The sequence below is a fragment of the Diadema setosum genome, chromosome 5, assembly GCF_964275005.1.
Source record: "Diadema setosum chromosome 5, eeDiaSeto1, whole genome shotgun sequence".
Classification (NCBI taxonomy): Eukaryota; Metazoa; Echinodermata; class Echinoidea; order Diadematoida; family Diadematidae; genus Diadema; species Diadema setosum.
In genome coordinates, this window is record NC_092689.1 from 22,459,364 (window position 1) to 22,531,452 (window position 72,089).

The 72,089-nt window shown below is 38.2% G+C and overlaps 1 protein-coding gene and 1 pseudogene across 1 annotated transcript; one reads left to right on the forward strand and one right to left on the reverse strand.

Moving 5' to 3' along the window:
- Positions 1-19,521: 19,521 nt before the first annotated feature.
- On the forward strand, positions 19,522-44,201 carry LOC140228786 (cytochrome P450 2J4-like). Its single transcript, XM_072309062.1, has 4 exons — positions 19,522-19,900; positions 20,578-21,068; positions 34,155-34,617; positions 43,917-44,201. Exons 1-4 carry the CDS (start codon positions 19,522-19,524, stop codon positions 44,105-44,107), a joined length of 1,524 nt encoding a protein of 507 aa, XP_072165163.1. The 3' UTR covers positions 44,108-44,201.
- A 17,723-nt stretch (positions 44,202-61,924) lies between these two features.
- The window catches only part of LOC140228787 (uncharacterized), a 20,320-nt pseudogene continuing 10,155 nt past the window's right edge, over positions 61,925-72,089 (reverse strand).

Here is a 72,089-nt window from a genome sequence, read left to right on the forward strand (position 1 = left end):
AATAACGATGATGCATGGTCTGAAGCAGATAAACGGATGGTTCTATGATCTATCAAACCAAGTTTTGGTGATTAAAAACAAAAAGGAGGGAGCAATTGAAGAGAATCAGAAATATTATATTTTTCTCTCATAACGTGGGAAAAGAAATAGGAATGGAAAAAAAAATGCTAGGCCTTAAGACCAGCCGTGGATTCCCTCGGGTGCCTGCATGGATGCAAGAGCAGGGGGTATAATTAATATCAAAGTCATAGTGTCAATAGTATCTCCCCATTCCGACGGAAGAATCTGTGGGCAGAACTTCCGGAGAATGTCATAAGCGTTTTTGGTAACTTTTCCCTGAATGTTTGTTTTTTTTTGGTTTTGTTTTGTTTTTTGTTTGTTTGTTTGTTTGTTTGTTTTTTGTTCTGCGGGGGTGGAAATGTGTGTGTGTGTATGTGGTGGGGGGTGGTGGTCACGGGTATAGAAGAGATCGAGCACAAGTAACGAAAGAATGAAATAAATTTCTTTTTATTTCATCAATAAAAATGTGCAAAATCGTATCTATGAGAAAAAAAAAATTAAACCCCTCAGACCCGTGGATTTCCACGGGTGCTGCTAGTAATACAGGAAATACATAAGGCCGCGACAACAACAACAACTTCGCGTATTATATATATATAGACTAGCAGCACCCGTGGAAATCCACGGGTCTGAGGGGTTTTATTTTTTTTTCTCTTATATACGATTTGCACATCTTTATTGATGAAATAAAAAGAAATATTTTCTCATTTTTTCGTTACTTGTCTTCTCTTCTACCCATGACCACCCCCCGCAAACACACACAAATTACCAAAAACGCTTATGAGATTCTCCGAAAGTTCTGCCCACAGATTCTTCCAGTCTGAACGAGGAGATACTATTGACACTATGATTTTGATATTATTTATACCCCCTGCTCTTGCATCCATGCAGGCACTCGAGGGAATCCATAGCTGGTCTCAAGACCTCGCTTTTTGTTCCTTCCTATTTCTTTTCCCACGTTATGAGAGAAAAATATAATATTTTTGCCTTCAATTGCTCCCTTTTCGTTTTTAATCACCAAAACTTGGTTTGATATCATAGAACCATCAGTTTATCTGCTTTAGACTATAGGCCTACATCATCATTATTATTATCATATTATTGTTCTTATTAGGCCCCTATTGTTATATTGTTATTATGATTATTATTGTTATTTGGGGAGGGGGATCATAGTCATTAGGTTTTATAAGTATTAGGCACCCATGGGAATTCACGGGTCTCTGGGGTTTGTTTTTTTCTTTGATATTTCTTCAACCACGTTTTGAGAGATAAAATACACAAAGAATATTTTTGTCTTGATTTTCTCCCTCATTTCTGTTTTCATAATCAAAACTTGGTTTGATGGATCTAGAACAGCCCGTTTATCTCATTGATACTGTTAATTGTTTTTATTGTCTTTATAATTATCATTATTATTATTACATTATTATCACTATAATTGTAATTTTAATGTTGTGGGAGGGGAAATCACAGTCATTCGGTTTTATTATAATTTTATATAATTCATTGACATGGGGATGAATCAAGGGAATTACGGAAAAAAGTTTATCGGTCAAGGATAGTAAATCTTTTTTTTTTTCCGGTCATGTTAAGGTTACTCTACGACTGATAGACGTTTCAAATAGCTTCATTATCATTGATATTTCATTGTAAACATTAAAGCAAACCAGTACCTGTTTGTGTCTCTTCCGCCCATTCTTAGTTATGGATCATAGCACCCCCTCCCCATTCATTTGCATTGGCCCATTGTATTATTATCATTATTTGAGTGTATTATTGTTATTGTTATTATTGCTATTATTATTACTAACATTATTATTGTTTAGGGGAGAGGAGAGAGTAGAGTCATAATATAGGGATGATCAACCAAGGGAGGCGGAAATGTTAGTTTGTTAAGAATTGTAAAAATCTGTTTCCCCCCTTTTTCTGCTCTTGATAAAAAGCTTTTCTGAAGACAGTCCTGCGCAAGCTGTCCAAAAAACTGCTTCACTGCACTAACATACGTAATCTTGTGCTGAGCAGGACTACCCCAGTTGTGTTTTTGTTGCTATTGTGCTGAGAGAACTAAAATATTTTCGTCTTCATTTGCTCTCTTCTTTTTGTTTTTATCACCAAACCTTGGTTTGATAGATCATAGAACCAACCGTTTATCTGCTTCAGACTGTACATTATTATTATTATTATTATTATTATTATTATTATTATTATCATATTATCATTATAATAATCATCATTATTTAGGGAGGGGGAGATCATAGTCACTTGGTTTAATAAGTAGGCACCCGGGGGAATCCATGGGTCTCATGGCTTCGTATATTATCTTTAATTATTTTTCCCACGTTATGGGAGAAAGAAGAATATTTTTGTCTTCATTTGCTCTCTCTTTTTTATTTTTATCCCCAAAACTTGGTTTGATGGACAATAGAATCACCCACTTTATTTCCACTTGTAAATTAAAAAATAGGCGGTCGGCAAAGCGAGGGTTTCCTCTACGTCCGCTCATCTTATGAATATTCATGTTTACAGCAGTTTTGCAGTAAACGAATGGACAGCGGCGCGTGTAAACTGATATGGAAAGTGGATATTTAGCCGTCCTAAACAGTCAGAGTACAATGATACCCGACTTGAGAGTAAACTAAATGACGTACCTGAGCTGCATAGTATCCTGCAGTTGTGCAAAATACAATAAAATAACAGCATTCGTTGATTTTTTTTTTTCAGCAATCGCCAATGGCGAACGTCACTGACACTGTACGTGAAGTGCCCTTGTAATATGACGTCCGCGCCGCCATAATTATGAGAGTCCATATTACGCTCACGCAGATAGTGTTTCGTGTAACCATCGTCAATACATACGCAGGCGCAGGTCACACACTGGCATACCGTACCCGAGAGTATACATCACAGAACTCTACACACACTCTGTGTATAGAGTTTTGTGGATCGGAGTATATTGTGTGCATGCGTGCGTGTCCGCCGGAAGATGTCAGAGATTTCGCTGCACCCATCATCGTTAGTATCCCACTGTCTCTGCAAGCTAAAAGATGAACTATCGAGAAAGTAGGAGTGCAGCGCAGGATCGGTGAATAAAACGCTCGGCTGTTTCGTCACGCACAAAAATGCATTATTCATCTATCTAATTAATTTATCTTTTTCGTCCTCGACGTCGACACGGAGGCGGAACGGGGACGAAACCCGCGCCATTCGATGAAGGATACTCTCTCCTGCGGCCGACGGCACCGGTCGCAGCTGCCCGGAGCCGACGGCTCGGGAGGAGATAGACAATCCAGCAACGCCGGAATAAAACAGGAAATACATAAGGCCGCGACAACAACAACAACTTCGCGTATTATATATATAGATAATTTGTTTCGTGACTGCATAATCATGACAATCACGACGAGATACTCGTAGGTTTTCACAGCGTTTTATAACTGAACTCAAGCAGTTTTTAAGGGATAGACGAGTACAGTACCGTAGATAGCAAGTACGTTGTATCAGCCCAAGGCGTGAAGCACAACTAACGCGCGGCATTATTTAATGATACACGTAATAGATTGTTAAATCTATTGTTACTTTTATCGCAAATAATCAGTGTTTGTAATGATCTTCATTCATAAAACTACCAGATCACCCTTTATTGCCAATAATTTACCCCATTCGTGTATACTATCGATCGACATGAGTAATGGCCTGGCGATCTGCTTGCGCGACATGCAGTGTTCGTTGCTTTCAATAAAGTAGGCCCTATTATTATTGTATGATGTATCAGGCAAAAGAAAAAAAAATAAATCAGAGAACAAGAACAAGAATGTGTGTGTGTGTGTGTGTGTGTGTGTGCGTGCGTGTGTGTGGTTTGTTATTCAATTAATAATTTGAAGGAATATGATATGTAGGTCCTACTGGACTATGTGTAAAGCCTTGCAAAGGAGGAAATCACATTTTAATATTATGATGTTGAGAACCTATAAGATGCCAGTGAGCTACTATGTATGTTGATTGTGAGTAATGATTTAGAATTTCAGATTAAAGATTTTTAATGAATTCTGATGATGTACTACCATGTGATTTGAGTTGTTGAGGGTGTTATGTGAGAAAAAAAAATGTGAAGAGGAAGAGATGTAGGCCCTATACGTGTTGAGACACGAGATTCAGTTGAAGTAAGAGATATACATGAAGCATAGAAAAAGAAAAATGAGCGTTTCTGTTAAGGGCAGATATAATTTTCTTCTTTTTTTCATTTTCTTTCAGTTCATCGTCTTTTTTTACACTCAAATGTCCATCTCATTTTTTTTTTTCTATGCAAGTATCTTTTTGTCTAAAGTATTGGAAACCCAACGCTCAACAAGTTGTTTTTTTTAATGAAATTATGCATCTTTTTTTCGATCAATTTCCCTTTTCCTCCACTTTCCATACGTGCCTGCCCCTCAAACACCACTTGTGATTTTTTCTTCGATCTTTCTTTAGCTTTCTTACAGCGACTCAACAGAAACAGTCAGGGCAGCACATATGTTACTTTGATGAAACCTCCTGGCCAACTCACTAGTAGCCAATTTAATGATCAAGTAATCTTAAATGGGCTTACACGCAAATTCAAATTATAACGTGAATATTCATACACCGAATTATCTTGACAAAAGATGCAAATATGAGGAAACAATGACTCAAACAGAATGTTCATAGTATGTAAATGATGTCGTCGGTTGAGAATGATTAAGCTCTGATGAGTTGAGGGATAAAGGAATGGTAGGCCCTACATGTAATTACATAGAGGGGAGGATATAGGCCTACAAGTGTTGTACTACTATTTTGTGATTCAGTTGTTGGATGGAATTGAATGGAATTGAAATTGAAATAAAGGTTCAAAATAGATTCATTTTTTAATTTTTTTATTCATTTTTCCAGCTGTTTTATCTTTTGCACGTTTTTCTTTACTCTTCTTTTACATGTTCACATTTGTATTCCTTTGTGTTTATCATCTCATGATCATTCTTTTAAATTCGCAATTTGCAAGAAAGACAACCTGTATCCGTAGCCTGTATCCATATGCAAATTTTGTATCTAATATAGCTAACAAATAACTCGTTTTAGTTGAGAAGTCTGGGCGTACAGTTCTTGGGGTCGGCGCGTTTATCAAACATGAGACTTTCAAAGTGTGGTCCTTTTTTATGCATCTATGCATGGTAACAGAAAAAAAAAACTCAAGTTATTCCACCTGTATTCAAGCACATGTACATGTACATGTAATAAAAAAAAATTGTAATTTTGAACAGTTTATAAATTCTTTCTGTTGTGCCGACCTATTTTGGCCCTATATGCCATTGCAATCCAAATTTGTAACAAAAATGCCATTACAACTGATTGACAAATTGCCCTACATCGACGTAAATAAGCACTGAATTGATCAGTGTTTTAGTAGTAGCCATGATGAAAATAATGGGCGTACGTACTCGAGCAGGATTCGAACCTACGACCTCCTAATCTCCGGACAGGCGTCATCTCCACTACACCACCGAGCTTCCGCCCGACAGCAAGTGTTGGTTCTAATCCCTTATAGCATGCAGCGGGTACTGCTTAATTATTCAAATTCATGAAATTCTTCCGACGAGATGTTTTCATTGTAACTGATTGACAAATTGTCCTGTGACGCCTGTTCGGAGATCAGGAGGTCGTAGGTTCGAATCCTGCTCGAGTACATACCCCCATGATTTTTATCATTGCTACTACTAAAAGACTCATCAATTCAGTGCTTATTTACGTCAATGTAGGGAAATTTGTCAATCATTTGCAATGAAAACATCTCGACTGAAGAATTTCATGAATTTGGAAAACTGTCATTACTCTTGATATACAGTATAAACCCTCTTAAAGAAAAGAAAATAATGATAAACAAAAATAAATGAGATGTACAGTAATCAAATTCTGTTCTGATGTAATACATGTATTTGCTTTGGCAGCCTCATTCGGGATTAGTTTTCACTCGTCACACATGCACGATTGCACATTGCCGCTGCTATTTCCACGGCCATGGTACACTCCAGGGGCGGCGCAGCCGTGGGGGCCGTGGGGGCCATACAAAGGAATATATAAGGTGTCATCACTTTGGGCCCCCACACTTTTTTCAACCCGGAAGTATACGTAAGAGGCACTACAATGGGAGGGGAGAGAATGGGCTGAGGACCCTTTTTTTTTTTTTTTTTTGCTTGTTAGCTGAAGAAACCCGGAAGTGGGCCCCCACACTTTTGAAAACAGTGCGCCGGCCCTGGACTCAACAAGCTGCAAGTAGTGCGTCTCTTCGTGACAAAACTGCTTAGAAATAAAACAAAATGGTTCTTTCCTGCCAGGATATATTCGGTCATTAATGCAACCATAGATATCACGTCTAGCCCCACCATCACATTTCAGAATCAAAGTGGTCAGCGATTTCGCAAGACAAATGTGGTGAGATGTTCTACTTGAAGTAGAAAGATGAATACGATCGGTGCTTAGAAATAAAACAAAATGGTTCTTTCCTGCCAGGATATATTCGGTCATTAATGCAACCATAGATATCACGTCTAGCCCCACCATCACATTTCAGAATCAAAGTGGTCAGCGATTTCGCAAGACAAATGTGGTGAGACGTTCTAGTTGAAGTAGAAAGATGAATACGATCGGTGCGATCGTGTACATACAGTACTGTAGTAGTATACACTGTACAAAGAGGTTCTATATGTAATAGAGTAAGCGCTCACCAAAGAGGTTCTATATGTAATAGAGTAAGCGCTCACCATTCAGTGCCTACAAATGAAAACGGGGCCAATTGAACACTGGCGTGCGCGCACGAAAGAGGTCGACTACCAGAAGCCTGAGCCCGGAAGTGCCTATAGTAATACACGTAAAGTACAGCTTCGAAGATGGGGTTGGGTTGGAAAAATCATTCTAATTTTAAGGAAAATCAATATTTGTCCATATGGCTCCGGATTTTATAAGAGAGATACATTCTCAACACACACAGTATACGTGTTTTGATGAAAAAAGGACTTGCTCTAATGTGTCAAATATGTGCCTTAACATGAAGCCAATATTGCCAAACAAGCATTCATGCATTTATACTACATAATAAAAGATTGCAGAAAGGTACAGTGTATACTCTTTGGTATGGGGGTATTGATTTCACATATGTCACTTAGAAACATCAGACACACATACAACACACACTCCCACACACATACAACACACACTCCCACACACACCCACAACAAACACACACACTCACACACCCACACACATACGCACACACACGTACACACCAAATCACATTTTTTTGTTCAAATTCCAACACACACACACACACACAAACACTTTTTTGTTTTTCAATTTCAACACGCACACACACACAGACACACACACACACACAATGCATGTTTTGAGTCCAGACCATGCGCATAACTCAAGGCACATACAGCAGGAAGGACTGCAAAAAGCACTATTGGATACAGTACACTATCACCTTGGAGGCTAAGTGACATAATATTATGAGAAAATCAATACTCCCATACCAAAGAGTATACGCTGTACCTTTCTGCAATCTTTTTATGTAGTATGAATGCATGAATGCCTGTTTGGCAATTTAGGCTTCATGTTAAGGCACATATTTGACACATTAGAGCAAGTCCTTTTTTCATCAAAACACGTATACTGTGTTAAGAATGTATCTCTCTTATAAAATTCGGAGGCATATGGACAAATATTGATTTTCCTTAAAATTAGAATGATTTTTCCAACCCAACCCCATCTTCGAAGCTGTACTTTACGTGTATTACTATAGGCACTTCCAGGTTCAGGCTTCTGGAAGTCGACCTCTTTGCTAATGGCGGCGGGTCGTATCGCGCGCTCTAGAACCTCTTTGGCGCTCACAATTCAGTGGGTACAAATGAAAACGGGGCCAATTGAACAGTGGCGCGCGCGAACGAAAGAGGTCGACTACCAGAAGCCTGAACCCGGAAGTGCCTATAGTAATACACGTAACGTACAGCTTCGAAGATGGGGTTGGGTTGGAAAAATCATTCTAATTTTAAGGAAAATCCGTATTTGTCCATATGCCTCCGGATTTAAAGGTGCATGGTCCCGGTGGCGTGTCTTTTTTTAGACGGCACAGATTGGGGAAACTAAAAATCTATCGGGGACCCTATCCCTAAACCTAACCCTAATCCTAATCCTAACCCTAACCATCAAACCCTAACCCTAACCCTAACCCCAACCCCAACCCTAACCCTAACCATAACCATAACCAAAAACCCTAACCCAACGTTTTTCCCATAGGTTTAACACGCGCCATGCCCCAATCTGTGCCGTCTTAAAAAAAAAAAAACGCATCCCGGTGTTTTAGTCAAATGCGTACGCGGGCGCACGGCGCAGGTTTCCTATAGAGACCTACGCTATCGACTCCTCTTTAGCGCTTACGCTTTGGCCCACTTCCCCGAGTCCGAAGAAGTCCGATTAACTGTAGTCAGTGGTCGGATCACACAGTTCGGTTCATGATTCGGCTGAGGGGGATGACAGCTTTAGCAAACTTCTTTTGTGATGTCATAATAACAGGCTCATATGCACGCACCCTGGCATTACTAGAGACTGCGCGATGCGCAGAGAAGACAACAAAGGCAACGTTACTTAGCAACACCTACGCACTTTACTCTTAAGGACAGCTCAACTTCGGTAATCTTCGTATCAATGCTAACGGTGATGGGCAGTATCATCAACAGCGCCCTCTACAATACCGGGACTATGCCCCTTTAACAAGAGAGATACATCCTCAACACAGTACACGTGCTTTTATGAAAAAAGGATTTGCTCTAATGTGTCAAATATGTGCCTTTACATGAAGCCAAAATTGCCAAACATGCATTCATACTTCAATAAAGATTGCAGAAAGGTACAATGTATACTCTTTGCTATGGAGTACTGATTTCACATAATATACGACACTTAGAAACATCAGACAAACATACAACACACCCACACACCCACAACAAACACACACACTCACAACAAACACACACATACGCACACACACGTACACACCAAACCACATTTTTTTCAAACTCCTACACTCAAACACAAACACTTTTTTTTTTGTTTTTCAATTTCAACACGCACACCTACACACACACACACACACACAGACACAGTGCTAGTCTTGAGTCCAGACCATGCATAACTCAAGGCACAGACAGCAGGGAGGACTGCAAAAACACTATTGGGTACAGTACACTATCACCTAGGAGGCTTTAAAGTTGATTACATAGAGATTAGTGCATGGTACATATATGGACAGCTAATTATGTGTGATTCTGTCTTAAATGTTTCTCTGTAAACTGAGAATTCATGAAAGTTGTACGCCGCATTTTTCTCATGCCTCCCTTTTTGTATCTCGTCTTGTCGAGATCATTGTTCTTGAGCTTTGGTATTCCCAAGTCACCCGTGCGACGCATCATGCGACTTATCATGTACTAAGTATTCAATTGTATGCCATGTCTCCTCAGCACAAACCATATCTAGTCTTTTCCCCTTACATAGTGATTGTTGTCTTGTTAATGAAATGGATGGTGGTGGAGTTCTGTTCCTTTTCCCCCCAAATCCAATGTAGCTTTTCATCGGTCACACCAAACAAATGGTTACTATTCCTTAATCTTGTCGCCTTCGGCTTCTTTAAAAAGTCCTATGTATTCACAGCTACTGTATTCTTAAAACTGAGTTTATGTTTGTGGAAATCGAGTCGTCAGTTCAGTGATAGTTCAAAGTTGCATTTTTCTCATGCTTTCTCTTTTGGAACATGTGCATACTGTCGTGTGCATTGCCCTACGGCTCTGATGGTGCCAAGTCACCCTTGCGATACTCGTACTATGTGCGTCTTCATATGCATTTCAGATTGTAACAAATTGGTTGAGCAAACTGAGATATCTGATGTTATGGTATTCTCTTCTGAGGATGATCCCAAGCAAAGTTACACCACCTTATTACCTTACCCATGTATATCTGTTAAAAATGTTAGGTAGTGTATCCAACGATATTGATGATATCAATACTCTTAATGATGACATGCCTAATCTTGACCTCATTCATGATGACCATGACGCTTCATTCCATCCGAAACTAACAACATCTTGTTATATTCTACCGCAACACGTAGCACAGCTTAAGTCTTTCAGAGCGGAGTATACTTTCTCAGTTTTGCATTATAATATAAGGAGTTTGATTAAAAATTTTGACGAGTTACAATTATTTCTTGACACTTTGAATGTAAGACTGTCAGTTTGGGGATTATGTGAAACTTGGCTGACTGAAAATTTCACTTCCCTTGTACAATTAGATGGTTACACACTGGTAACAAATAACAGAGTTTGTAAACGAGGTGGAGGCGTGGCATTTTATGTGAAGAATAATTTGAAATTTGAAATGATAACCCAGTTAAATTATATGTCTGATTCAATTGAAAGTATTTTCATTGACATAAGTATGCCAGGTGGTAAAAAAGTATTGATAGGAGAAATTTACAAGCCCCCAAATTGTAATTATTCTGACTTCATCTCAAACGTAGAAATCATTTTAGATTCGCCCTATCTCCGCAACAAACAAGTGTACATAATGGGAGATTTTAATTTAGACTTACTTGATTATGGTAAGCCACAAACACGTGATTTTCTTGATACTATGGTATCATCCTCTTTCACTCCTTGTATCACTAAGCCTACAAGATTATTTGGAGCCTCCGCAACGCTGATTGATAACATATTTTTAAACAGCTATGATTATGATGATCAATGTATCGCTGTTACGGACATATCAGATCATTTTCCCGTTATGGTTTCTTCCATTTCTACTATACCTGAATCGCATAAACAAAAGGTGTGTAAAGATTTATCGCAATCACGAGTGTTCTCCGATCATAATATCCAGCTGTTCAAACAAAGTTTATCCGAAATTGATTGGAATGAGGTTTTAAACTCCACTGATCCGAATGATGCGTACGACAGATTTATGAATATTTTGGTACCTTTATATCACTTGCATTTCCCTTTGAGAAATCAAAGAGGAAACTACAAAACAGTTCCGCGCTCACCCTGGATAACAAAAGCTTTACTTAGATCCATAAACAGAAAAAAATACTTTATTTTACAGATATAAATCATGTAATTCAGTTTTAAATAAATCAAAGTACATTAAATATCGGAATGCTCTCACGTCCCTGTTACGTAAAGCAAAGAAAGATTACTTTTGTTCTCTGTTTGAACAGCACAAGTCAGATGCAAAATCTACCTGGCATGTAATAAATAGTGTTATTCATAAACGTGTAAATAAGGGTAGTATTGATAATATCCTTCGTGAAGGGAAGAATTTAACAGATGATGTGGAAATTGCGGAAGCATTCAACTCTTTTTTTGTTAATATTGGTCCGAATCTGGCCCGCAATATTTCATCTGTACACAGACCCTTTCATTCTTACCTTTTAAATTCCAATCCACAGTCCTTATTTTTTCTCCCAGTACTTGAAACAGAGGTCGTAGATATTGTCAATTCTTTTAGCCCCAAGAAGAGTACAGGTCTTGATGGGATTTCTAATCACCTCATGAAAAGTATTGTAAACGAAATACTATCACCCTTAGTTCACATTTTGAATTTATCTTTATTGACTGGTATTGTGCCCATTAAAATGAAAATTGCTAAAGTTATCCCAATCTATAAGAAAGGCAGAGAGGATGAGTTGGGAAATTATCGACCAATATCGCTTCTGTCATCCTTTTCTAAATTACTTGAGAAGGTGATCTATAATCGTTTAATCAAATTTGTAAACGATTGTGATATTTTAGCTGATAATCAATTCGGATTCCGGAAAAAACATGCAACCACCCATGCTATATTACTTCTGGTTGAGAAAGTTGTAAGAGCTATAGACACAAAGTCGCATACAGTCGGTCTGTTTCTGGACTACTCCAAGGCCTTTGACACAATAGATCACGAAATTCTTTTGTATAAACTAAATCATTACGGTATTCGTGGAAAGGCTTTGGAGTGGTTCAGAAGTTATCTTACCGGTCGATCTCAATTTGTTTCCGTAAATAATCATGAATCTGATACAAACTCGATTTGTTGTGGTGTTCCACAGGGCTCCCTCTTAGGTCCTCTTTTATTAATTTTATACATCAATCACTTCCGTAACTCATCCTCTCTGCTGTCTTTTCTTCTGTTCGCAGATGATACAAGTCTCTTTTATTCTCACTCAGATCCTTATGTTTTGCTCGATTCTCTGAATAATGAACTTAAGTTGGTGTTTGAGTGGATTCAGGCAAATAAATTGTCGCTTAACATAAATAAGACCAACTATATGGTTTTCAGTAACACAATAAAATCTCTTCCAGGTTTAGTTTTAATGAACGGTTTACAATTAAATCAAATAGATTCAACAAAATTTTTAGGCATTTATATTGACAGTAACCTTTCATGGAAGGTACATGTTGATTATTTATGTAAATTGTTATGCAAGAATGTTGGAATTATTCACAAGCTGAAATATCTCTTCCCAAAGCCAATATTGCATTCTCTTTATACAACTTTATTATTACCTTACTTGAATTACGGAATATTAGCCTGGGGGAATTGCTCAAAGACTAAAATTGATTCGTTATTTTTGGTTCAGAAAAAGGCCTTGCGGATTATAAATCGAGCACAATTTTTTTGATCATACTGATGAATTGTTTGTTTCAAGTAAATTGTTAAAAATTTCTGATTTGTATTTATATCATGTTGGAATTTTCATGTATAAGTTGAATACTGGTGACCTTCCTAGTATATTTTCCTCAATGTTTGTGAAAAACAGTGATATTCATTCTTACCCTACAAGACACAGTGAATCCTATCATTTTTCTCCTGTTCGTACAGTTTTAGCCCTTAAGACAATTACATCTACCGGCCCTTCTTTCTGGAATGAGTTAGATTCGGTTCGGTTGCACTCAAGTTCTTTAAGCTCCTTTAAGAAAAATCTCAAAGCCAATTTTCTAAAATCCTATGTGTAATTATTTCGCCGTAATCGCTTAATTTTTTATTTTTTTTTGCATATACTTAAATGATGCCTCGCTCGGATGACCTCACCAGTTTGATTAACTTGCTACTTTTTTAAGCATTTATACCATAAGTTAATCATAAAACATTATATACTATACTTTGTACATCCCGTAAACATTGTAATATTCTCGATATTTTGAATTTTGCATGTTACGTCACTTCTGACTTTGATACACTGTACTAAAACCCTATGTTATATTTTTGGAACCCACATCCTACAAGCTTTGCTTTTTAGTGGGTTCCTCATATTACACGTTAATTATATGTCCTTATACATTTGTGCATTATTGGTTCAAACTGACCATTGTGTGAAAAAAAAAAACTTTTCTGCTTCAAATCAAATGGAATATAAAACTTGTACGAAATGTGGAATATGGAACGTGAATAATAAAAAAAAAAAATGTTGCTGTTTGTGGCACCGGTTTATTAGGCAGTAGGCAATCATTCACTGACGGTAAGAACACATATTCAATGGTTATTCATTGAGTACCTCATCATAGTAGGCCTAATTGTGAAAAAGGCAGTATACACTCACTCATGATACTATAGTACTGGTAATGGTGGTAATGGTAATGGTTTATCTAAAATTCATTTGCAGCCATGAAGATGGCTGAATTGCAGAATTTTGTACAATATCATATTTCATTTTATAATAACATACATAATCATACAATCATTCTACGATTAAAATATAAAACTACACAATTATATATACATATATAAAAGACACCTGATGACCAAAATACAAAATCAATCAAATACACTTTATATACATACACATTAAAAGAGCTGCAAGAAAAATTAAACATAATCTTCATGTCACCATCACAATGCATACATAAACTTATACTCTAAAATATATCAAAAATACACAAATCATTGTACTTCTCCAACAACTTTCAAATTTTGTTTATACATATACTAAAAAAAAATTAGGCGGGCAGTGATAACATAAGAGATATCAAACACTTGTGTATGGAGACGGAGAGAGAGAAACACAGAAGGGGTAGGAAGGAGATAGCAAGAGAGATAGAGACAGAAGAGAATACTTGGAATGAGATGTGCAAAAAGACATAAAATAATGAATCTATTACTTTTTCATCTTGTATTTCTATTAAAATCATCATTTCAATCCATACAATCTTTTAACATTACTATCTTTTTAACAATATCATATATCATTAATGGTCAAAATTCTACAAAAACCGAAATACTTTATACATAAGGAGGGGGGGGGGGGCTACTCACGCATATGCAATCATTGCATGTCGTGCAGTAAGCATACAAACATAACAACATTCATTTATATTTCACATTTCAGTTATTCTCATAACAATTAAGATTATTTTCTAATAATGATCTGAATACATCAGCTCAATAAATATCACAAAATAATCTCAATTCAACTCATTATCATTATTATAAAAGAAAATATGTGTTATAAAAATTGCACCGTCTTAAGAAATAAATAAAGTTGTCAATATAAATCGTATGATAAATATAAAATATAAAGCTTTGCATGTATACAGACTACACTTTGGCTTGTTATATCAGTATCATTGTAATACACTTTCTGCTGTGCTCTCTTACATTCTTTTCCATTATAAGTTCACATAATATGTATAGACAATCATTGGGAATCATTGTGCAATGATATTTTGTTCCCTATGGTGTTAGAACACCCCCCCCAAAAAAAAAAAAAAACAACAACAACAAACAAACAAAGTTAATCATGTCAGCACAAGTGAGAGTGATAGGTATTACGTGTGGTACCTTCGCGAATGCTCGACTTCTCGACCTCTTTGCTAATGGCGGCGAGTCGTTCAATTGACCCCGCTTTTATATGCGAGCGCGCGCTCTATTATAGAACCTCTTTGACGCTGTATCTATTACGTACGTCGCGTCGGTTGCTAACATGTCGCATAGTCGCATTCAGACAATTTGCGGCGCTCTTGCTCCTTTTTCGCTCCCATCGTCCCTTGCGGGAAGTTATTTGCGATGGAATGTCCCAGACTCCTTCACAAATTCGTACCAAAGATACCAAAATAAATGAAGAAAAATTAATTAAAAATCAATAATGCAGTTTGGCATAAAACTGAATAGCTGCAGATACTTAATATGAATTCCTCTACAAACTGCATTTTGGTTCGAAGATTATTACAGGAGGAGGGAAATCCTGGTGGGGCAACAGCATGTCACACATTCTGACACCAAAACAAATCACCACCACTAGGAAATCAAACTTAAAGTAACGAAAACTTTATTCTTCCCTCGCCTCCTCAGACGGCATGGTCCCAGCCTCGAGCCATAAACTTTTCTCATGGAATTTGAAGGGACTGTTATTTCATTGGGTGCATGTACAGAAAAAAAAAGTTATTATTTTTTTTTGAGTGAAAAGAACTCGTTGTCTGGCTTTGCGGACCCTTAGACAGAGTTTGAGCTGAAGAATCCGCCTTGGAAATTTGATGGATGACAGGGTATAGCTCACTTATCCAGGTTAGTGGAGATGAAACACCTCATTTCTCCCAGCTATTTTATAGAATTTTTTGAATTTTGAATTTTAACACACGTCTGTATGGGAAATTATTTACCCATGTGAGCCGTATATCAGGAATCAGTCACCTGATCAGATGTAAAAATGTCTACCCGTTTTCTCTTTTCTCTCTTTCTTTCTCTCTCTTTGGTATTGAGTTAGTCATTGTACACAGCACAGCAAGCGCCATGAACCAGAGAGATCACAAGATCATTGACTGTCAAATACCCCTGAGAAATTGAATAACAGTAGCTCACAATAGCCACAGAATCTCTCCGCGAACGATCCTAAATATGCAAGATTACTTTCCTTGCATGTGATGGCTGCAGTCGTCTCTTTGGCACGGTTGTGACACTTTAGGCCGATCTTGATGTTAAAGGTGCATGGTCCCGGTGTTTTAGTCAAATGCGTACGCGGGCGCACGGCGCAAGTTTCCTACAGAAACCTACGCTATCGACTCCTCTTTAGCGCTTACTCTTTGGCCCACTTCCCCGAGTCCGAAGAAGTCCGATTCACTGTAGCCAGTGGTCCGATCACAGTTCGGCTCATGACTCGGCTGAGGGGAATGATAGCTTTAGCAAACTTCTTTTGTGATGTCATAATAACAGGCACATATGCACGCACCTTGGCATTACTAGAGACTGCGCGATGCGCAGAGAAGACAACGAAGGCAACGTTACTTAGCAACACCTACGCACTTTACTCTTGATGACAGCTCAATTTCGGTAATCTTCGTGTCAATGCTAAAGGTGATCGGCAGTATCATCAACAGCGCCCTCTACACTACCGGGACTATCTACCTTTAAAGGCGCATAGTCCCGGTAGTGTAGAGAGCGCTGTTGATGATACTGCCGATCACCGTTAGCATTGATACAAAGATTGCCGAAGTTGAGCTGTCATCAAGAGTAAAGCGCGTAGGTGTTGCTAAGTAACGTTGCCTTCGTTGTCTTCTCTGCGCATCACGCAGTCTGTAGTAATGCCAGGGTGCGTGCATATGTGCTTCTCAATAATGACATCACAAAAGAAGTTTGCTAAAGCTGTCATCCCCCTCAGCCAAATCATGAGCCGAACTGTGATCGGACCACTGGCTACAGTGGATCGGACTTCTTCGGACTCGGGGAAGTGGGCCACAACGTAAGCGCCAAAGAGGAGTCGATAGCATAGGTCTCTATAGGAAACTTGCGCCGTGCGCCCGCGTACGCATTTCACTAAAACACCGGGACCATGCACTTTTAACTCTGTGAACCATACCGATAACATCGCATTCAGACATTTCGCTGTTCGGGCTAAATTTCGAGTACTGCGCGGACAGCCGGTCCGTTCAGTGCGCGTGCGCATTGTATCTCACAATGCTTTGCGAATGATAGTTTACAGTAAGGGTGCAGTAAATTACTGTAAAATTTGTCTACGTACAGGACAGCTTTTACAATTGCAGTAAAATACCGCGAATTGAGGCAATCTTACAGTAAATTACCCTTAAATCCGTCTCACAGTATTTTACTGTTGAAAATTACAGCAATTTACTGCTGAAGTTAAACAATCTTCTACAGTTTACCCCATATTGACCAACGAATGAATACACCAAGAAATTACAAAATAGAAAATACATGACAAAGCAGAATGTAAATCATGAGAGAGTGTTTTAATAATAATAATAAACCATTTTTATAGAGCGCAAATTACATTCAAGTCTCTAAGCGCTTTGATTGAGATTTTGACGAAATTGAACATTCCAGGCTTTTTGGGACGAAATTGAAGTATTAATGAACGAAATTGGTTTTTTGAAAAAGATTGAAATTGAACTGGAAAGCCTATATCATCTTTATTTATTGTATACTACATGTATTGTAGTCAAATTTATGAATCTTTCTCTTCTCGTTACCTGGTAACAAGTTATTCCATTAATCTATTCCTGACAATAGTAATTCAATACGTAGAATCCATTTTGAATACATAGTTGTTTCTACTTCGGACAAAACTCGGACAAGATTTACGGGATGTCAGGATCAACCTTTGTTAAAATGGCATGCACTAGATATGAATGTAAGTGAAGTGGTCTATTCATTTCGTTCCACCATGATTTCACAAGCTTTTGACACCGAATTTACTTATTTTCTTTCAGCGGAGCATTATTTTGTCACCAGAGCCATTTGTCACCAGGTGGCATTTGGGAGCATTTGTCGCCGGATCGATTGTCACGACCTACAGAGCTACAGAGCAATTGTTGTTGGAGCAATAATCGCCGGAGCATGGTTCGTATATTCATATCAACTTCTGGTCTTATGGATAATTTACATGTTTACTTTTCGTCGTCCTCTATTAATGTCCTAACAGCTACCAGAGTTAGTCTTATTCAAACTGGATTATTACCAAATCCACTTTGAAGTCACTTGAAAATTAATTAGTCTATGTCTAGTTACTTGATCGTGTAAGCGATTTTGTGTTTCCAATATTTGACGTATATTAAGGTAAATTCTTCCTCTTCCTCAAAAGAGTATGATTGATTCAGTTTTACTGAAAACTGTTTCAGTTAACTTGATAGTAATTAACTCACCTGTCTACCATCAAATTGCAACTTTGTTGTATACTTTTTGTTATCATTGTAACACCTATATTTGCACCAAAGTTGCCCTTGTTAAACGAAAATGTAATCTACAGTGGGATCGACATTTGTTTAAGTATTTTCCTGCCACGAAAACAGACTGTTCTTGTGAAAAAGTATAAAAGAGGAGTAGGATGTCTTTGGTAAGCGATTCAAATTATCCTATTAATTAAACAGTGGCATGACCTTGCACCAAATCTCTCCATCGAACGCAAAACAATGACTAGCAGCCGGTACGAAGAAACAAGGACTTGATGGCAAAGTATCATTGCATGACACCTTCAACAATACAGATATAGTTCGAGAGTTTGGCTCGTTATTTATACGTTTCAAGCTTTGAAAATCACACGAGTGGCAGTATGCTAAAAAAAAAAAAATAGATTGACATGCAGCATTATGCGTAGACATTTTTTAAACCCTGCGTGTCTATTCATGACAACTTTATAGATTGACAAAAGCAATATACAGTCTAGCTCGACTGCAATCCTTGAATACTGTCGAATTGAAAGCAAATACTGATAACGCCTTTTAATCCGATCGAAATGCACAGGTTACGGAACGTGCTGGTTAAGGATAGAAATAGGCCAAGAGTTCGTATGAAACACGCACATACCGCGCGAAAGGTGTTTTCTAAAAGCAGTGTAAGAATAGACATTTTATCCAGTGAAGAGATAGCATAAGCTCAAAATAGAGTTCAAAGTAAATATTGTAGAACAGTCACTCCTTTAATAGAAACAGCTCCAAGAAGCCTTTATCAAAAAGAAAACAGGAAGAGAGCCGAAAATAGTATAATCTTCGAGGTTTTATCGAGCTAGAGACAAAAATAGACATACAGATAACATTTGTTTATGCTTACTCTGTAAATAGGATTTAATCCTTCGGGTAAGTCTTTCACTCCGAAATCATGGCTTGTATACGCCCATTATAGGTTATTTCTGTTTGGTATAATCATGAGTATCGTGTCTTTGGAATGCAAGGACTTAATAGATTCTGAAGAATGACTACACTTCATATTCTCTTATATAACGCAGAGCTCACCAACAGAGAACCTCAGAGCTCAGAATATTGACGCTTTGGTTACAGAAGGGTCCGTCGTCTTGTTAGCCTCCTTTGATTCAGAATCAGAATCAAACCTCCCACTTGATTATCAAGGGATTTACTGTCGTATGAACATCGGCATACAGGTCTACCTTTGAATAGAGCAGTCTTGGAAAGACACACAAAGATGACGACTCTTCTCGCTACGGAAGTCTCGTACAGTTCCCCTGTAACCATACTGACAACTGCCTTGACAGTCCTATTGTATGCCCTTTACCGCCTGAAACAAACCGGTTCTAAGGTGAAGCCAATTCGCCCGCCTGGTCCAAAAGGTCTACCATTGTTTGGAAATCTCTTTACGGTCGCTCTCTCTAAAATGCCCCAGCATATGTTGGTGGACAAATGGAGCAAGCAGTACGGACCTGTTTTTTGGTTTAAGATTTTCAACACCGGTGTCGTCATTATCAACGATATGGACGTTGTGCACGAGACTTTCCAGAGCCCAGACGTCAGTGACAGGATGCCGTTTGCCACATGTGACAGGGTTCTTGGAAGACAGCAGAATGGTGAGTCTCAGCTTCCAGGTTCTCAGAACCGGTAAAAATCAATTCTGTCTCAAAATGCCCAATGCAAAACTTGAATTCAAGCGATTACTTCAAACTCTGTGCCATATGAGGCTAAGTTGTATTTGTATTTATTTATATGTGTACATGTACATGTACATGTACATGAATATAGGTATGTATGTATGTATGTATGTACATGCAGATATTCCTATGTGTACGCCCATATGCCAACAAGAAGAATTTCCTAAATGGACAATAAATGAATCTGAATGTGAATCTGAATCTGAAGTTGTATCTCACCGTTGTTTATATTTCGGGAATATTATTCAAATATTGTTAGTTTTGCGTTTATGAGTAATACGGTATACCTGCACAGAATGTTCTGATAATGTTGCATGTATTACTGCCGGTTGCCAAACCTTAGCATCTCACGTCGCTGTCTAATAGACTGTAAATTGCTCTCCTAGGTCTGTATCGTATTAGGCATTAATTTCGTGCGTAGTGTTTCACCGAAGACAGTGACTACGTGTATTATAAAAATGTCATCATAATGGCTTTTCTATAGAAAAACTAAATGAATATCAAAAATTGTCCTCCTCCGAGTTCAAGATTTGACAGACATCAAGAAAATGCCACTTAGGCAAACAATTCTCTTTGCTTATCGTGTTTCTTAACAGGCATTGCCTTCTCTAATGGCACCCGATGGAAGGAGCAGCGCAAGTTCTTTGTGTCCGTTTTCCGAAAGGTCGACATTGGTGTCACGAAGCTGGAGGAAATTGTTGGCTCGCAAGTGGAGATCATGGTGTCCAAGATCAGAGGGTTTAAAGGTGGTAGGTTTGATCCGTCCATTCTGATCAACATCTCCATCGCTAACATTATCACTCGAATTATCACAGGCGTCACCTACGACCACAATAACAAAGACTTCCAGCAAATCGTGGCTTGTTCCGGGAAGCTCTTCGATATCAGCGGACCGGCAGGTCTCTTTGCTCTAAACCCAGTCTTCTCTCAGCTGCCTCTACCCGTCAATTACGAAATACAGAGATTGGTCGAAGAGATCCTTCACTTCATCCACAAGTCCATTGATGAGCACAAGAGAAATTTCGATCCAAGCAAACCAGCCAAGGATTTCATTGGGTCCTACCTTCACGAGATTTCCAATTCAAATGTAAGTGGCTTCACGTATATGCATGATAATATGTATCCATTTTTGTGCTGTGTTGACAACATCGGTTGTTAAAAACCCATTTATAATTATGCTTGCAATCACCTCGTATGTGTCTGCCATGTAAGCATGGGTACGTATTTGAGTAGGCCTCGAGGGTTAGCACGGGCCACAAAAACATTGATGTCCGGCCACCAGACTTCCAAAAAGCCATCTTTTGGTATTCCGATCGGACACTTAGAATTAAAAATCTATTATTTTTCATTTTATGTCGGACCACTTTACATTTCTTTTTTCTGCTCACCAATATTTCAGTTTCGAAGGTATTACGTTGCAAAAATTCTTGACAAATTAGTCCAAGAGCAATTCATTTCTTACTTACTCCATCAGCGCATGACGTCATAAATGATCTTTTTATTCAACATGATTGGAAAATGCATGGTTGACGTCAATAATTTATGCATGCACTCAGCGAAACCCCCACCTCAAGTAAACTTCTAAGTTTAGATCGAGGAGCAATCGACGCGCAGTTTCGCGTGGTGTGAGCGCGCTGCTATTGTCAAATGTGCGTATCACGTCATCAATAACATCGTTCCCTTCAGCTGCGTCGGTAGTTCTAGAAGGTTAATTCAGCTTTCCATTTAAAGGTACATGGTCCCGGTGGTTTAGTCAAATGCGTACGCGGGCGCACGGCGCAAGTTTCCTATAGAGACCTACGCTATCGACTCCTCTTTAGCGCTTACGCTGTGGCCCACTTCCCGAGTCCGAAGAAGTCCGACTCACTGTAGTCAGTGGTCCGATCACAGTTCGGCTCATGATTCGGCTGAGGGGGATGACAGCTTTAGCAAACTTCTTTTGTGATGTCATAATAAGAAGCACATATGCACGCACCCTGACATTACTACAGACTTGCGCGATGCGCAGAGAAGACAATGAAGGCAACGTTACTTAGCAACACCTACGCACTTTACTCTTGATGACAGCTCAACTTCGGTAATCAAAAGGCGCATAGTCCCGGTAATATAGAGGGCGCTGTTGATGATACTGCCGATCACCGTTAGCATTGATACGAAGATTGCCGAAGTTGAGTTATCATCAAAGACGCTTAAAGGTGCATGCTCCCGGTGTTTTAGTCAAATGCGTACGCGGGCGCACGGCGCAAGTTTCCTATAGAGACCTACGCTATCGACTCCTCTTTAGCCCTTACGCTTTGGCCCACTTCCCCGAGTCCGAAGAAGTCTGATCCACTGTAGCCAGTGGTCCGATCTCAGTTCGGCTCATGATTCGGTTGAGGGGGATGACAGCTTTAGCAAACTTCTTTTGTGATGTCATAATAACAAGCACATATACACGCACCCTGGCATTACTAGAGACTGCGCGATGCGCAGAGAAGACAACGAAGGCAACGTTACTTAGCAACACCTACGCACTTCACTCTTGATGACAGCTCAACTTCGGTAAACTTCGTATCAATGCTAACGGTGGTCGGCAGTATCATCAACAGCGCCCTCTACACTACCGGAACTATGCCCCTTTAACTAATAAGACAGGAAAGTGCGTGCTAATCCTGTACAAAACAAATGGACAGCGCGCGGTCCTCAAGCGTATTACGCACATCAACTGAGACGCGCTGCCTTGACGCTTTATAAACAGCAGCAGCGGCTTCAGAGACAGCGCGTCTCAGGTGATGTGTGTCTTTGCTTGAGACGCGCTGTGTTTGAAGATATTGTTGTTGTTGTTTACCAATCGTTTTGATTGTGAGATCATGTTGTTGCCACCCTTTTACCTCCACGAAATAATCCTTATTGCTCTAAAATCTTTTTCTTCAAAATAATCCCCCTAATCGAAAAAAAGCTACGACTATAATTTTTGAATCTTTTTAAGACAATAAAAATACCACTACCTTTGGAATTGAATGATGTTTCTAGGTGTACTGGGTTTGTACTTAGCTCTCTTTTGTATCGTCATGTAGGGTAGCCATTTTGTGTCCATTTTCATCGCGCGCCTTCGTATCTTGTTATCTACTATCTTTGGTTATCATCAAGAGTAAAGCGCGTATAGGTGTTGCTAAATAATGTTGCCTTCGTTGTCTTCTCTGCGCATCACGCAGTCTGTATAATGTCTGGATGCGTGCATATGTGCTTCTTATAATGACATCACAAAAGAAATTTGCTAAAGCTGTCATCCTCATCAGCCGAATCATGAGCCGAACTGTGATCGGACCACTGACTATGTGGATCGGACTTCTTTGGACTCGGGGAAATGGGTCACAGCGTATAAGCGCTAAAGAGGAGTCGATAGCGTAGGTCTCTATAGGAAACTTGCGCCGTGCGCCCGCGTACTCACTTGACTAAACCACCGGGACCACGTGCCTTTAAGGACGCGGGCGTTAATTGTGCGTGTCGTGTGCAAATTTCTGCCGTTGGCATAGTTACGAAGTTGAAATCCTGCGTCCTCTCGATTCTACTACGGCAAGTAGACCAAAGTTACGTCGTTCTAGAATCACCGACGTAGCTGAAGGGAACAATACTTAACGTCACTCTTATTTTGATATATGGATTACCATGAATGGCATGACATTTTTATACCCAGCACAACCTGTCTTCTCTGTCTTGTCGATAATTTGTATAATCCCTATATATTACATAACAACAAAAGTTACATAACAACAAAAGTTAACTTGAGTTTGTATTTTATAGACTATTTAAGAGTTAATGTTGTTGCATTGCGATAAGGTATTGTGATTGCTTTATTTGTACAATCGTGGCTTACAGGCAAGAATAAACAATGGCACGTCGCAACAACCCATGCTGTATTCACACGCGCACACAAACTAAACATGTCCTGAACACACAAACATCAGGCTCCTTGCACTCTGCATATCGCATACACTCTACCCATGTTTCTGCATCGCATATCAAGTAGGAAATAACATGGCACAGTTCTGCAATCTTCAGCTCTTTCACTTCTCACTTTTGGCCATTACAATCCTGGAATTTTGTTAAACTCGCCTAGTCACACACAACTATTTACATAATACGAATGTTCGATTATCAGCCATTGTTTTCTTATTTTCATACTACCAAAATGTTTTGTTAGGATAATCCGGTTTATGAATATATATATGTTATAATTTAACCTGCATGCAAGTCAGTGCAAAACAAACTAACCATTGAAGCGGTTGCAAGTTAGTTAGTCAGCATTGTGCTGCCTCGTGTGGTTATATGAGTGCGCTAGAGAACTGACCGAACCCGAGCCTTAGAAGTGGTGGCAGCGGTGGGATCTGAATCCACGGCAGCGAAATTGCAGGTGCCTCAATCCAGAAATGGAAATTGTTAAACTCACTGCTACACTTACAACTGTATTTCAAAAAAAAATTGTAAGTTTTATCAGCAAAATGGGAATATGAATTGAGTGAGCTAAATCTACTGGTTACTTGTGTGATGCTGTTACCATGGCCATGTTTTGGCATTGATAAAAGATGATATTTGCACATCTCCTTAGTATATATAATTCAACAGTCACATGTGCCAAATTTCACGTCAGATGCTGAAAAACTGAAGAAGTTCGCTCAATCCACAATTTTCTGTACTAAAGCCTGTGCTTTTTTTATTAAATGTGTTTGCCATGGCAACTCATCTGACAACGAGAAAAAAAAAAACTTTGCACATCTACATGCTACAGCAGTCACATGTGTATTTGATTTTCGTTAAAGAATGCTGGTACCATGGCAACATATTGTTCGAAAATAACAAGAAATGAAGTCTGCACATCTACGTTGGCCCTACTGTAGCGGTCACATGTACCAAATTTCAAGTTGAATGCTCGAAAACTGAGGGAGTTGGGTCAATCCACAAATTTCCGCGAAAATTGTCGGTATAGAAGTGAAACCTCCTCTCCTCCGACCCGAATTCCGAAGGGCGTCCATCTGCATGACAGGGGACCTGTACTTACAGTCATTTCCGTATAGTGTCTAAACCGTCTCTCTCATATGACGTCACACTGAACGTGGCGCCGCGCTGACGCGCCATGGTCCCTACATACGTACGTGCTATTGGATTCATAAACGGATCCTTGCCAAATAAGATTGGCCTGTCTCTGATTGGCTAAGTCCCTTAGTTACCAAGTGGCTTACGTCGGTGATTTTACAACGACATTATTTTGGCCTACTACCGTAGTAAGCTCGTAACTATGACAAGGGCAGAAATTTCCACACGACAAGCTCAGTTTGATACTTTGACCGCGCACGTCTGAATCTTGTCACGTGATTAGATCCATTTGCGCCAAAGAGACTTTATGATAAAGTAGTCGTCATACGCGTGCGTACAAATGAGGTGCCCAAAATTGAAGAGGAAGCGCACCCTCACATCAAGGTAGTTTGAGCATTATGACGTTTGTTTTGGGTACATACTCACTACCCACCATTCACACCATAAAATCAAACAACATCTGCAACATTATGACGCTTAAGAAGGATCATTGTGACGTAACTATAAAACGGCACAAGGTCATTGCGTCGAAGTCGAGTACATTCAAACCAGAGTGGGTTTATAGAGAGAGTTGCGACACTGGGGTACAAAGGTCACGTCAAATAGTTCCCCCTGGTCGTCGATGTCGACAAATTATTTCTACAGGGTTTTCACATAGGCGCGCAGTACCATACACGGACCCAGCGGCAGTGAGAGATACCAATTGCTTGCGACGGGAGTGTGACTTGTTGAGAAACATTGTCCTGTTTTTATGGCAATCATGTAAAATTAATGAAGTAGAGAAAGGAGTATTTGCTGTCGAAGGCAAGGAAACGGATGCAAACAACCGGTAAGGATGAAATATTTTCAAAGTGGTTTTAACGCTCCTGGATGATGTTGATTGGCGAACGTCAAAACATAAGGACGAAAATATTATGTTGTCCCACTCCTTTACATTTGGTGTTGTAATTAAAAATTCCGGGCTATCAGTCTTTATTGTTGTTATGACGACTAGGGGGAACTTTTCTGAACCCTCGCGTAGAACCCATGCGTAACTCTACTTTGCGCGAGCCACGGAGCAAAATAACAATAAGTGCGTTGTTGCGTCATTAAAGTGAAAACTAAGTTCTGGTAAGGGCTTGAGAACCCGTCTGGCACCATTTCATATTTGCTTGCAATATATCGAAAGAGTCTACAAAGAAACTTACCTGGCTGACGCGGTTTGCCGGAATGATGAGTCGTTTTGGAGTATTTTGAGAAAAATAATAAAAGTCGGTAAACCGACTTTTATTCCAGAAGGCTCCAGACTAACTCGGTCTCAGGGAAAACTCGACCCTATTTAAGACAATTTACACACAGTTCGTGATCGCCATGTTCATCAGTACTCTATAATACTACGGGCACCGGCCAAACGAGGCCTTACTGAGCAGACAGGAAAGTGCGTGCTAATCCTGTACAAAACAAATGGACAGCGCGCGGTCCTCAAGCCTACTAGCAAAGACGCTTTATAACACGCACATCACCTCAGTTGCTGAGACGCGCGGTCTTTGAAGTTTTTGTTGTTGTTTATCAATTGTCTTTGATTGTTTTTAGAGGTGCTTGAGAGGCGCACACTAATTTTGCATGCGCGCCAAAGAGGTTTTTTTGCAGGCATACCAGAACTTTGTTTGGGCTTTAATGGTGTACGTGGTTTTCTAAGGTCTTATCGACATTAGCGATCGGGGGGAACTATTTTGAGGGATTGACCAATGAGCGCGAACTTCCGGTGTCGCAACTCTCTCTTTAGGGCTCACACCTGTAAATAAAATGGAATGTTCCAGACCCCTTCACAAATTTGTACCAAAGATACCAAAATAAATGAAGAAAAAAAAATAATTAAAAATCAATGATGCAGTTTGGCAAAAAACTGCATAGCTGTAGATATTGAGTATGAATTCCTCTACAAACTGCATTTTGGTTGGAAGATGAAAGCTTTTCTGATAGAATTTGAGGGGACTATATTTCATTGGCTGCATGTACAGAAAAAAAAATGTGATTTTTTGAGTGAAAAGAACTAGTAGTCTGGCTTTGCGGACCCTTTGAGCCGAAGAACCCGCCTTGGAAATTTGATGGATGAAAGGGTATATCTCTCTTATCCAGGTTAGTGAAGATGAAACACCTTATTTCTCCCAGCTATTTTACATAATTTTTTGAATTTTGAATTTTAACACATGTCTCTATGGGGAATTAGTACAGTCAAACCTGCCTTAGCGGCCACCTCTCTATAGCGGCCACCTGTCTATAGCGGCCACTGAAAAATCCCCCCGAGAGAAAAGCAATGTTAAAGACCCTGTGTATAGCGGCCACCTGTCTAACGCGGCCAGCGGCCACAAAATTTGTTGCCCGCGGTAGATTTTAACCTGTCTATAGCGGCCAAAAACCCGATGGAGCCGTAGCCGAGCCGATAATTCAGCGTGTTTTTCTGCTTGTTAGCCGTGCCAGTCATTCCTGGGCAACGTTCAGTGATTGCCACCGTTGCATTCATCACTTATTCAGTCACAATAAGGCACTAGTGACTGCACATGCTACATCATGTACTGTGCAACAATTTCATAAACACCGGCACTGTTCTATGCATGATACACACATGTGCATACGTACACACATACATGTACATGTACATGTAAGTATATATAGATGTATACAACGATGATACATGTTACCTGTCTATAGCGGCCACCTGTCTATAACGGCCACTTTTCCCGTATCCCTTGGGTGGCCGCTATAGACAGGTTTGACTGTATTTACCCGTGTGAGCCCTATAGAGAATGCACGTAATGCACACAAGTCAATGGGAAGTATTCATCCCATACAAGTTCTGCTGGTTTAAGTTGATTTATTGTGTCAGATCCCTTCCTCCCTCCCCCTTCTCCTCCCCCACCCCCTCTACCCCCCAACTCTGCTTGACTACAATTTGTTTTCCTATTACTTATTACTTTGAATGACTTGTGGTACTAGATCTTAGTACATAGCAGTCATCAGTATCACACAACTTTGAATGACTGTGGTATTTTAATGTATTTCTTTGTTTTGGCTACCACAGAAACAGCTCAAAATACATAGAATAAATCTGTTTGACACAACAATGTCTTTTAAAGTACTTTGTAGGCAATAAGGTGATGAAGACACCCCCTTAATCAAGGATAAGTGCCTGCATCTATGTATTCATCTTATGAAGAACTGATCAACACTGCAAGATTTATTTTTGAAAAAAAAAACCCAAAGGGCATCATTTTCAAAAGTATCCCTTTGAGAAGCTTCACAACCCTTCCAATGTGCAATTTCTCATATGATGTAAGGGCAAATATCATTAAAAACACATGTATGATGTTAAAAAGTCATAAGAAATATGACCTCTACTATAAACCCTCTCTTATTCAAACAGAGTACTACCATCTACTGTTCAATAATGTACAGGATCCGCGCAATTGCAGGTCCCACAACCCAAAATGGCAATTCTCTTGCGCGGCCGCCTCCGCCAGTGCCATATAAAGAGAGTCTGGCCAAATCTGTTTTCGGCTCATGAGTTTTGAAGCCTGTGATTCGTCAAAACGGGTCCCGTTATCTTTGTGGAGCCATGTCGTTACTAAAATGCGCTCATACGCAGTGCCCATTGTTCACCACCCTTTATTTGGCTTGATTATTTTGTTACGTCTGAGCGTACCCGCTAACCCTGTAACGCGTAATACGCGCGGTAACGACATGGCGTCCAATTTAGCAGTTGGCCAGACTCTCTTTATATACATACGGCACTGGCCTCCGCTACTGGACAACGCCCTCTTGTGATATAAGCTCTTTGGTATGTACGCGAAACAAACATCATATTGCTGAAACTACTTGCTAGTCTGCATTCAAGTTCCCAGTGTTTATTAAAAAAAAAAAATCCAGGGTTTTTTCATACAGGCTACACTAACGCGATATACTTTTACCATGGCAACACATTGTTCAAAAATGATGAAATATGAAGTTTGTGCATGTCTGTACTATATAGTGGTCGCATGTGCCAAATTTCAACGTAAATGCTCAAAGACTGAGGGAGTTACCTGAATCCACAATATTTTTGTATGCTTTCAGTGAAAAATGTTGTAACCATGGCAACGCATTACTGACGAACGATTAAGTTTCCACATCTACGTACCATAGTGGCCATGTGTGCCAAATTTCAAGCCAAATGCTCAGACTGAGGGAATTAACTGAATTCACAATATTTTTGTATGATTTTCATTCAAAATATGTTACCATGGCAACGCATTGATCAACAATGACAAAAGAGTATGCAAATACGCAAGTATGCAAATCTACGTACCACAGTGGTCACATGTGGTAAATTTCAAGCTTAAAAATGTTTAAAAACTGAAGGAGTTAGGTCAATCCACACATTTTTGTGTGATAATGGTTAAAAAACATCTGCTGTTGCCATAGCAACAGATTTATTCACACACACACACACACACATCAAAGAGGTCTTGAAGAACTACGCCTTACATTGATCGCATATCCCAAATTTCAACTGGAATTGCTACAGAACTGAGAGTGTAGTTCGATCAACAACATTTTATAAGATTTTCATGAAAATCTGCTGTTTCCATGGCAACGCTTTGTGCAATATTAATGAAAAAGGTGTCTTGCATGTATGTCTGTGATAGCGAACAAACATGCCAAATTTGGGGTCAATTGCTCAAAAAATGAGAGAGTAGTTGGATCTACGAGATTTTGCAACGGACCGACCGACCTGCAGTCAGACCGCAACGTCCTGAAAAGCCTTCGCATTTATCGTACGCGTATGCATGGACCTCGCGGACATGAATACGTAATGAGCTGGGAGACCACATTTTTAGAGTGTCTGTAAATCTAAACGACATCATTAATTTTCATGATTTATACATCGATGAAAAGCTGAAGAGTTGTACTTTGATGAAATTCGACCACTTAAAAGGATATGACATATAAAATATACTGAACAAGGAAATTATAAAACATAAAATTTGCATATTTTTCATTTTTTTAAGGGGTACACTAGACCAACGAAATTGAGGTAGACCAAAATGGAAGAGGTATAAAATGAAAGAGGAAATACCATTCTATGAAAAAATAATGACTTTATGTGGACTGATCCTATGAACGGGTCAGGTTGGCGAATAAATCATTGCGTTGTACAGTTAATTTTTGACGAGATTTCAGTTTGCCGCGAATACGCGTTTCTGTTGGTTAATTCCATCTGAGTGGAGAGTTGAACGAACCTCGCGGAATGAAAGTAAACGTGTACTCTGCATAACAGTAATACACTGTGTGTAGATGACAGTGTAGGACCCTATGGTGTGTGTGTGCGCGCGCACAATGTATGTATACGCGCTCAGGTTTAGGCAACTGCAGCTAAGATCTCCACGTAAACAACAGAAACAACACTCCACCCTGATCGGGCGACAGCTCAACTTTGGCTTGAACTTTGTTTGCACAACTAGATAGAGTAGCGTGCATTAATAAATAGCATACAAATCAGTAAAAAAAGATCTAGCACTTAGTTTGCGCACACAAGTTCTATGGGGCTCTGTATTTGGTATTAGAATAATCATTCCTTATTAATCCACTGTATACATCGCTGAGTATATTCCGGTTGTCGTATGAATTAAGTGAAATACCAAATGATTGGCGTGAAGCAAATGTTGTACCAGTCTACAAGAAAGGTAATCGATCTACTCCTGTAAACTACCGCCCCATTTCGCTGACATGTATTTGCTGTAAACTAATGGAGCACGTTTTAGCCAGCAAAATTATGAAGCACGGGGACGAAAATAACATCATTTTTCCCCTGCAATATGGCTTCCGTAAGAACATGTCATGTGAACAACAATTACTTGGTTTCACAAGCGATTTACATAGGAACTTGGATGCAGGGCGTCAAACGGATGTTATAGTCATGGATTTTTCAAAAGCTTTTGACAAGGTTGGACATGAGCGGCTTTTACGTAAACTGGACTACTACGGTATCAGGGGAAAAATCTGAAATGGATTCAAAGTTTTCTCAATGGAAGAAGTCAGAGGGTCGTTTTGGATGGTATTAAATCTTCTTCAGTAGCGGTAGGATCTGGAGTGCCTCAGGGGTCGGTTCTTGGGCCTTGTCTCTTTCTACTTTACATCAATGACTTGCCTGATGGTCTCGCGTCAAAGGTTCGCCTTTTTGCCGATGATGCAATTTCTTACATGACCATCGACAATCAACATCATACGCAAAATCTTCAAGAGGACCTTAACAAAATTGGTGACTGGGCGAAAAAATGGATGATGGATTTGAACACAGATAAGTGTAAGGTTTTGACAATATCCAGGAAAAGAAGTAAGGTGCAACACGTGTATCATCTAAATAACGCCCCTCTTGAATCTGTTGAATCCGTGAAGTACTTGGGTGTAACCATCACTTCTGATTTGAAGTGGACCCAACACATCAACAATACTGTCAATAAAGCCAATAACGTGCTTGCATTTCTAAAACGCAATCTTCGCATAAAATCTTCTGATGTTAAAGCCACAGCTTACAAAACGTTGGTTCGACCAATTGTTGAGTATGCTTCCACAGTTTGGGACCCATCTACCAAGAACCTAATCCACCAAGTGGAAATGGTCCAGAGAAGAGCTGCGCGATTCACTTTAAATCGCTACCATAACACCTCGAGTGTCACCAAAATGCTACAAGAACTTAATTGGACCACTCTGGAACAGCGCAGAGAAAATGACAGGCTAATTATGATGTACAAAATACACGATAATCGCACTCCTCTTTCAGCACAGGACTATATTATCAAACAGGCTACTCAGTTAACGAGAGCCTCGCAACCACACTCCTATCAGGTACCATATTCGAGAACTGAATCGCATCGCCATTCGTTCTTCCCAAGAACTGTAAGGAACTGGAATTCCCTGTCGTCAGAAATTGTTTCAGCGCCATCTGTGGGATCATTTCGAAACCGTCTAACGGTTGATCACAGTGGCTAGTTTTTTCGTCAACTTTTCTATGTGCTTGTAAATATCTGTAAATAAATTGTATTATAATGTAAATAGCACCAGTCTGCAAGAATCTTCAGTCTATTGAAGGAGGCAGACTTAATCAGAAGAAGAAGAAGAAGAGTAATTTATCTAATGATACCCTAGGAGTGCATGATCATTCATGTATCTCAAATTGCCACACTATGATTTTTACTCGACGAGACTTTCAATTTTTATTGTTTTCTAAGCAAGGGACCAATTCAGTTCTTACTGTGCTATTATAACAAGTATATCTAAAACGTTGACTGTCATTAATGTGGTGATTCAACCTATGAACGGGTCGGGTTGGCAATAAATAGAAAGCCTTGTTCTAATTTCTCTCAGGGTCGTTTAGAAAATATCGATATGATGCAGAGATATGAATAATGGTATCATAAACTCATTTTATATAATGTAAGCATTAAAAGGTGTGATTTATTTCAGATATTCAAAAATGAAGTCAATTAGTCACGGATAGTAGGTCTTCATGTCGTCAATAAGTGAATCTCGTAGACCATGCACTTTGTCTCTGAATTATCTCGCAAAATCTCGGGTGCTGAGAAGGACATGCGCAAAAACCTGCGCGTACGATAAATTTTTGATTTGAGCTCATTAACAGCAGCGTTGCGGTCTGACTGCCTGCTTGAGCGTGCACTAGGCCTCACGCTCCTCTTCCGGGCTCCCATAGAAACCTGTGTTAAATGCAGCATATTCCATAAATCATAAAAATCTAATCGAATCGTAGCATTTTTTTTTTAATTGAAGCAGATGAAGGGAAATTTTCTCTGCTTTCAAGCAAACAACATATTTTGGGATGTTTTGCAGCTCTAAAAATGTTCAGAGCCTCCATACGAGACTAGCCATCCAGTCACTCTCAAAAACGATAAAAATAACAAATTACCTCATATATCAATAAAAATTCATTAAAAATACAAAAAGCCTGATTCATTCAACCTCTTCATAGCCTGCAGAAGCTCCTGTCCTCAAGCAATGTCAAACTCTACCAAAGGTGGCAATTTTCCACTTGACTGATTTTTAATGATTTTTTTTGTGTGTGTAAAAGATAACATTACCTCATCTTTGTACTGCCTTCCCTGTAGGCAATACGCGAGTTGAATTAGGAGCGTGAGGCCAATACGTGAAAATTGACCCAGCAAAATGGCGGTGGTCACGTGAGGTAAAGAAGTTTCGCCGGCGATGTTTTTCCTGGGTGAACACGCATTCCACTGGTTTCTAGTTCGGTGCCCAAAATGGCAGTTCTCTTGCGCGCCCGCCTCCGCTCACTGCCTCCGCTACTGGACTACGCCCTCTTGTGGTATAATCTCCTTGATCTCCGCACACCACGCGGATTTTGCCCATGTGGAAACATCTGAGTCGATACCCCGTTTAGAGTCCCCCTGTCTGGGGAAACCTCAGAGGACACCCGGAGGGTATACCATACGAAAACGAGCGTTTGTTTTTGTTTTGTTTTGTTTTGTTTTGTTTTTTTTACACTTACTGAACAGTGGGTAAGAGCGACCCCGTTATAGAGGTCCCAGGTCGTCTAACGCCGCAAACACAAACAGCGCAGGTCACCGGAAGTGTGTGCTTTGTGCCGTGACCGATTAGAATCATCATTGTCTGGGGGTGAACAAGGCACAACCTCCTAGAAGTTCCTAGAAGCTCCTAGAAGGCTCCTTTAAGAGAAAGAAAATGCGGTAGTTGTGCATCACTGAAACCACTAGTAGTTTTGTTGGTCCCATGACCATGTGCTCGTACTTATCAAAAAAAAAAGAAAAAAAAAAGAAAAGAAAAAAAAGGGAGAATCGACAGCAGCCTCCCACCCCCACCCACACTGAAAAACGTACCGTGGAAGTTGTGGAAGTTATCGGGAAACAAACTACCCAAAGTTTAAAGAGTGTGACCGCGGCTGTTTCATCAATTTTTTGGTAACTCCCATGGAGACAAATCTATCCGTACAAAGGCATATGCCAAGTATAATTTTAATGCTTTTAATTTGAAGTTATTTACAGTTACTTGAATTTATCAAATGCTAGGCCATTTATTTTTTATTCCTTCTCAGGGTAACCTCAAGTCCTTTGATGACGACAATCTTGTAGTTAGTTGCTTTGACGCACTCCTTGCTGGCTGGGAGACGGTTGCCTCCACACTGCGTTGGACTTTCTTCATTCTCACGACTCACCCCGAAGCAATGGATCGCGTTCGAGAGGAGATTTATGACGTCGTTGGATCCGACCGTCTACCTGCCATCTCCGATCGTCCCCACTTGCCATTGACCGAAGCAACTATTGCCGAATGCATGCGATTCGTCCCCGCCGTCCCGATCCATTTACCCCACGTTGTCGCACGAGACTGTAAAATCGGAGGATACGACGTGCCTAAGGGTAGCGCCGTTGCAGCAAATCTCCTTCACTTCGCAAAGAGTCCGTCACTGTGGGAAGACCCTGAGGAATTCCGACCAGAGCGATTCCTCGACGAGTCTGGTACTTTCATGAGAGGACTTGAACCAATACCATTCGGTTATGGTAAGTATCAGTTGGCAGCACAACAAAGTGCATGAACCTTTCAGTCAGAGTAGCTTTATTAAAAGCAGAAATTTATTGAGAGGCCGAAAATACGGCTTTATTTATATCTATGGACAGCTTAGAGGTTATATACAAAGATAGGATGCATTTCAAATGATGTCCGACTAATTCAAAATAAATATTGAAGATGAAAAGTCATCTAATTCACAGGCCCTGATTCACACGATCGCTACAAAAAACTGCCTTTTCGCGTGACGTCACGGGTTGGAAATGACCAGCTCTTCCGTCTCGAGCATTGCCGGCCATGCATGCATGTATGCAGTGTATAAACATATAAAATGACATTCCCATTCACGGTCAACAAACAAAACAATCATCTTCTGACCCCACATAAGCACAATAACATGTCAAAATAACTAAGCCCGTTTTCAGTCTAGCTTTTGCAGTTACATTGTGATTAAAAATAAGAAGAAATTTTAAAGTAAAAAAGAAGAAAAAGGAGGATTCTGCAGGGGTTATAACGGAACTGGATACCAAACGGAAGAACGGGGTTGGGGAATGAAAATAAGGTTTGGAAGGGTAAAGCTAACGAAATTGACTTTCTACTCCAAAACAAACAATTAAAATTAATTTTGAACATAGATATAAACATTGAAGAAATCACGTACATATAGAGTGTCTTTTACTCAGTTTTCACAATATCCGAAGAGTTTCCTGAATAGATGTTATCTGTAGAGCTGTACTACTGTACTAGTGTGACCTTACTTTCACTCGGACCCGGACGGGGCCTGCTGGGGTCGGGCGCGCATGCATGCACCTCGCATGCACGCACACGTCGCGTGTGAGCCATCGATTTCCAACCCGTGACGTCACACTAAAATGCACTTTCGAGTTGGCGATTTGGGAACCAAAATAGAGTAAAATTCAATACTCATAAATTTGAAGCAGACACTACTTAATTACATTTCTTTAGGTTCAAGAGGCTTAAAATATTATCAAATGAGAGAATATCATTTTAAGGGTTATTTCCCTCTATAAATTTCTGCTTTAAATGAGTCACTTAGCAGATGGCATGTAATCGGAACTACTTTTCAAGAGTGATGTTGTAATTATAAAACCAATGATTTTCTCGTTATCCCAAGATTACATACAAAAAAGAGAATTACGTTTGAAACACCGAATTTTGCATGCAACAAATCAAGAGATTATCTACCCTAACTTCCGTTGAGAGAATGTGTGTTTGGATTAATTTAAATCGATATTCTTATAACGATGACATTCCTACAAATACCACTTATGACGGTTAGATTAAAGTGAAAACATAGTTCTTGTAAGGGTTTCAGGACCCATCTTGCACCATTTCATATTTGCTTGTCGAAAGAGTCTACCGAGAAACTTACCTGGCTGACGCGATTTGCCGGGATGAATTGTTTTGGAGTATTTTGAGATTAAAAATAAAAGTCGATATATTTATACCGACTTTTATTCCAGAAGGATCCAGGCTAAATCAGTCTCAGGGACAACTCGGCCCTATTTCAGACAATGTACACGTAGTTCGTTATCGCCATAGGCGCACGTTCATTTTGTATGCGCGCCAAAGAGTTCTTTGATGCTCGCGTTGTATCAACTCGGCCCATACCTGCGACCATCAAGAACGCGAAGCGCTCCTATAATACAACACCGTACAATCCAGAGGGACAGTTCATTAGTAGTTTCTTTAACCTGTTTTGCTTTTATTTAAGTATATGATCACATTGTTAAATCTAAAAGAAATCGTGCCATCATGTTTCTTTGTTTGTTTTTTTTTTCTTCTAATGAACCTGACTAAGGCATTTGATACAAGAAATCATGATATCTTATAGGACAAAAATTGGAAAATGCAGGACCCGAGCCTGGCCAAGCTGTATACTGGTCAAAGGTCAAAGGTCAAGGTCAAATCATAAAAATGTATCCGTTTATGCGATAACTCAAGACTGGATGAAGCAAATTTCACCAAACTAGGTCCAAGGATGACGTATGATGGGGCAACTAATTTAGTAGTTTTTTTAGTGAAATCGGCCAGAGGTCAAAGGTGAAAAGGTCAAAGTCGAATGCTCAAAATTTCACTATTTCCCCCATATCTATGCCTGAAGGTATTCTCGTGAAACTTAGTACATACATGTACTACCAACTAAAGATTGTCCAAAGGGAGTTTCTGGTCATGAGGTCGAAGGTCAAAAGGTTGAAAGTCAGGTGAAAATGTTAAAATTTCACTTTTTTCTCCATATCTTGAAAGTGAATCAAGGTATCATGAAACTTAGTACATATTTATGCATGTTCTACCTGACAGTGATTCTCGTTGGAATTTTAGGGTCATAAGGGCAAAGGTCAAAGGCCAGGCTAAATGCAAAATTTTTCTATTTGATACTGAAATTACACTTTTTCTTCATAAACTTCAAAAAGGTTCAAAAGTTAAGTAAAAATCCTCAAATCCCCAAATACATGTACCTACACTCTTAGACAATATAGCTAACATAGCTCAAGGAAAGTGAACATTTAACACATATGTGACAAACTTGTCATATCAATATTTTGCCAGTTATGTGAAACTGTCATCACACATTGTCAAGACATTGTACTATAGACCTATTAGGAGAACCATGCGTTATGGCGGAGGCATACCAGTCGCCATAGCGAAATTTCTAGTTCATTCATATCACATAATGTAACTTTACTTTTCCTATCGTGTAATTCTTCACTCAAAATGCAAATTACTGCATACTTCTTTTTTTCTTTTTGTGTGTGTACAATGATGATAATATAGCTAGGAACTACGAAATGTTATTTCTATTCCTTCTCTTCTCTCAACTTCAACCTGTTCAGGTTGAAGTTCCCTAATACATCGGTCTTGTTACATTGCTTTTTTTTTTTCATTGTCTTCCACAGCTTAATGTTAATGAAAGTACCCGAGCTTCGAGCTTTATACTTATTTTGTGTTTCGGATGTGTGTTGGGGGTGATATTATATCGCCCAGAGGACGTTATCCCAGATGAGCAAACTGCTCATCGATGACGGTGTTCTTCATCTACTAGGTGTTACAAAAAAAATTTTCCACTTTTGATCCTTAATAGCGCAAAAACTGTACATCAGATAACAATGTCATTTCTATGACTAATAGCTGAATTGTGTACAATTTAGCTGGAGGTAATTTGAATATAAAACCATGAATCAGTTTCAAGAAATCCATGATTAATTTTAAAGTTAAGTTCCAGATTTTGGTCGAATTTGAAACCTCTGTACAAAATTGAACTTTATTCAGAAACCAATGATGTGTAAGTGAGTGTGTGCTTACAATGACCCTGAACAATAGACATGAATACCACGAATACCACCTTTTCAGAACTCTACTGACTTTGCTTCAGATCTCTTGCTCCAAGGCACATGAATGCTTCATTATTAACTCATGATGGATTGGACGCTTGCTAGTCTGAATTCATGGTAAAAGGTAAAATGCACGCACATGAAAAAAGAAAGCACATGTTTTCATGTGCATCCATACACTATATTTCAGGGTGAATAAAGACTAGCTGTGACAGTGAAATTTCTCATGAATATGTAATTCATTCAAACCGTGGTCATTGTTCAGTACCATTGTCTAGGTGTAAACCACAAACTCCCCTACACGTAAATTGACCCCTGTGCAAAGTTAAAGTTTTGCACAGCGGGTTGAAACTAGAGCAAAATCTGAACCCTAACTTAAAAATAATTCTTGAATTTTATTAAACTGATTTATTTATTTATTTTTTTAAATCACCTCCAACAAAATTGTACACTTTTCAGCTTTTGGTCATACCAATGCCAGTGTTATCTGATCAAAGGGATCAAAAGGATTAAAAGATCAAAAGTGGTAAATGTTTTTTGTAACACCTAGTCTATCCTTATTTATATCTATTTCTTTTAAGTACTCTTTCAGTACTCATATATGTGTGTGTGTGTGTGTGTGTGTGCGTATTTTGATGAAATCGTTGTTGATTTGCCACGATGATTTCATTCATACAAATGAAGAAATCAGACTGACAGAAACGGAATTACACTAAAAACATACTTCATAACACATATCTTTTGAGAGGTTATATTCGTCTAAAAACATCCTATTGATTAAGCTGAATTTTGATGCCTCCGCCACGAAGTGGTGCCGTAGGCATTATGTCTTCGGGTTGTCCGTCCGTCCTTCCGTCCGTCCGTAATGAATTTTGTGGACAGCGTAGGGTGAAGTTGTGCCTATCAACTTTTGGGTGCACATGCTCAAGGTCAAAGGTCAAAAGGTCAAGGTCAAATACGTAAAATTTCACTATTTCCACCATATCTCTGCAACGCCTGAAGATATATTCTTGAAACTTAATGTATACATGTATTACCCAATTAAAATTCTCTGGTGAAAGTTTGTGGTCATGAGGTCAAAGGTTAAAGGTCAAAAGGTCAAGTGAAAATATTAAAACTTTACTTTTTTCTCCGTACCTTGGAAATTGTCCAAGGTATCTTCATGGAACATACATGTACTGACTGGCAGTGATAATCTAGAGAATTTAGGGTTCATGGGTCAAAGGTCAAGGGCAACACTTCAAAATTTTACTATTTCCCTCATATTTATGCAATGCCAGCAGGATTTTTTTCTAAAACACTTGGTATAAGCATGTATAACCTAATAGAAATTCTCTGGAAACTTTCTTTTTTTTCTTTTTTTTGCCTCAAAGGTCAAAAGGTCAAAGATAAAGGGAAAGTGCTGGACTAACTTTTTCCTCCATATCTCGGAAGTGGCTCAAGTTATCTTGAAACTTACTACATATTTATGCATGTTCTGCCTGACAGTGATTATCCTATGAATTTTAGGGTCAAAGGCCAGATGAAAATGGTAACAATGTACTTTTCAATACAGAAATTGCACTTTTTCTCCATACCTTGAAAATTAATCAATGCATAAACTTATGAATGTGTCAAAGTCAAGTTTGAGTTTGAGTTTGAGTTTGAGTTTATTTATAACAACAACATATGTACAGGAAAGTTTGAATACATGTTTATACATCAATATTAATACATAGCACATGTAACTGTCTAACCGATCTAAACAAAACATATTGAATATAATCTATAATATATAATTGATACATGATTATGTAATCTAAAACTATTAATCTAAAAAGAGCTACAATATGGCAATGTTGTACACAATGATGTTGCAAAAAGAACCAATAGGTAGCACAGGTGCTAGTAGGTGTTGGTCCTTTTAAACACGTATTACATAATTAACTATTGAAATACATAAAAAAATACTGTTATAACATTATTGATTTGTAGTACCATTGTCTATACAGATTTAATGTGTTTTGCTAAATTACTTTGGAAATTTTTCCTGGTATTAATACTCCTTAATTTTTTGGCAAAGCATTCCACAATTTAACTCCTATATAAGAAAGTGAGAGTTGGCCATACATAGTTTTGCATTTTGGTAGATAAAGCAAGCCTTCTTTTTTCCCCCTTGTTGAATAAGAATGTTGGATGTTTTGACAATATTCTACTAAATCATGTGGCATATTTCCCTATGATAAATCAAATATAAATGTACAGATGTAAAGTTTATGCAGTTCAAATACATCCATTACTCCCAGTTTTTGAAATAGGGGATCAGAAGGTGTTCTGAGTGGACTGAAAGTGATAGCTCGCATGGCCATTTTCTGACTAAGACGAAGGCAGTTTAGATAAGATTTGCATGTACTCCCCCACACTTCAATTCCATATGTTATGTTGGACTGGATAAAGGATTTGTAAAGTAGAATAAGTGTATGTTGGGGGACACAGTGTCGTAATTTAAACAGAATACCAACCTTCCGTCTTACACATTTATTTACAGCTTGTATGTGACTTTTCCAAGTCAAATGACTATCAATGCATATTCCAACAAAAGATACCTCATTCACTCTACTAATGACATTATCTGATAGTTTCATTGTTCCTTTTACTGTAACTTCCCATTTCTTACTTTTTATAATCATATAATTTGTTTTTTTTTTCAAATTAATTGTCACTTTATTAGAATTGCACCAGTCTTGAATTTTCCTTAAATGCAGATTGATAATCCCCATGTCAACTTCCCTCTGGCCAACATTGAATGTATGAAATATATTTGAATCGTCGGCAAATAGTCTAAAATTAAAAAATGAAGTTGAATTTGGCAGGTCGTTTATATATATTAAGAAGAGCGTTGGCCCGAGAACTGATCCTCGTGGTACACCACACTTTAAGGTATTCGGACTACTGACTGTTTCCTTGTAACATATTACTTGTGATCGATTCGCAAGATAACTCTGAAACCATTGTAAAGGTTTGCCGCGAATGCCATAAAAACTCAACTTGCTTAAGAGGATCTTGTGGTTTATTGTGTCGAAGGCCTTTTGGAAATCAATAAATACACCAATAGTGTGTTTACCTTTATCGATAGACGTTAGAAGTGAATTCACAAGGTTGATTACAGAGAGCTTAGTACTGTATTTTTTACGGAAACGGTATTGATGTTTGTATAAAATACTGTGTGCGTCCAAAAAATCCACCAACCGCTTGTTGACAATTTTTTCAAAAATCTTAGTAATTACTGGCAATACTGAAATTGGTCTGTAATTGCCCGGTTCTTCCCTAGAACCTTTCTTGTAAATTGGAGTAACTTTTGCAATTTTCAGAGCATCTGGGAAAACTCCATTTTCGAGTGACAAATTGAAGATATAAGCCAGTGGCTCAGAAATTAGATGCGCTGAGTCCTTTAGCAAACGTATTGGTATATTGTCAAAACCATGTGCTTTCCTTTTATCCAATGCCTGGAAGTAATTGCAGATTTCCTCAGGTGTAACTGGTGTCCAAAATAATGATTTTCCATTTCTCAATGAGAGATATTCCATATGATTTCCACTCTCTGCTGGAATCACTTCTGCTAACTTTGGGCCAATGTTCACGAAAAAGTCATTGAAGGTCTCGGCTATATCTTTTTCTGTTGTGATAATCCTTTCTACTCCATCAGTATGTATTACCAATTTATCCACTTCAGTATTCTTTTTACCTCTATTTCCGCCATTCAGTAATTCATTGACGGTTTTCCAGGTTTTGCTAGTATCATTCTTATGCTCCTGAAATGAATTACTGTAATACATTCTCTTTGCATTTTTCAAAACAGTTCCAAGAGTATTTCTGTATCTTTTATACTTTGCGGTATGAATTCCTTCAAAGTTTACTGCCTTGCATGCCTTATATAACTTATGTTTTTTGTTGATAGATTTTAAGGTTGCTGAAGTCACCCATGGTTTTCTAGGGGAGTTTCTCTTTTTGCCTATAAAAACATTTTGAATCGGCGCATGCTTGTCACATATGTCTTTCAGAAATTGATAAAATGTCAAGTAAGCAATGTTAACATCACTACATCTATAAACTTTACTCCATTCTACTTTGCCCAAATCCTCACAGAATGAAGCAGCATCATAGTTTCTATATGACCGTATAGTCTTTTTAGTTGGGCTTTTCTTGCTTTCACTGGAAAAATGTTCAAAAACGACAAATACAGGAAAATGATTGCTTAAATCAGTTTCTATGATCCCTGAGTGCATTCTGAATTGAGAGATGTTGGTATATATGTGATCAATAAGAGTTGAGCTGTCCCTAGTCACTCTGGTGGGAGATGCGATTATTTGATGTAAACCTATGCTCTCCAGGGAGGTCAATAATTCGACAGCTTTACCATCTAAACTTGTTGGTATTAAATTCACATTGAAGTCACCAACTAATATGACATTCGACTTGTCAACTGACAAATTATCAAGAATACTCAACAAGCTATTCTGGAATTGGTCCAGATTTGTATTTGGTTTACGATAGATAAGGCCCACTACAATTTTGCGCTCTATGTTAATTTCTATCCATAAACTTTCTGCAAACATAACTCTATGATTCAACAGGTTATATTTCAGTGCAGAATTAATATAAGCTCCCACACCACCTCCCCTTAATCCACCATCTCGACATTTGGCTTCAAGACTATAACCATTTAAAGAGAAAATATCTGTATTGGAAACATTCCAAACTTCTGACAGTGCAATGATATCAAATTTGAAATTCAACGTATATTCAAAAAGAAAGCTAAGATCACTGATATTTTTAGGAAGCGATCGAATATTTACGTGACATATGCTAAAAGAATCATGTAATTTGTCCTGAAAACTGCTGTCAAAAAGATTAGGGTCTATATTATATGAAACAATATTTGGTATATGATTATCATCCATAGATAGTATGGTGCATAGTGAAAACTAAACGGCATTTCACTAGCAAACAGTTACAAGATTCGAAGCTTGAAGTCGTCATACTTGACATCATCACACCCAATGTCAAACAAGTCATCAGGTGATCTGAGTGTCACAAAGTCATTGTCTCCCATCTTGCAAACGATGTTTCCTTGTCTCGTTGTCTCGTTAAAGTCCTTAAATCCCCAAATACTTGCTCTCCTATTCATCCGATTAATTAAACCTAGGTCAAGGAAGGTGAACATTCAACACATTTGTGACAACCTTGTCATTTTAATTATTTTGCCAATTTTGTGAAAATGTAATCACACATTGTCCACATGTACTATAGACCTATTAGGAGAATCATGCATTATGGCGGAGGCATATCAGTCGCCTTAGCGACATTTCCAGTTATCATTAAATCGAAATAATTCGATCTCCAAATTATCTATAGATTTGCAACAAAGTGGAAAGGTGGAAACATTTCCAGTTATCATTAAATCGAAATAATTCGATCTCCAAATTATCTATAGATTTGCAACAAAGTGGAAAGGTCAATTTCAGTAAGTACATATGAAGTGTATATTAAGAGAAACAATTTATGTTTTGCGAGGATTACAGAAAGTGAATATGGCGGTGGAGATTTGTGATCTCCTGAAAAGCAGAATTTTGCAAGGCGTTCGTCACTCGATAAAAAAACAAGCAAATAACATATTCATCCACAATCTATCCTTGTACAGTTAGAGCATTTAGTAACATACTCAGCAATCAGAGCATACACAGAAGACTCGGCATTGTATCAAGAAGAAAGAAAAAAAAATGATTTGTACCTTAGTGTTTGTATTGAACAAAATTTTGGTACAAAATCATGATCATGCCGTAATTGCGGTGGTAAGACTGTGTACACAGTTCAGACGTTAAAATTACCTCTCCGATTTGGGCTGCAATTAATTTGCTGTATATTAATGTATGCTAATCTGCCATTTCGTTTCTATTCAGGCAAGAGGCAATGTCCAGGTGAACAACTAGCCCGGATGGAGATGTTTCTTTTCGTGACGTATCTCTTGCAGAACTTTCATCTGAAACTCCCATCAGAGGCAACCGGTAAGCTTGATGGCGTTCTTGGCTTGACCTGGCGACCCAACGTGTACGAACTGCAGGCCTCCGACGTAAGCTTTAATAAGGCTTAGAACGCGTTTAAGGGAAAATGACGTGGTAATTAGGTGGTGCGTGGGGATTAACACTCAATTTTCCTGTTTGCATTGAGGTATGGGACGCGCGAAAAACACAGAAATTCTGCAGTCCGTTTATACCTTAGTATTGATGTTCACGGCAGCCGTGCAGTGCAGTGTATAGCGGAAGTGACTGCATCCATGAATGCTATACATGAAAGGAAAACATTGCACGGTGGTGTTCCTTAAATTCGTGATCTCGATGAATTGAGTGGCAGCTTGGATATCGAAATTTTCATGTGTTCATGGTTGTACGTCAATCAAGTATTTCGTGTTCCAGCTAAAGTTGTGCACAAAAATCAAGAGTACTGCGGAGCTGAATATTTTTCAGTGTAATAATTTGACTCGTTGGCTTTATACTTACATGAACTTTACCGTTACGTACTGTTAGTTTTTATGTTAATATTATACCGACAGCGATTTAAGTGGGTGACGATTTATCCTTTTAATTGTCACAATAAGATACTTGAAAAAAAAATGATGAATGCGCTCTAAAATTAAAGTCTTGATGAACACTTTCGTTGATAATTTAAAGTGGTGGAATGTTTTTCTGTAGCTTACCATACCTTGAGAAATATTTTGCAGGTCCAGATTTGGGTGTTTTAAAAGTTCCTGGTAAAAAAAAAGCAACATAGAAAAATGTATATATATATATATATATATATATATCTTAATCGCCGTTGTTGTTGTTTTTTTTTCAGAGAACACCAGCTTCGATGTGTGTAGGCCCAATGCAGAAAGATGTTGAGACTATATGATTTGTCGCATCGGCTGTTTATTATTAAAACGCGTGGTCATTAAAACCAGACTTGCTGTAAGACTGGATAAATAACGAAAAGGTGTTAATTCCGCCAATGTCAGTGGGTCGTCAGCAGCACACCACAATCACTAGTGTTTCGTCCATTTTAGGACTGGACACCTGCCCCTGGCTGGCCGATGCTGCGTTGGGATTCCCTATACAGCACCCCCATGGCATCTCAAAACACTTACCAGCACCTTCCCAACAGTCATGATAGTATCAATGTCAGCATCACTAACTCCGAGATGTAATCCCAATCATCCAGCCATCGATACCCTCCCACTATTTTACTGTAAATCGCCAAGGCTCCCTCTACATCCCCTATTACCACCACCACCCCATGGCTTCCCAATATATAGATCCTGTATCCGTTGCTCCAGTTATCCTCGTTACTCACCTTTCCCCCTCCATACCACCTACTCCCATTGCTCTGAATAACCTCCTCACCGATGGTCCAGCAAATCCCATGCATCCAACATCCGCAGTTTGCACCTATGCTCTCCATCCCCTTTTCTTGCAATTTTCCCTCAGCTCAGCATACCTATCCAACTTTCTTTCCCCTGCCTCATCCACCCTCGTTTCCCATGGCACAGTCAGTTCTACCATCGCCATCCTATGTCTGGCCACCCATGGCACAGTCAGTTCTACCATCGCCATCCTATGTCTGGCCACAGGGCATTTCCCACAACCTCCTCTGGCACTATACAATTCCCCCATCTACCCGCACCTCCCAATCATCCCCCGCTGCTAATATCCCTCCAACATTATCCCCTAGGCCCTTCCTTCTCGCACTGCATCTCACCTACTCCTTTACAAACGGGATTCCCCTCACCCTAGGGGTTCCATTCTTCTTTCTCACCTCCGCTGCCACCCTTGCCACTCCCACCATTTCCTTCAGCACCTGGTTATGCCTCCATTTACGAGCCTGCAATAACCTTCCACACACTGGCAGAATGTGCTCCAGCGACATCCTACATCCATCATTCTCTAAAATGCCCCACCACTCAGATACACTGGTGAAGGCAAAACATCAAAGGTGCACGACTTGATCTCTCAAAGTTAAACTGGGTTTAACAGGTAAGCTTTAAAACTGACGAGGGACACGTCATGCCTTTCAGCCAATATGTGACTAACAATGTACTATTCGAAATGATATTTCCTTAACAAAGGGAGGCATCAGGTTCGACGGATGTTAGTTATCTCTTATCTTCTGCCAGTTGTGATGCACCATCGCACTCATTTTGAGCTTCCGTTCCATATCATGTTTTATTGATGATTACTTTCCTCTCATGCAATTTGAATGTAGCTGTAGCATGAAACTACATGTCTCAATTCAATATCGTACATAATTACCGAGTCTCGGTCCCGTTCCATCCAAGATTATTCAGTAGGAAAAGAACCTCACCAATTAGTAATCTCTTAGCCTATTACCTCCATTACTCGAGTATCAAAGCTTTAAGCTTGGCTTAAGCTTGGCTTGCTTTCAGAGAAATCAGTTATTGTTACGAAGAAAAAAACAAACAAACAGCTGACTGACCTTTTTTTTTGTCGAAACAGTGACAGGAAGTAGTTCAGTTAAAATGGCACTTTGATATTTTCCTGTCCTGTCGAGAAAAAGAGGAAATTACTGTATTAGTACAATGGATTATCAAAACCAATATTACGAAGCCATACATATTCTTTACAGGCGTTAGTTATTTGAGTGTTATTGTTCGCCGAGTTTAGTTACCAGGTTTACCCTATATCTACTGTTATTTTCCTTTCATTGTTCCTGCCTACCATTTCAAACAGCAACAACAAAAAAGACCATGATTGCTTACTACCTTTGTATATTAGGAGAATGAAGCGTTTGTTGTATAACTGTAAATACCAACCATACCAGACAGCCATTTGCTCAGTATCAATAATAATAATATCTGGATTGTTCTCCCGTACATCGTCATCACAGCTTCCTGAAAGGCTATCACGTGCACTTGAGTACAGATGTCTTTCCATAAGAACACATGACGTGATAAGTCCAAGAAATGTGCACAAAATGGTAATTAGTATGTTGGTATGTACATGTATAAACATATGGGCACATATATTCTTACACATATTATATGTATGTACATAATAGTAATAAACCACATTTCTAAAGTGCGTATCACCGCAGATGTAGTCACTATGTGTTTTGTGAATGGAGAAAGAGAAAAGAGCAAGAGAAATGAACAGAAGAGGACTAGGTGAAAACAAGCAATTCAATTCAATTTTGGAAAATACAATAACAATCAACATTGAAATATCGACATTGATAATAATTATGCACACTAATGATATCTTTAGCAGCGAAATCATGAGCAAAGACATGCACTACATTGTAGTAGTGAGTGTGAGAGGTAAGGACATAGATAAAGAGAGATGCAATGAGAGAGGAATAGTGGAATATCAGCCATGACGCTAGTATGTCTAAAATCTATTTAAAAAAAGTAATGTGCAAATTACTCATTCAGTGAGAGGAAGGTGGATCTACAATTTTCTAAAGTGACTGCTTCTTAAATAACTTCGAGTAAGCTTTTCCAAGCTCGGGTGCAGAAACTTGGAATGAGTGAATAAGAGATGATTTAGTACTGGCCGTATGAGTAACCAGAAGGGACTTTGATTTACTGTATAATAGAAAGTAAATTTCTTGATGTATATCTATGTGAGAGGAGACCAATTTTCAACTCTTTTCCGAAAAGGAGGAACAGTAAGAGGAATAATGATGTCAAAGCTACGCACCGATTTCTCCTTCCTTTCTCATATATCATATATATATATATATATATATATATATATATATATATATATAATTACATACATATATATATATATATATGTATATACATATATATATATATATATAATTATATGTGACCGTGCACCTCAAAACGAACATAAAGTCGCACACACTGATTTTGCGTGAGGACTGAAAATAAGTGACATGGGTCAACCTAGCCGAATTTGACTTTTTCATATTTTTTGAAAGAGCGGGTCTTCTTTTACATTATGCTAAAATTTGGTATCATAAAACGGGCAAGAAAGTGTGTTTTTTTAGCAGTTTATCTCGAACATTTTTGGTAGAATAGTGTGATTAGGTGTGTCTTTAGAATCCCTTTTTCATTTCTGAAAAACCTTGTCTACACTCTTCACTTTCAACTCTAATAACTTTTGAAAGGATAGGGCTACTGCTTTGAAAGTTGGCATTAATTATGGACAGAATGTGTTAATGAAGCATGCTTAATTTCAGTTCAATCTGATAATCTCTTCATTGTTGTTACTCTGGTGGTTTACTTCCCGTTTTTTGTCCCATTCTTGCACAGCCAGCACGGTTTGGTAAAGATTAAGCGCTTGAATAGACACTGTACTTCAGAGCCTCTTTTCTCAGTTCACACTTTTCCTGAGTTTGTGCTTTCTTTCTAATATCTTGATAGGTTAAGAGAGTCCATTTGATTTGAGTTATACATCATTTTAAAGCTTAAAGTTTGCTCTTTCAGAATATGGTCTTAACTAAAAATTCATTTCTGGCGACTTTTTGTTTGTTTTGAGGTGCAGGGTCACATATACAATTATATACATATATATATGTATGTATATATATATGTATATATATATATACATATATATATATATACATACATACATACAAACTCCGAGTAGCAATAAAATACGGATGAACCTGATGTCAACCGAGTGAACTTGTTGCAATACTTCTATATATATATATATATATATATATATATATATATATATATATAATTATATACATATATGTATCATATATACCAATAACATGTATATGCAAAATCAATCTTAATATGTATACCCTAACTAGCCCCCCCCCCCCCACGTTCCGCGTGATGTGCCGCAATCGCGAAAAGCTATCGCCGCGATGTTTCATGACTTTGCGCGCGGTTCCGAAGTTGCGCATAAATATGTACATGCATGTCAGATCAAAAATTTCTCAAAAACGTGAATTTGTGTACCTCCTGAATCTACTTTCACGTCATCAACCTGAAAGACAAGGATTGCGGTCAGGCCAAGACCCAACCCGCCTATCTGTCCCTAGAACCCTCACTCGGACAGGAGACAGGAGACAGGAGACAGGAGACAGGAGACAGATCCTTCTCAGCAGCTGCCCCACGCCTATGGAATCGGCTCCCTCAAAGTATCAGGGAAATCACCATCTTTGCCAGTGTTCCAGAAATCGTTGAAGACCTTCCTTTTCAATAACTCATTGATTCATTATGTACTTTATTTCTTTGTCTGTTGTACTTTTTTTCTTTTCTTCTACCTCCCAAGTGTAAAATGGATTTGTGAAGCGCTGTGATACATTTGCACTATTTGTAAGAGCGCTATATAAATACCAATATTGTATTGTATTGCATTGTATTGTAATTTCAATGCAAACTGTGCTTACAGGCAAATTTTATAAAAGCATGATTATTTGGGGGTTTCATTGATGAAAATCAATTAATAGCATATTTTCTTGTTCGGAACAATGTCGCGGACAAATTTCGCCAAAAAAAAAAATGAAAAACATAAAGTCGAAAAAACAAGGAAATACATAAGAAATTCTAAAAACAATAAAATACTTCTGAATTTTTTCCGATTTCTTAATTTTTTCTTACATTTGCTAAGGATACTAAAAAGAATATTTACACAAAAAATGTGCCTGTTTTTAGGTTTATTTAGTGATTTATACCAAATTGTCTGATTTCATTCATCATTATGCATAAATTAGCATAATTTAGCATAAATGATGATTTTTTTTTTGAAAAACGAACTTCACGGTACTTTAGATTACGTCATAGGCAATATGTCATAATTTAGGTAGCTCTGATGGTAGTGACATGATAGCATAGTGTAAACAGGACTTGTTTTACAGTACATGTACAAAAAAAAACAAACATACAAACTTGAAATAACTGAGTAACGTCATAGCACAGACACTATTCCTCAGACACCTTAGAATTTAAAGAAATGGAGGATATTGCCTTTACTTCAAAGGGTGTAGAAAAGTTGCTTTGTGGTTTAAAGGTATACAAGGCCCCTGGACCGGATGGTATAACTCCACGAGTCTCGAAGCAGCTGGCAAAAATTCTGGCTCCAATTCTTTGTAATATTTTCCGGTTGTCATATGAATTACATGAAATACCAAATGATTGGCGTGAAGCAAATGTTGTACCAGTCTACAAGAAAGGTACTCGATCTACTCCTGTAAACTACCGCCCCATTTCGCTGACATGTATTTGCTGCAAACTAATGGAACACGTCTTAGCCAGCAAAATTATGAAGCACGTGGACGAAAATAGCATAATCTTTCCCCTGCAATATGGCTTCCGTAAGAACATGTCTTGTGAACAACAATTACTAGGTTTCACAAGCGATCTACTCAGGAACTTGGATGAAGGGCATCAAACGGATGTCATAATCATGGATTTCTCAAAAGCTTTTGACAAGGTTAGACATGAGCGGCTTTTACGTAAACTGGACTACTACGGTATCAGGGGAAAAAATCTTAAATGGATTCAAAGCTTTCTCAATGGAAGAAGTCAGAGGGTCATTTTGGAAGGTATTAAATCTTCTCCAATAGCGGTAGGATCTGGAGTGCCTCAAGGGTCGGTTCAACAATGTATCTTTTCATATGGAATGAATTTTTGTTCATTTTTGAGCAGATTTCAGGTTTTAATGAAGTTGTTAAATGACTGTAAAATAATGATACTCAATAAAGACAATTTAAAAGGTAAGGTATCTTGCAATAGTAAAAAAGAGTGATTAAGAACTAGGTACTTAAATTTCTAAACATTTTTAATTTCATTCCATTGTTACCACATATCTCAACCTCTACTTATGCATTTTTTTTGTCTTTCTTACATTCCCTATTTCAAGGCCGTTTCAAATTCTTCAGTTTATTCTCTCCCATGCCACTTCACCCTCTGCTCACGCATTCTTTATTTTTCAGACTTCTCAGTTAAGTCTAATTCTTTTCATTTTCTGTCAGCAGTCATCGTACCCTCTACTTAATTGTCTTTTCTTCATCCTCCATCACACAAACATCTCACATCATCACCCTCTAATTATTTGTCTCTTCCTCGTCCTCAATCACACAAACACATCCCAAAAACAATGTAAAACCACTTAAACTGAATCAACTTTCAATCACCAGTGATATTCAATGGGGAAAAAAGCTATAAGTTTTCATTCAAACAAACATGTAATTTCACCCTCTGTTTACACACTTGTTTTCTGACATCTTACTGTCATTTTCAATACTTTATTTCATCTTATTTCTCCAGCCATCAAACCCTCCACTTAGTTATTTCTTCATCTTCCATTACACAAACACAAATCAAAAACTATGGAAAAATTGACACAAAAAATCCAACTTTCAATCAATCGATGTCCAGTATAAAAAGACATACATGTTCATAAAAACAAATATGTATATTTATTTCGAATTATTTTAGTACATAATTATTGCTAAGGTAACATACCCATACAAGCTATACCTCTTCGGATGGAATTGTCTCAGTGAAACGTTTTAAGTTTGAATCTCCTAATATACAAACTATACTTATTCGGGATAAGATTGTCAAAGTGAAAGGCATGTACTATGATATCAAGCTTGTCTAACATACAACCTGTTCGGATAAAATTGTCCCAGTGAAACATGGTAAGATAAGATAACAAACAATTTGGATAAAATTGTCTAAGTGAAACATGGTTAGGATAAAAGGCTATTTGGATAAAATTGTCTCAGTTTGACGTGGTACGATAGGATAACATACAAACTGTTCAGATGAAGTTGTCCCAGTGTAATAGAAAGATAGGATAACAAGGTATTCGGATAAAATTGTCCCAGTGAAGCATAGCATAAAAGGCTATTCGGATAAAATTGTCCCAGTGTAACATGGTAAGGTAGGATAACATACAAACTATTCAGATGAAATTGTCCCAGTGTAATAGAAAGATAGGATAACAAGGTATTCAGATAAAATTGTCCCAGTGAAGCATAGCATAAAAGGCTATTCGGATAAAATTGTCCCAGTGTAACATGGTAAGGTAGGATAACATACAAACTATTCAGATGAAATTGTCCCAGTGTAATAGAAAGATAGGATAACAAGGTATTCGGATAAAATTGTCCCAGTGAAGCATAGCATAAAAGGCTATTCGGATAAAATTGTCCCAGTGTAACATGGTAAGGTAGGATAACATACAAACTGTTTACATGAAAATGTCCCAGTGAAGCATAATACAATACGACAACAGACTGTTCGGATAAAATCGTCTCTAAGTGAAACATGATAAGATAGGATAACAGACTATTCGGATAAAATTGTCCAAGGGGAACATGACAAGATAGAATAACAGACTATTCGGATAAAATTGTCCCAGTCAACGTGGTAAGATAGGATAACAGACTAATCGGATAAAATTATCCAAGGAAAACTAACAAGATAGGATAACAGACTATTCGGATAAAATTGTCCCAGTGTAACATGGTAGGATAGGATAACAGACTATTCGGATAAAATTGTCCAAGTGTAACATGGTAGGATAGGATAAGAGACTATTCCAATTCGGATAAAATTATCCAAGGGGAAACATAACAAGATAGGATAACAGACTATTCGGATAAAATTGTCCCAGTGTAACATGGTAGGATAGGATAACAGACTATTCCAATTCGGATAGAATTATCCAAGGGAAACATAACAAGATAGGATAACAGACTATTCGGATAAAATTATCCCATATAACATACAAACTGTTTGGATAAAATTGTCCCACTGAAACATACTAAGATAGGTTAACGGACTATTCGGATAAAATTATCCCATGTAACATACAAACTGTTTGGATAAAATTGTCCTAGTGAAACATAAGATTTATACTAAGACAGCAGGATAACAGACTATTTGGATAATATTGTCCTAGTGAAACATACAAACTGATCGGATAAAATTGTCCCACTGAAACATACTAAGATAGGATAACAGACTATTCAGATAAAATTATCCCATATAGAATACAAACTGTTTGGATAATATTGTCCAAGTGAAACATACAGACTGATCAGACAAAATTGTCCCACTGAAACATACTAAGATAGGATAACAGACTATTCGGATAATATTGTCCTAGTGAAACATCCAAACTGATCAGATAAGATTGTCTCACTGAAACGTACTAAGATAGGATAACAGACTATTCGGATAAAATTATCCAAGTTTGGCTAACAAACATTACTTGCATAAAATCATCCCGCTGAAACATTAGTCTAGTGGGATTTCTGAAAAAGGGCTCTCTAAAATGGTGTTAGAGGCATTTTTGAGTAAAAGTTGGGAACCGGTCTCTTTTACCTAATTTGAGTATGCTGAATCCGAAAAATCCGGTTCCCAAGCGAAATTCGCCGATCTTGACCATCTAATTTGCATAAACAAAATGGCTGCCAAGCCACAGAAATTATCAGTTTCAGATACGCATTTTCTAGAAATTCTTTGCAAACGAGCTGGAAAAAAGTGATTTGAAATGTTTGTACAGAGAATAGAATTACAAATTTAAGGGATAAACGTTTCTCAGGTGGTAAATGGTTTATTTTTTTCATAATTATGCAAATTAGGACTGAAATATGCAAATGATATATTTATATATACATTAACACTGGTAGAGTAATTTTGACATTTTTTTTTCTTGAGAGGCAAATTAAATACTAAATATGAAGACTTTAAGGTTTTGAGGGTTAGGAAAACTTCGGTTCCCAAGCGAAATTCACCGATCTTGACGATCTAATTTGCATAAACAAAATGGCTGCCCAGCCACAGAAATTGTGAGTTACAGACACGCATTTTCTAGATTTTTTTTTTTTTGTGAACGACCTGGAAAAAAGTGATTTGAAATCTATGCACATTGAATGGACTTAGCAACTTGAGGGATAAACGTTTCTTAGGTGGTAAATAGTATAAAATTATTTCTTTCATAATTGTGCAAATTAGTACTGAAATATGCAGATAAATATATATTAACCCTGGAAGGTCTTTTATGGGGTTTTTTTCTTGAGAGGGAAGTTAAAAACACTAGACATATAGACTGTAAGGTTTTGAGGGTTAGATAAAAACCAGAATCCCTTCTCAGTGGTATCAAAATAAATGCAAATTATATGTAGGCTTCATGAGTTTTATGTGCATGCAGTTCATTCAATAGCCTATATACCTTGGTAATTTTTTATTTGTTCAAATCCTCTAAAGAGGTCCTTTGGGATTTTTTTTTTTTTTTAAGAATTCAAGTTAGGATCTCCAAGATCTCAAAAGGCGCAGCCAAATTGGCAAATTATCGAAAAGTTTAAGTATTTCAAGTGCGTTTGATTGCAAACTTTCTGCGAAACTTCCCACTGCAGGTAGGGATATTTCATTTTATAATGCTGTCCTCGCCAAACTTCTCGATCTCTTGCCAGTGTGACCGGACAACAAAGGATCGTGAAGACTTCGCGATCTTAAACTTTGCGATCTTTTGCCACTTTTGCCTTATCATGATAAACTTAAATAACAATGTTAGAATGGCAGTGAGGGAGAATAAATGGGAAAAAGAAAAGACGTGTGGCACACATCTACCTATATTTGATCCTTGTACATCTGTTACAAGAATGTAACTTACTCAACTTCCAAGACAGTTCGAACTCTGAAATTGCCTCGGCCAGTGCAATCTGCGAAATAAGGGGTTTACACCTTCCTGTTCCTTTTTGTTTTTGTTTTCAATATACGTGGATAACATGCCGCCAGTGATAACCACCAAGTATAATGCATTTCAATTTATTCTCAACTGGACGACGCCACGCTTCTTGTCTGTCTGACTTATGATATATCTCACCAGGAGTGATTCAGATCATAGAAATAACATTCTTAGCAAATAGGCCTCTAGCTTTAAGGGCCAGTGGATCGTAAGAACTAAGGAATAATGAATACTCATTAGAAACCATGTTACATACAGAAGATTCCACTTCGTATCAGACGTAAAGAGTTGCCATTTTGCCTCTCTTAATATGCTTTATCAAGTGTAGTTTTTGAATATCCACGTTGTCACTTGAATTTCTGCCCAAGAATTAGGATATGGATCTTTTCATGGAGGACCTGGGTTTTCCACCACCTTGCTAACATGAAGTTACTTTTGTTCCCTTGAGACTAACATCGATCCGATAGCTACCTTAAAGAAGCCTTCTTCCGTAGATACTGGAGTTGTGCTTTTTTTCTGCCAGACTGATATTGACAGTAGCACTCTTATTAAAGCAAGTGATCAATGGCTCACAATCATCAAGGATGCTGCTTGTACGAGAAGAAAACTAAAGCGTTCCAAGAACATGGTGGTTATCAGTCGTCTTTATAAGAATAAACTTATATTCGATTCAAAGATGTATCACACAAGCTCGTTTGGCACAAAATATGTTCCGCCATTTTACCGACAAAAGTATCCTGAACGCTCGCGGAAGCAGTTCAACGACTATACTCCTGTATTAAAAAAAAAAAAAACGATAAAAAAGAAGAAAATCCTGCTCACTGTGCCAGACCTGTTCTTTCTTCACCAGTAGACAATGGATGGGAACGTTTTAATGTGGTCTACAGCCTGTACAACTGATATATCTAGCTCCAATCCTGCAAAGTTGCCTTGAGATGATTTCATCTGCATGCGAAAGCAATGCAGAACATTTCGATGCAAATATCACAAATCAGACCTATACGATGTACAGCCGTGTGTGCATGTTAAGCTAGTATCTCACCAACAGAGACATCTCCGCGACGTCTCCAACCTATTGTCGCAGCAGTCGCGGAGACGTCTCCAACACAAAATGTCTTGCGGTCTCACCAAGGAGACGTCTCTGAGACGAATTATGGCAGGTGTCAAAAATTTTCAAATATGAGGGAGCCGTTGCAGGATCACCTGACTTGATCTAGGCAGGATGTCAGTACGCAGATGGGTCACGTGGTTTCTAGAGTAGGTCCCAGCGACGTCTCTGAGACGTCTCGGAGACATCGCGGAGACGTCTCAGCAGTCGCGGATATGATTAGTCTCCGCGACGTCTCCGCAACTGATGGAGACGTCTCGGAGACGTCGCGAAGACTTAACGAAAAATCGAACATGTTTAAATTTCTTGCGACTAATCGCAGACTCTGTAATTTTCAGGAGAGGTCTCGGAGACGTCGCGGAGACGACTCTGCAACTAGCATAATCTGGAGTCGCGAACTAGTCGCGAACTAGTTTCAAGCCCGGTGAGATACTCCTTTAGCAACAATGTGATGATGCAAACCTTGCATGAATGTAGATCAATTTAGCTCGATTGAGAAATAGACTTTTCGACTCAGATTATGTTTCTTTTCAGCCAAAATAAGAAGGTGTTGATGACTAGAATTACAAAGTTCATCCTTCGTTTCTGTTTCTGACACTGTCCGAGATATCAGGATTTTTCTTACATTTTTTTTTTTTTTGCTTGAGCCTGGAGAGTGGGTGAAGAGATAGATTAAAAAAAAAAAATAAATTATGACGAAATTTATGAAAGTTGCCACTTGATTTTAAATCAAACAGATTGAAAATAACTATAAACCAATTTATCCATTAATGAAAACGACAAAGTACAGGGAAGGATTAAGTGACCCTGCACTAATCCGAAGAGTAATGTATAGTGTTGTGCTTGCCCGCCTGGCGATAACTTTGATGGCAAGACCTTGTTTTTGGTGGTAAGTATGCATAGAAAATGGGTGAATATTTGCATATACTATTATGCAAATGAGATAATAGATGTGTGTTGTTTAGTAGTTGCAGTCAATTTTTGCATCTCTTATTCACACCAGGAATCATTAACAGGTCTTGATGTTATAACTGTTATGAAACATATTCATATATTGCGGTAGTGCGTTGTAGAATCTCGAAACTTGCCTGGTCTACGGCCTCTTGAATATCAATTAAAAAAACATATTTCCTTTTAGTGTCATTCAGTTCTCCTTTATTGATTGATTCCAGTACCTGGTTCACTTTGGACTCTGACGACATCATAATATGCAACTTGTTTGCTTGATAACTTAGCTGTATTTTAGTACGCCAAGGTACTTTTTGAGAGCAAGACTTTGTTTTAGGGAATATATCCATACAAACGGCCAACTATTTTGTATAATTCATTATGCAAATTAGATTATTAGGGTATTTCTAATAGCGGTTTTTTTTTTTGCATCTCTTTATCACAAGAGAATCATCAACTTATGTCTTGATATTATAACTATAATGATTCAGATTCATATATCGCGGCAATGTGTTGTAGAATCTCGAAGCCTGTTGTAGTATAGCCTCTTGCATACCAATTTCATGCGTCATTGCAAATATTGTTATTCTTCTTTTTTTTTTTTTTATTCTGAATTGGTTGATTCCAGTACTTGATTTTCCTCGGACTCAGATGACACCACGTACAGTTTGCTTGACCGATTGCATATATATTTTTCACTACGCCAAGGTACATTTTATTAGCAAAACTTTGTTTTAGAGGAAAATATGTTAAAAAAGGAAAAATTTTGCTTAATTTATTATGCAAATGAGATGCATGTTTTATTTTAATACTCTTTATCACACTAGGAATCGTGAACCGGTCTTGATACAATGAACTATCATCAGAATTATGATTCAGATCCATATATTGCGGCGATGCGTTGTAGAATCTAGAATCCTGCCAGTTATGTATCCTCTTGAATACCAATTTGCATAGATAATTGCATAAGTGTTATTCAATTCTTTTGAATTGATTAATTTTGATTCGACTCTGGCGACACCAAGTACTTTTTGTTTGCCCGATAACTTGTTAAAATGATTAAAAACAGAAGTGAACACGTAGGTACTATACATGTGCATATGCGGTAATGCATTGCTGTGTCAGCGGCAACTCCTAATTTGCATATTTCACTTCTTAATTTGCATATATAAGTGAAAGTTATGAACAATTGATGACCTAGCTATTGTCTTTGCACCTTAATTTCTGAAATCATTACTATTTCCGCATGTCTAGGACCATTTTAGGAAAATTAGATCATCGAAATACCTTAGAAAGCAATGAATTGGCGGCCATTTTGTTTATGCAAATTAGATGCTCTTAGACTCGAAATTCCTCTTGGGAACAGGAATTTTTGAATTCAGTGTACTTGATTATACAAAATAGCCCGGTTCCCAACATGTAGGTACAAACACATAGATACACGGATAGATGAACACGTAGGTATACATGTGCATATGTGACCGTGCACCTCAAAACGAACATAAAGTCGCACACACTGATTTTGCGTGAGGACTGAAAATAAAGTGAAATGGGTCAACCTAGCCGAACTTAACTTTTTTATATTTTCTGAAAGAGCAGGTCTTCTTTTACATTATGCTAAAATTTGGTATCATAAAACGGGCAGGAAAGTGTGTTTTTTTAGCAGTTTATCTCGAACATTTTTGGTAGAATAGTGTGATTAGGTGTGTCTTTAGAATCTCTTTTTCATTTCTGAAAAACCTTGTCCACACTCTTCACTTTCAACTCTAATAACTTTTGAAAGGATAGTGCTACTGTTGTGAAAGTTGGCATTGATTATGGACAGAATATGTTAATGAGGCATGCTTAATTTCACTTTAATCTTAAAATCCCTTCATTGTTATTACTCTGGTGGTTTACTTCCTGTTTTTTGTCCCATTCATCGCACAGCCAGCACGGTTTGGTAAAGATTAAGCGCTTGAATAGACACTGTACTTCAGAGCCTCTTTTCTCAGTTCACACTTTTCCTGAGTTTGTGCTTTCTTTCAAATATTTAGATAGGTTAGGAGAGTCCATTTGATTTGAGTTATACATCATTTTAAAGCTTAAAGTCTGCTCTTTCAGAATATGGTCTTAACTAAAAATTCATGTCTGGCGACTTTTTGTTTGTTTTGAGGTGCAGGGTTATATGCGGTAATGCATTGCTGTATCAGCGGCAACTCCTAATTTGCATATTTCACTTCTTAATTTGCATATATAAGTGAAAGATATGAACAATTGATGACCTAGCTATTGTCTTTGCACTTTAATTTCTGAAATTATTACTATTTCTGCATGTCTAGGAACATTTTATGAAAATTAGATCATCGAAACACCTTAAAAAGCAATGAATTGGTGGCCATTTTGTTTATGCAAATTAGATGCTCTTAGACTCAAAATTCTGCTTGGGAACCGGAATTTTCGGATTCAGCGTACTTGAATTATACAAAATAGACCGGTTCCCAACTTTTACTAAAAAATGCCTCTAACAGTCATATTTTCCCCAAATCCCACTAGACTACATCTCAAGTTTGGATAAACCACAAACTGTTAAAACAAATTGTCCAAGTGAAACATCAAGTTACATAAGCTTTGCATGTCACAATGATAAAATCATTAGTAATTAATCCCGGGGCCCTGTTTTATGAAGAGTTGTAATCAAACAGGAACATTGTGACGGATGTGTGCTTACAACAAAATTATTCATCATTTTCCAATATCAAAATGTGTAAAGTACTGTGATAGTGTATGCTAAAAAAGACCTTATTTTCCAGACATTGACCTTTACAATAAGAAATGTAAAAGTATAAACAAATATAAGTGGCAAGAGTTGCAACAAAATCAAGTTGAAAATTATGCTTTTATACAGTGCAGGAAAGGGGAGTGGTAAATTGGTAGAGGCTTTACAAAATCTGAGCTGACTGAAATAAAGCTAAAAAGAGAAAGAAATATACATTAAATGCTTCACAGATAATACTAAAGACCTGAAATGTCTTGTCCTTTGCACTCACAGGCTGTGAGTAAGGTGCACAGCTCTTATGCAATACACGCCGATTCTTCTACAAAGACACTCGTATAACTCAGAAAGGCAAGAAGTAATAAATACCCAACTGACTGCCCAAAGCTGTGCTAACAGATATTGGCAGGAAATCTGTCAGAGCAGCAAGTCAGCCACTGACAGTGGCGATACCTGAAGGAGGTATGCCAGCGTGAAGAAGGCTCATGATCCATCCGCAACCAAGTTAGCCACTCTGAAATCATCTGCTGGGACAGCATCACAGAGCATTTATAGCAAAGCTCACCAAAACTATTGATTTTACAAAAACAAAGATGATCACAGTGATTGCAACAATTACATGGAATCCACATATTTCTTCTCAGCACTGTTGGAAAGACCTTTACACGCATAATCCTGTCCAGACTACAACTGCTTGCCTCTCAAATTTACCCAGAATCAGTGTGGCTCTAGAACCGGAAGATAAACTACTATAACATTGTGTTCTCGATTATATGCAAACTTCAGGAGAAGTCCAGAGAGCAGAGAATGCCATCATACGTGGCCTTCATTAATCTTACAAAGGCCTTGGACTTAGTCAGTAAAAAAGGCCTCTTCATCCCGCCTCAAAAAATTGCATATCTACCAAAGGTGCTGGGATTCATTAAATCTTCAATGATATGAAAGGCACCATACAACACAATATCAGCCATCTTCTGAATAAAAAACGGCATATAAAGCAAGTGTGCCTTGCTCCCACATTATTTGGCATCACCTTCTCCCTGTCACTGTCACATGCCTTTGAGACATCGGGTGATGGAGTGTTAACTGTAGACTATAAGTAACAAAAAACTGTTCAATCCCTCACATCTGTGTCCTGATCAAAGAGATGCTCCTTGATGATGCTGCTGCTCTGTGAACCACACGAAGAGGAAACCCTGTAAGGGCTCATCAACTACTTTGAGCAAGCATGTAGCGACTTTGGCTTAGTTATATATGCCTAAAGAAGACCAACACCATGGGTCAGGCTACATCAGAAATCTCACACATATTGGATCCACAGACTGCAAGAGGTGAAAAAATTAACCTATCTTGCCTTTACTGTCACCTTCAACCTGTCCCTTGGTGCCAAGCTCAGCATACCCATGGCAAAGCAGCTGCTGTGGTGGCTCAACTCTCTGGGCATAAGACAACAACAGCTTAAAGCTGACCAAGATCACAAAAATAAAGATCTACCAGGCATAAGTACTAGTACTCTATTGTGTGGCAGTGAGACCTGGATGATAAACACATGCCCAAGAACGTCACCCAAGAATTGTCTTTCATCTATGCCTCTGCCTCCAGATAATCCTTGGCATCTAATGGCAGGACTTTTGTCACCTCTGCACCAGCTGCCAGAGGTAGTGCTTGTCAAAGATAGGACTATACAGCCACAGCAGGAGAGGTAAATAACATGCAATGTTAAAAAGAAAACAAAAAACAAAAAACAAAAACCAAACCAGAACAAAACAAAACAAGAGACTGGACTATTTTCATGTGCAATTCCATTGTCTTCATCTTCACAGACAAGATGGCGTTAACTACTTTGCTCATCACTTAAGATGTGACAGATGGTGTCGTCTTCCCCCCCCCCCCAATCCTTGAGCTCAAGGTGATCCCCAGTTGGAGAATGGAGCCTGTTTCAAATGTATCTCTGCCATATCACCTCTAGTGATAACATCTGCAAAGTTTGGTGAAAATTTGACAATGTGTTTTCAAGAAAGAGATGAAAATATTAAAGTTAGTCCCCAATTCGAATACCCCAAGACCCCAAAGTGGCACCCCTAGATCGGCCATGAACAAAATTGAAACTACAGTCATAAATGTACTTACTCATAGCATCAACTCAGCTCTATAACTTCTGGTTCCAGAAAAGAAGATTTTCAAACATTCCCTAAATAGAGGAGTTTGGGGGCCCACAGGGAAGCATGGTCCCTGTTTGTAAAAAAAAAAAATATATATATGGAGATCCTATCCTAGTAGTAATGCTAATTGCCAAGTTTAGTGAAAATCTGTTTCAGGTCCGGGTTTTCAAGAAAAAAAAAAGTAAAAAAAAAAATGCAAGACAGGATGTATGATGACAGATCCCAAGTGTTTGGTTCAGGTGAAGTCCTTCTATTCTGCTGAGTCAAGTTCGGAAAACTCGTAGTCGCTCCCACTAGAATCTACATGGATGGTTGTTGGGTTGAATAAGGTGAGCCTCCTCGGCATCCTCCCGAGCTGGATCGTCTCATCCTGAATGGCATCTGCACAATAGATAAAAAGAGATGAAAACAGGAAATGGAATATTGAAAGAGAGCATGCTACCTGAAATGGAGGCATGGAAATAGTTTCAGAATGCACACATACTCCATTCTTTAATTTTCTGCAAATGACTCAGATTTTTGTTTGCAATTGATGATTTCTTAGCTTAGACTATGGAGAACATTTAGTAAGAAACTGCATATGAATGATATGATGAGAGTTCCCTTAACTTAGTGACTGAAGAAATAATTCAAGTTTCTATTCCACATAGGAAATGCACTGATCAAGCTAAATGGAATTACTTGTCTTCACCCTTTAATTACTCTGTGTTTGAGCATGCTTCACAAGCATTCCATAAATCATTTGGCCACTCAATGACAAACAACACTGATTAAATTGTTACCATTGCTAGTGTTTATAAGATCTGGAACAAAATACATTCACCAGAATCATAAATGTACTCAAATTCATCATTATCCATTCCTATAGAATTTGTGAGGGGTAGAAATCATCTCTTATATTCTCTGAAAGAAAGAAAGAAAGAAAGAAACTAGACATGTTGTGTGTCCATAGTAAATGGATGCCCCTGCTGATTGTGATCAGGAAGTTGTATAATTTAGTGTAAAATACCTCAACAACAAAACAGTAATATCAGTTAGCCATTTCTCAAGTTATCGCATGAAGTAACGTTTTAATTGAAATGCCTACACACCAAAAAATAAAAATCCATTTGATATATTTCAATTTATTAAGGAAAACCAATATGCACATGTAAGGAGATGTGACTTTCTGCAAGCACATTGCGAATTAGAACTTGACATGTATTTTAGAATGATATAACTACACACCAAAAATTATCAAAATTTGGCCAACATGTTTTCAAGTTATTGCACAGAAACTAACTTGGGACTGAAAGAATGGACAGACAGACAGATGAATGACAAGACATGAGCAGATACTTCAAATGCAAGCACGCATACAAGACGCAACCATGAATACATAGAGGCCTACTTGACTTCATGCTTCCTATTGACATACCATACTCCTTCACTGCAAGTGCGACCTGGTCTTGGGCATCTGAAAACGTAGACAGGATGGACTGCACCATGTCCTCTTCTGTCACCACTCTCCTTATTGTGTAATAGCGCCTTTCACTAGTAGCTGCAGTTACGTGCCTTGCTGTCAAGAGGAGGATTCAAAGAAAAATATGAGAAACAGTATTTTGTTATAAAGCAATGACTTAATTCATGTAACATGAAGGCAAGATTAAACCTGGCATTCACATTGTAATAGAGCAATCAAATACATCACCAAATTTACTGGCCATGCATATAAAGTATACAGTAAAGTGTGACAGATCTTTTTTTTTTAAGGTGTGTGATGGTTTTGTGAGTAGCTGTATAACCCTATTATAATGTTCTTTCAAAATTAGGAATATTATCAACAAATCAGATATGCATCACCGTGTAATTTGAACTGACAGAAAGAAAAAAGAAACAACTACAACAATATAATGTTTCCATGCCAAATAATGAAAGGCCAGAATCTTGGGGATTTTTTTGTTATCCCCACCACGCAAAAACCCTGTCATCTATATAGTAGCCTAGCATGTAATAAATTATCTTATATCATGTGAGCAACAGAAATGCTGACTTATATCTACACATACTGCACTTCAAGCTTAAGCATATAAGCCAACTTACCACTATTTTCTCCAGCAACAACACTCTCCCCACATATTTCAAAGCCTTGATTCTCCAGTTGCTGCTGCCATTTGTACGCAATGGCAATGGTGTCTGAAATGACGATAACGTTGGCAGAGCCATCCTTCAGATCTCTGCTCACCTTGCTCATGTTAGTTGTTGAATCCTGGAAACAATGAAAAAGGGTTACATAGCATTTTGAATTTGAGATCGTGGTATATTTAAGAAAATGATATTGTACTTAAATTCAATCTTTGTGATATGAATGATTATATATTCCTTCTCGATGAAATAATTGAGGGGAGAAAATTGAATTATTTATATAATTACTTCCAGCATTCGATCTAAAATAAAAGAGACCGGGAATGGAACCCACCTGCCTGTACGCCGCACAAAATCTACCCAAAATGCAATTCAACAGTGTTGAATTTTCTTATTGTAATATCATAAAGCAAACAATTTTACAGACATTTTACAGGACTACACATATGTCATGCAGTCTTATCATTAAGCCTCTGTCGCCTTTAAAATTCATTATATGGTCCATCTAGCTTCCTTTGGTGATACATGGTTAAAGGACAACATCTGATACACCTACCTCATGTTTCTTGAAATCAGGCAAGATAAACGGACAACATCAATAACAACATGAAAGAGAAGGGAAAGGCCCTTAGTAGCCACCTAGCTTTCTTAAATTATACACATGTAGTTGCATGGGAGGGTAGGGTTTCACATCAGCTAAGATTTTGCTGTTGAATGTGCAAATGCAATGAAAACAGGCATGCACATAGCGTCTGACATTATATCCAAGCCTGTATCACTCATTTGTCCCCAAAATGTTAATTTTACTAATTGATTCATGAAATCAGAATTTCTGCATTATACCACAAAATTAAGGTTAAAATCTGTACAGCAGCAAATGGACGTGTATGCCAATGTGTGCTCCAATGACCATAGACAATGAAGAGAGCACATGATTGCTTTATTTATTCTGCATTGCCACTGCTCTGGGATTTTTATCCTGGACTGCGAACTACTGACCTAGTTAATCCATTTATATAATATAACAATGGAAAAAAAGTCTTTCACATTTTGGGATAGCAATTGCTACCTAGATCATGCATCCCCCCCCCCCGCTGCGAACTACTGACCTAGTTAATCCATTTATATAATATAACAATGGAAAAAATTCTTTCACATTTTGGGATAGCAATTGCTACCTAGATCATGCACCCCCCCCCCCCCCGCTGCGAACTACTGACCTAGTTAATCCATTTATATAATATAACAATGGAAAAAATTCTTTCACATTTTGGGATAGCAATTGCTACCTAGATCATGCATCCCCCCCCCCCCCCGGCTGTGGCTAGACATGATTAGAACACATCAATGCAAAGGTCTTGAAGCATTTCATTCTTACCACTTCAAGAATGGTGAGGCGGACAGGCGATTCTCTTAATGTGGATGATGTGCTGGCATTTACTCCTGTCTTTGGCTGTGTGGCTTCCTGGACATAGTTAAAGAAATCCCTTGGGATCGCCTTCTTGAAGTCCATGCCTATGATAAATGAGATATAATGCATATAAATTGTCATATGTGGTTACGGTAACTATACAAAGTAATGTACAGTGCATTATCAAAAAACAAACAAAAACAAACTAGATTTCTACAGCATTTTTCCCTGGGTAAAATGTTAAATGAAAAATCAAATATATTTTTCAACTTTTGTTTGACCTCTCATACATGACAGCATGATCAGGAATGAGAATGGGCACAAACAGTTTAAAATGCACATTTCAAAATGAAACTGCAGAGAATTAGCTGTCCAGAGTTCAAATGAAGCAACAGGTAAGCCCCCTCCCCCCCTCAAAAAAGAAGAATAAGAAGAATGCACAGTTATTTGCATTTTGTTCACATTCCTGGTTTGTGGGTGGGGCAAATTGGGGCATTTTTTTTGGGGGGGGGGGGGCAATAACAGAAACTTGTTGCAAAAAGACTCAACTCTGGGTTACAAGGGTCATTGACCCTCCTGGTGGCCTTTGACCTTGTAGTGACTTTTGGATGCTTTAAAAATCTGTTGGTTAGTATGATAGATCTTCCATCTAAGTTTGATTGGATATTGGAGCATTAAGCACAGTTTTCTTTTTAAGTTTTTGTAATCGTAACAGATTGAAGGAGGGACAACAGACGGACACACAGACAGACATCAAAGTGATCTCTTAGCCTCACTCCACCACTGGTGGGCTAGACAAAAATCCTTGAGCGAGAAGGAATTTCATGCAAGTAAATGCAGTTGGCAAATATGTTTTAAACTAAATATTGTTGTGAAGACACTCAAGTGGAGGAATGTAGTTTTCAAATTGTTATTTGAGGACTTTTTGCATTTGTTTTCTTGGATTGAAAGAAACTATTCAGGCCTTTAACTCTTTATGTGCCACAGTGTAAACTCCTTGTGTGCTACATTATTCTGAGACTGCAATATAGGCATGGTTTGACACACTTCTTTTATAGACTTTTGTTGTTGGACATGTAATGAGCAAAGTTGTAGAGAAAATGTCAAGGTCTGCTACGATGTAAATTCTAAGACACATATATGATCGTTTTTCTTTCAAATGACTAGTAAGTCTATATTTTGTAGACATGACTTTGCCCACAAAACAGTGATGAAAATTCAAATATACTCGAAAATCCATTGGGAAACACTGCTTGATATTTAACCACCAGATGATCCAAGCTACTTGTGAAAGGAATGGAATTGCAAGTAAAACTTTCATTGTACTGCAGTGTTTGGTGATTTATCAATCAGTGTCAGCGGGTTTGTGTGTTTGAGCAAAAATTCAAACTTGGCACACTGTTGATTGAGTTGGTCATGTGAATGTGGCACATACAGTGTTGAATAAACACTTCACATTCAATTTCATTCAAATGGAGTAAACTCATTAAGCACTAGGACCTTTTGAATTAAACTGCAAACATGCAGAAAATATAAGTGGAGACGAACCAATGAACTGCTCCAGATCTGCATGACTGGTGTACTCTGGGTACTCCATGCAGCATTCCTCACACGATTTCTTTTTAGCTAGAAGCTGGAACTCCGTCCGAACTCCTTGCAACCCCTTCAGCCGCTTCGCTGACGTCTTAAGCTGGTGGAGCTCCACTTCTCCATTCACATCATAAATTATATATTTGATGCAATGAGTGTAAATTTGTCATCAAAAAAGACTTGACTCAAGCGGAAAAGACTCAAATTAAATTAATACAAACATGATGACACAGCGGAAAACTCACCGTTTGCTTCAAAGCTTTTCCACTTTTTTCCGCATAGAGCGTGAAAAGACGCTCCATTTTTGCGTAGCATCTCCGGCTGTACAGCGCCATTTGGAACGTTGTTTCCAATTTCTTCCGATCCTATACAATTGACAAAGTTTATGACATATTTAGTGCATAGAAGTCTCATAAGAAATGTACCAATTTACCAAGAGAGAGAGAGAGAGAAAAAAAAATAGAACTCCCGAATTGAGCATATGTAAACATTAATAACTAGAAATGTTGCTAAGGCGACTGGTATGCCTCCGCCATAATGCATGATTCTCCTAAAAGGTCTATAGTACATGTGGACAATGTGTGATTACATTTTCACAAAAGTTTGTCATACTGGTTGTAAATGTGTTGAACGTTCACCTTCCTTGACCTAGGTTTACTTGGATGAATAGGAGAGCATGTATTTGGGGATTTAAGGACTTTAACTTGACTTTGCCCATTCATAAGTTTATGCATTGAGTAATTTTCAAGGTATGGAGAAAAAGTGCAATTTCTGTAGTGAAAAGTACATTGTTACCATTTTCATCTGGCCTTTGACTCTAAAATTCATAGGATAATCACTGTCAGGCAGAACATGCATAAATACTAGTATGTAGAAAGTTTCAAGATAACTTGAACCACTTCTGAGATATGGAGGAAAAAGTTAGTTGAGCACCTTCCTTTGATCTTTGACCTTTTGACCTTTGAGGCAAAAAAAAAAGTTTCCACAGAATCTCCATTAGGTAATACATGCACACAAAAAGTGTAAAAAAAAACATAATCCTGTTGGCATTGCATAAATATGAGGGAAATAGTAAAATGTTTAAGTGTTGCCCTTGACCTTTGACCCCTGACCTTTGACCCCATGAACCCTAAATTCTCTAGATAATCACTGCCAGTCAGTACATGTACTATGTTCCATGAAGATACCTTGAACAATTTCCAAGTTACAGAGAAAAAAGTGAAGTTTTAATATTGTTACTTGACCTTTTGACCTTTGACCTCATGACCCCAAACTTTCACAAGAGAATCTTAATGTGGTAATACATGAATACACTAAGTTTTATGAACATATCTTCAGGCATTGCATAGATATGGAGGAAATAGTGAAATTTTACGTATTTGACCTTAACCTTTTGATATTTGACCTTGAGCATGTGCACCCAAAAGTTGATAGGCACAACTTCACCCCCTAATACACACACATGCCAAGTTTCATTAGGATACCTCAAAAGGTTTTTTAGTTAATTCATTACGGATGGACGGACGGACAACCCGAAAACATAATGCCTCCGGCACCACTTCGTGGCGGAGGCATAAAAACTGCTTGATAAAACATAATGGAAATGGCTCATTTATATCGATCTACAAATTCAAATCAGATGAGAGACACATCCAGAGTCATGCACACATACAATTTCCTCCCCAACTCAAAAACACCTACCAGATTAAAAAACAAACAAACAAACAAGGAAAGACAGCATTTATTTCGAAATATTCTCCTATACACAAGTATGCATAAATTATCTACAATAATGTATAAAAATAATATACCTCTCACTTCACAAGAACTCCTGGATTAAAACTTAGAGAGGGAATGCCCCTCCCACTTAACATTACTATAAATCTGCTCACCTTGGGGTTTGTAGACAAACATCCTAAAGCAGCAGCCGCCTGCTTCCTCCAGGAATCTTGCACCCTTGTAGGTGGCTCGTCAGCGTCCTCATCCAGGTCATGGATGCTGTAGAGCAGCCTCCTGCACACTGCCACCTTGGCTTGAAGGGTCGGCACATCATCTATGAGCAAACTTTGCTCTTGCTGAAATAAGGCTGCGACCTGCAAGGCCTCGGCAATCCCCACAGCTCCATGCACCCTCACGGTACATTTCCTGAGATGTGCAAACCTACAAAGCAAAGACAAGAGGGAAATGAAAGAAAAAAACACAATCAAGTACATTGCTTGTTATTCACTAAGCACTTTTTTTTTCTAACAAGGCCACAAGTGTCTCATAATAATGAAATATTTCCAGACATCAAACATTATCTAATAGTATCCAGACCACTAATATGTTTGAAAAATAATAATTACTGACCTCAATTTATTTCCACATTGGTAAAGAATTTTTGGCAAAGTAGAACATGTCTGAATATTGTGATATAGTAACAAATAAAGACAGAATAAACTGACCAGAAAGAATATAAATTATTAGTGGAAAAAAGAGCAAAGAAAATGGGATTTCATAGGGAGTCGAACCCGAGACCTCCGGATTGCTAGCCCGGTGCTCTACCGACTGAGCTATAGAAATCCCTAGTACAGTGTTCGTCCCAGAAACCCAGGACAGATTTGAGAAAACCATAACAATCTATAATGTTAATGTCTTAGAATATGCTCCAGAGATAACAGATGCTATCTTTAGAGGTTTGATAGTGAAATTATACCAGTAAATTTTAAGATCACTTCAAAGCCCTCAAACAGAACTAAAATACGGCTTTGACAACAATTGGTTGCTATTTCAATTGGAAGAATGAACTTTCCTAGGGTCAGACTTACTATCTGTAAACACTTGAAGGTTATGATGTAGTGGTTCATTCACCTGGCATGCAGTCAAATGGTATGTTGTGAGTATGAATTTTAGCCCTGCAGTAGGGTTCTTTAGGAAGATTTTAATCCACTTTTTCCAATCTCAACTCAGGTGCTAGCTGAGTATCTGGTAGGATTTATCTTCGAATGTCTTCCTGTGTACATGGCATCTTGGCTATTAAAGCTGGGGTGAATTGTATTGAGTACAGAAAAGTACATACATTTGTTAAGATTTTGATATATCGCTGGTAAATATTTTAGATGGACTGACAGCTATTTTGGCTGGATACAATTGTACATATACCCGCCTGGTAAGTCACTTTTTCCCTTTTCCCCCTTACATTAACAATCACTCAATGTAGGGTTTCCAGCCAACATGACAATAAAAAGGGTGACAATAATTGATTTTTATCACATACTTCTCGTCTCCAATCAAGTCAAGGAGTGCTGCTAGAAGATTACAGCCAGCTAGGAGCATGTATCTGGAGGACTCTGCTCTCTCTGGGTGCCAGTCCTCATCGATGTTCATGACAGGAAGGATGGGTATTTGGATTTGTGGGTTGGCCACAATCGCTGCTTTGTAGGCCTCCACCCGGCTTGCCGATGCCTTTATCAGCGTGTACATGCATTCCCTTCTTCGATGTTTGCCAGGGGAACCTAAAAAATACCTGTGGCCATAAAAAGTGGGATTGAAGTTTTGAAAAGAACAGAAAAGAAAAAGTAATAAAAACACACCATTCTGGATACATTTTTTAAAAAACTTCAAAGTGTCAAATAGCCATGTCTGAAATACAACATTGTGTACTTGTGTACCACTCTCTCGGCCTATATGTTGATTTATAAACTTTGAAGAACAATAACAAGAAATTAACAGAAATGAACATGCAACATTTATTTTTCTAAACTTAGGTGAGAGTGACAGCAAAAAAAAAAAAAAAAAAAGAACATATAGGATGACTCCAAGGATGTAAAATAGGGGCAAGTTTCAGTTGACTTAGCAGCACCTGAAATACCTCCTGGCTGTAGGTTATTTGCCGCCACCCCTTCCCACTGGCCACCGTTCACAGCCACATTTTATTATTCACTTTGCCCCTTTGAGTGGAAGGTGTGGTCTTGACCCAAATTTGATGAAACTGAGGCCTGATTTAGTAACAAATGTGTTTTTAAAAAATATATATATGTTTTCCTGTGGTGGTGCAGATCAATACATGGTGTACAGTCATATTTGCATACATCTGTTCCATACCACATTTTTTTTGTGTATGTGTTTTCTTTTTTCCTCCCAGTGAATTTCTTACTTTCAGTAGTCAAAAATAAATGGAACTTGAGCTGCAGCTAATCAACAATATGAGTCATCAAATCAAATCAAACAAACCTTAGCAGCTTTGCTGCACATTGACACCCCGTTTGTCTCGCTGTCGCTTTCTGTGTGTTGCCTTTGTTAGATTCCTTGGGGTGGAACACAACAGGGGCTGAACCTCCCTCTCAAGGTCGTCAAGAGTGAAAGCCTGGAGATCAAATTCTTGGCACATGGAGACAGTGTCCGTTTCATCTCCTTGCATCACCAGTTTCTTGCCACTAGCCATTGTAAACTACAAGAGAAAGATAAGGGGGAAAATGTTTACCAAAATGTGTCACCAAAATACATTGGACCTTGCCTCTTTCTGCCTTACATTAATGACTTGCCTGATCGTCTAGCGTCAAAGGTTCGCCTTTTTGCCGATGATGCAATTTCCTACATGACCACTGACAATCAACATCATACGCAAAATCTTCAAGAGGACCTAAACAAAATTGGTGACTGGGCGAAAAAAATGGATGATGGTTTTGAACACAGATAAGTGTAAGGTTTTGACAATATCCAGGAAAAGAAGAAAGGTGCAACACGTGTATCATCTAAATAACGTACCTCTTGAATCTGTTGAATCTGTGAAGTACTTGGGTGTAACCATCACTTCTGATTTGAAGTGGACCCAACACATCAATAATACTGTCAATAAAGCCAATAACGTCCTTGCATTTCTAAGACGCAATGTTCGCATAAAATCTTCTGATGTTAAAGCCACAGCTTACAAAACGTTGGTTCGACCAATTGTTGAGTATGCTTCCACAGTTTGGGACCCATCTTCCAGGAACCTCATCCACAAAGTGGAAATGGTCCAGAGAAGAGCTGCGAGATTCACTTTAAATCGCTACCATAACACCTTAAGTTTCACCAAAGTGCTGCAAGAACTTGATTGGACCACTCTGGAACAGCGCAGAGAAAATGACAGGCCAATTATGATGTACAAAATACACAATAATCTTACTCAGCTTTCAGCACAGGACTATAGTAAATATGGAAGCAGGAGCCCGTCAAAAACATGGATATACGTCGCGTACAAATTCGAATTATAACACGACGTAAATAATTACGTCGCGTAGTAATTCGACTTATTACGCGACGTAAAATT

What these genes read in the sequence shown, in the direction of transcription:
- LOC140228786 (XM_072309062.1), top strand. Translation starts at nt 19,522, where the DNA reads ATGACGACTCTTCTCGCTACGGAAGTCTCGTACAGTTCCCCTGTAACC. An exon ending in TCTTGGAAGACAGCAGAATG is followed by an intron (nt 19,901 to 20,577) that starts GTGAGTCTCAGC and finishes GTTTCTTAACAG; the next exon opens with GCATTGCCTTCTCTAATGGC. An exon ending in ACGAGATTTCCAATTCAAAT is followed by an intron (nt 21,069 to 34,154) that starts GTAAGTGGCTTC and finishes ATTCCTTCTCAG; the next exon opens with GGTAACCTCAAGTCCTTTGA.